General features: G+C 36.9%; 3 protein-coding genes, 1 long non-coding RNA gene and 1 pseudogene across 6 annotated transcripts; 2 read left to right on the top strand and 3 right to left on the bottom strand.

Annotated features, from left to right (window-relative positions):
- The first annotated feature begins 20 nt into the window (after positions 1-20).
- Positions 21-2,109, top strand: LOC126589542 (uncharacterized). Its single transcript, XM_050254866.1, has 3 exons — positions 21-959; positions 1,339-1,530; positions 1,716-2,109. The coding sequence occupies exons 1-3, from the start codon at positions 336-338 to the stop codon at positions 2,034-2,036; spliced, it is 1,137 nt and encodes a 378-aa protein (XP_050110823.1). The 5' UTR covers positions 21-335; the 3' UTR covers positions 2,037-2,109.
- A 24,387-nt stretch (positions 2,110-26,496) lies between these two features.
- Positions 26,497-30,908, top strand: LOC126589543 (universal stress protein PHOS32-like). Of its 3 annotated transcripts, none has more exons than XR_007611855.1 (3): positions 26,497-27,447; positions 30,399-30,464; positions 30,616-30,908. XR_007611855.1 is itself a non-coding variant. In XM_050254868.1 (3 exons), exons 1-2 carry the CDS (start codon positions 26,655-26,657, stop codon positions 30,404-30,406), a joined length of 801 nt encoding a protein of 266 aa, XP_050110825.1. In that variant the 5' UTR covers positions 26,497-26,654; the 3' UTR covers positions 30,407-30,445; positions 30,616-30,908. The 3 variants fall into 3 exon arrangements, 2 of the variants coding, with proteins under 2 accessions (XP_050110825.1, XP_050110824.1); XM_050254868.1 differs by having other exon boundaries at positions 30,399-30,445; XM_050254867.1 differs by lacking the exon at positions 30,399-30,464 and having other exon boundaries at positions 26,498-27,447.
- LOC126589545 (uncharacterized) lies at positions 29,040-29,895 on the bottom strand. The gene is made up of 2 exons (XR_007611856.1): positions 29,759-29,895; positions 29,040-29,581 (listed from the first exon to the last, which is right to left on the bottom strand). It is a non-coding gene; the product is annotated as an uncharacterized LOC126589545 (long non-coding RNA).
- Positions 30,909-32,243: 1,335 nt separating the features above from the next.
- Positions 32,244-33,481, bottom strand: LOC126589544 (zinc finger protein CONSTANS-LIKE 2-like). Its single transcript, XM_050254869.1, has one exon. It carries the CDS (start codon positions 33,223-33,225, stop codon positions 32,665-32,667), a length of 561 nt encoding a protein of 186 aa, XP_050110826.1. The 5' UTR covers positions 33,226-33,481; the 3' UTR covers positions 32,244-32,664.
- Positions 33,482-52,772: 19,291 nt separating this feature from the next.
- Positions 52,773-57,772, bottom strand: LOC126588319 (uncharacterized; annotated as a pseudogene).
- Between the last annotated feature and the right edge of the window lie 14,317 nt (positions 57,773-72,089).

The raw sequence follows: 72,089 nt of genomic DNA, 5'->3' as shown, positions 1-72,089 counted from the left end.
GTTTAAGCACTTCTCACCCAGACACTCGCAGTAGTTCCACCTTTCTTTTCTGCCTCTCTCTCTCTCTCTCTCTCTCTCTCTAAAACTTCTTATTCTCTCTCAATAAAAAAACACACCCATCTCCAACCTTAAATCCCAAGATCCAAAGCCAAACCCAGAACACACACATACTCTAGCTCTCTCTCTCCCTCTCTCTAAAATTCATATTCTCTCTCTCTCAAAACATCGACCATTTGTCCATTTCAAATCTCCACACAAAACCCAAGTCTTTTTTCTCTCCCAAAACCCATTAAACGCACTAAAGTTCCAATCTTTGATCACCATTTTCTGCAGAAATGGCGACACCAATGCTGCTCATGGCCTCAGAGCGGAGCACAACAAAACAACCCGCCAAAACCCTTTTCGGGTCCTACGAAGAATCCAAACCCGAGCCCGCCAAACACACCAAACCCACAAAGAAATCCGCCGCCAAACCCTCCTCAAACACTAAAAAGCAACCGCAAAGAGGCCTTGGAGTGGCTCAGCTGGAGCGACTGAGGCTTCAAGACTGGAAGAAAATGACTGAAATACCACAATTCCTCGATCTTCCTCCTCTTCCTCATCATCATCATCATCATCAGTACCAAAACCCCATAACCCTACCCGACCCACTTAACAGCATTCCAGTGCAATACGGTGCATCCGGGCTCAATGGACCCGCGGTGATTAACGGCTGTGGTGGTTCTGCTGCTACTACAGCTGATTTTTATGGTTTGGTGGGTCAGAGGGTTGGGAATGGTTCTGGGTTTGGTTATGTTGGGGGGAATAATCTTGTGGCGAACCTGGATCCAGGTCCCTTTGGCTTTGGCGCTCCGGATCCGAGGGTTCAAAGTGGGGCTGTGTACGAGACCTCGAGAGAGCTCTCTTCAATGCCAAAGATACAATCTGTGCCTTCTGATTGCTGTGATCTCTGCCTCAAGGTCTTTACATTTTTGTGTTTTGTTATATATTCTTTTTTATTTTTAAAAATATCCAACTTGTTTGGTTTCCTAGAAAACGTGGGAAAAATGAAGTCTTTGAAGCCAATGTGTTCCCTTTGTTTAATGAAGAAAAAAATTAATAAAAAATGTTTGAAAACTTTGAGTTTTAACTATAAGGGCGAAATAAAGAATAAAATGAATGGTACCAGATTTGATTTTTTAATGTAAAAATATGGTTTTTCTTTAAAATGAACAGTAATGTAGACTTTTCGTTAAAACTCTAATTATTAAGACTACTACTGTTACATTAGCAAGTAAGAGCATTTTTATTTTAGGTTTAAATTTGCTGATCTGATCTCTTTTCTAACTCTTTTTTTAGGGGCTGCAGAAGAAGAGGTTCCATAGTGGGAGTTATATGGGTTTCAACGACAGGAGTGACAAATCTGCGGCTGTTTCACCAATCAAGAGTTCTGATTTCCTCGGATTGGACGCTGAAGCTGGTGGTTTCGGTGCCGGAGTGGTGAATAGATCCGCCCGGTACCTGTGCCCCAGCAATCTTCTCGATGATCAGGTAGAACACAGCAAAAATAAATAAATTTTTTTTATAGCTAGCTAGATAAAGAAAGAAAGAAAAAAACCATCCAAGTATATTTACGTTTTCAGATATATTGAACAAATAAATTATAAATATTGTTATAGTAAATGATCAACTAATTTGATCGGTTGGATTATTGACTTTGTAATATTTATTTGTAGGGTGTAGAGGTTAGGGCAGTGCACAGAAGGGGAGGGTCAACTTGTGGTGGGATTTTTATGGAATACGAGTTTTTTCCAGCTGCTGATCATCAGAAAAGGGATGAGACCATGAAAAGAGGAGGAGGCACATATCCCAAGGAGCTAGGGATGTTGCAGCTGCAAACAGTAGAAGAAGAAGAAGAAGAAGCTTCTGATATTACTGCTGCAACTAAAAATGGCTATGGGATTGGGGCAGCTGACAGTTACCATGATCATGGTGGTGATGATGATCATCATCACCATCATACTTCTGTTGATTTGTCGCTCAAGCTTTCATTTTAGATGCCGTTGATCTGTAATGCATTTGGGAAAGAAAGAACCGCAGCTTATATATATATACAGCTTTTTGGGCTTCCCTTTTGTTGTTAATTAAACTGACATGTCAGCTCCAAATTAATCAATATATTTGGATTAATGCATGTTTAAAGCTAGATAACTTCGAGTCCAATTAGTTTTGTTCATATTTCAAGAAGCTAATTTCATCGCAGTCAGTTAACCAAATTTAATATATACTAAAGCTGAAAATAGACTGAAACATTGTTCATAAGAACAGTGCTCTGCCGATTTTACCCTCCCAATTTTGCACTAATTTCAATTATATCCTGATACACCCATCAGAGATATATACTGTATTTATTTTATATTTTCTGTTTCTTGGTTCTCCCTTCTCTCTCTTCCTCTCACTGCTCTCCTTGCGACCACGACCAAACCAACAAAAAAGAACCCTCTCCTCGCCGGAACCGTAACGAGGCATGCAACGAGTGATTTTGGTTTCTGAGATGTAGGGGAGAGGATTGTATGTTTGGTTCCTCTTTAAAAGTCCCCATCTCTCTCCTTCGAAAATTCTTCGCCGCTGGCCAATCGATCTAAAAATATGGCGGGATTTTGGGAAACTGAGGGTTTTTCCTAATCTAAGTTTGGTGTTTGCGTTCTGCTGAGATTGAATTTGAATTTCACAGATGTAAATAAACGGTTGAATAATCAGGGAGATTTTGTGAGGAAATAGAGATGAAATGTCTCAGACCAACAAAAGGTGGATTAGGATAAAAATAAATAAAAATAAAAAAAAAGACTGAAAAACAATATGCCATAAATGGTGGATTAGGATAAAAAAAAGATTGAAAAACAAAGCTTGCAGCTGATGCAGAGTCGTTTTATTTTTCGCACTAAGGGAGGTATTTAATATGCCATAAAAGGCCAAAGCCTTTGCTTTAACTTTCAAATCAATTAGGGTAATGTTATGAAGATAAAATTTGTAAATCAAAATTTTCAAACTAATGATATGGAAGTTAATGATTGGTTTTGGATTATGACTTAAACATCGATAAATGTGCTCATTTTTATTGGTGACATATAATTTAATTTGTAAATTTTGTCTATAAATTTAGCCTCACTAGCAGTACCAAATCAACAAATATACTTATGTAAAGAACCATGAACATGAATAGAAAATGTTAATATTGATTTTGGTTTATTTTTTGTTTTTATTTATAAGCATCGATAAATGTGCTCATTTTTATTGGTGACATATAATTTAATTTGTAAATTTTGTCTATAAATTTAGCCTCTCTAGCAGTACCAAATCAACAAATATACTTATGTAAAGAACCATGAACATGAATAGAAAATGTTAATATTGATTTTGGTTTATTTTTTGTTTTTATTTATAAGTATTTATGTCCACCTAATTCTCTCATTTGACTCTTTCAATCTTCTTTTTTTTTTTTTTTGGATATTTGATAAATATCCAAATGAAATTTGTGATTAAGTTTTATTGAAATTTTTATTTAATTTAATCTCTGATTTTTGTAAGTTAAGACTTCATTGTTGTTGTATACAGGGGAGTTCTAAGTAAAGAGGGGTATGCACGTATTAAGCTTATGTATCACAATCTGATTGTTTATAGATTTTGTACGATTTTTAATAGGACTATCTACTAAATCTTTTATATGAAAATAGTACTATACAAAATTTTATACGATTTTCAATCCCGCAGCATCGCGCGGGGGTATTGTTTGCTAGTTTAGACTATTTTTTGCAAACCTATTATATTTGGTCATTGATCTTCTTTAATTATCTAACGATCGAAAATTAAGAAGAATATGTAAAAAAAATTAAACGAGTGTGTGAATAACAGTACCTGTTTTAATTCTGCCCTTAGATGTAAGGAATGCCTTACGGTTTGATAAATGTGGTCTTGGTTGCCGTACATGCTTTTCTATTTAATTTAATTTTTCTGTTTAAACCAATTCTCTGTAGTATTTGAATTATAAGTTAACTATTTTGTAACAAAGGAGGTCGAGAATCGAGAAAGCTATATATGTATGTAATTTATGAGTTCAGAAAAAAATTTAAAAGAGTGTAAAATGAAAATTGTGTATAAGCTGCTAGCTGGTCTGAGCAGTTTCTGTTTGCAAACTGATCAGACTGGATTTAATTAAAGGAATGAGCATTCCCTCTGTATCCTTTTTATGAGAATTTTGGAAATCTTACAATCACGTCCGTTTATTGTATATCGTGTGGTCAAAAATTATTGTAATGTTTTATTTAAAATTGAATATAAGCAATACCTAACGAAAACTTATTGCATGATGTACAATGAACGAATATGATTGGAGGATTCCTGGAATCCTCACAAAGAGGATCCAGAGGATCCTCATTCTAATTAAAAAGCAGGCTAGCATTATAATTAAAAGCTAAAACTGATCATACAGCCCTAGCTATATATATAGCTACAACCTTGAACTATGTCCCCAATTGTCAGTTTAATTGATAAAGATCGCTCTCTTCGTTAGACCAAAACCTAAGTTTGAGTCTTGTTGCTGGTAGTTCCTCTTTGTTGGCAATCTGTAAAAATAAAACTAAGAGGTTAAGACTCCATTTGTAAATCCTCAAAGAGGATTGTAGCATGCATTCGGAGGGGTAGCTTCCCTCCCCCTAAAATTTTTTGTAACAAAAAATATAGTAAAATTAATTAATTATGTAATTTCTGTTGAGAAAAGCTAAAACAGATTCTCTCAAATGTTGGACTCTCTATGGATTTTCAGTTACGTCATGTTTTCGTCATAATATTTTATTATATTAGTAAAAAAATTAACGTTAAACTATGAGATAACAGAGATTCTATGGAGAGTCTCACGTTAAAAGTCTCTTTTGCCTTTCTAATTTCTATTTTAGAGTTTAGTTTTCATCTCGCATGCGCTGAAACACAAAAAAGAATCTCTCCTTTCTGTTTACGGGAGATCAGATGATCGGTCAACAAACTAACCTTTGTGGTATATTTTGAAAAAAGTGAATTTATTAATCAATTAAGCTTATTTGTTTAACGACACGTTGTACTACAACTGTGATGTGCAGGATACTGAGCACACGAGGGCCAGGCTAAGCAAGGAGAAGAGCAGGTCATATTATTACATAAATATGCAGGCAGCAGCTGCCAGGTAACCTCACTGGGAGTCTGTAGGATTACTCTCTTCAGCACAAGTAACGAGTAATGATCTGCTATGACCAAATACCCAATGCCCAGCCTGTTACAAACATGTCGTTTTGACACCTGTCCTCCACATAACAGCGACTGTAACAGTGTAAAACCACTTAGTATTACGGTTTTGTATTATTTCTCTTCACTTGTAAGTAAGAGATCTTAGATTCGATTTTTGCCAAAAGTAAATTTAAACCACATTATTGTTAGTTCATTATGAGATTAAGCTGACCTCCTCCCCTTAGTGCAGATAATATCATTTGTTCAAAAGAAGAAAAAAAAGAGTTGGTGCGAAGGTGGCGACATTCGAGGAGAGGAGTCTTAAAAAAGAAGGGCTTTTCGCGGTCCGAGTCATCGGAGAATTTGATGGTGTTGAGATTGCTCCAGCGGAAAACATTTTCAAAACCCGTGTGCTCGGGTGAGCAAATCTTTTTCTAGCACAACGATTACAAGTAGAAGTATTTTCTAGAAAACAACCCAAACGGTAAGACCAACTAATGGGCTTACAAATTAGTGTTCAATAATAATGATTTGATCACAAGCAAAACATTGGGCTAGGCCTCAATCTTCCAAAAGCCCTAATGTAAGCCCATTGAATAAACCTCAAAAATAGGAAAAGGGGAAAGAAATAAAAAAAAGTAAAGAAGAAGGTGGACTGGAAAGAAAGAAAAACGTTCCATTCTGTGTTTGGACATTGGCACTTACGCATCATCATTAATTGATTTCTTGTCACAAATGAAAATATATTTGAAAATAATAAATTATTAACCACCCATAATTTCACTACATGAGCATTTTTTTTATTTTTTTTGTGAATTTAGAAAAAGGATAATTTTGGAATTATGAAAGATTATATATGATATTAGTAAATCCAACCTACTGTCATATTTACTCACTCACTTCTTCATAAAAATGTTAATACTAATTTTACCCTTTTGTAAAACAACATCTAATTGTTGAAATATCCACTTTATTACAAGACATTTTAGTTAAAACAACCAGTAGATTAACAGAAGAAGGAGTTGAGCTTGAAGGGATGAGATTTGGTTGTCTAAAATTGGGAAGTCATTGTCAATCAAAACTATATGAAATTATCAGTTTAACCCTCTACGAGCAAGTCCACCGGGGCTTGCTTTGCCCAGGACCCAGCACAAAAAACAAGCTGGCCCTCAGTCCATTTGCTCTAGCCCGTGGAGTTGCCTGGCACCCAGCCCATGCCAGGCAACAGCCCAACACGTTTTGGACTGACCAAGAAGCTGGTCTGTTTCTCAGGCGCGTGCAACACAAGCGCGCAAGGCGTGAGTGGGTTTCAAGCTTTCCTGAAAATGTGTCAGCCCACTTGGGCTCAGCGACGTGGCGTTATGATAGCCGTTGGATTTCCAACGGCTAGTTTTTCTAGACCGTTGGATTTCCAACGGTAAAAAAAATTTAAATTTTACTTTTAAACTGGACCATCCGATCAAAGATCAACGGTCCAGATTAATTAACTTAATTAAAATTTATTAAAAAATACAAAAAAAGTATTAAAAAATACAGAAAATTAAAAATTTTTTTTTTCTTTCTATAGTTTATCTGATGAGTTTATGTAATTTTATTTTAGTGTGTTTTTTTTTAAGTTTATTTGATGAGTATGTAATTTTATTTCAGTGTGTTTTTTTTAAGTTTATTTGAAATTTTATCCAAAATTGGTTAAAAATCATATCCGAAATAAACTTAAAAAAAAAAAACACCAAATAAATGCGCTGGGTGCCAACGCATTTTTTTAGGGATGGAGATGCTTTGGTCTGTTACTGTTCACTGGGGTCTATTACTGTTCACTTGAGTGGATAAATGCGGTGGGTGCTGGCACAAAGTCCTTAGGGGTGGACTTGCTCTAAGTAAAACAAAACATGAATAAAAAATATGGGGTAGAAATGTAATTTCACACAACCAAATTTTGATGTTTTTTTTTTCAAAGCCTCACTTACATGTAATCCTAACATATCTCTAATAAAAAATAATAAAAAATAAATAAAAATAAATAAAAAACTTCTCACTTCCACATTCTCTATCACTCTCTTCCTCTCTCCTTCTATTTCAAAAACAAAAATAAAATAAAAAATTTCACACACGTTGTCACATCCTAAACCCTGGCCCCCACCACATCCTGGGTTCGACTCTGCCATATCACGATATTGTCCACTTTGGGCCTCGACCACGCCCTCACGGTTTTGTTTCTGGGAACTCACACGAGAACTTCCCAGTGGGTCACCCATTATGGGATTGCTCTCGCGTGAACTCGCTTAACTTCGGAGTTTCAATGGAACCCGAAGCCATTGAGCTCCCAAAAAGCCTCATGCTAAGTAGAGATGAGAATATACACATAAGGCTTACAGGATCCACGCATCTAGGGCGATGTGGGATGTTACAATCCACCCCCCTTAGGGGCCTGACGTCCTCGTCGTCACACTTCTAGCCAGGGATTGACTATGATACCAAATTGTCACATCTCGGCCCAGGCCCCCACCACATTCCTGGCTCGACTCCGCCATAGCACGATATTGTCAACTTTGGGCCCCGACCACACCTTCACAGTTTTGTTTCTGGGAACTCATACGAGAACTTCTCAGTGGGTCCATCATGAGATTGCTCTCGAGCAAACTTGCTTAACTTCGGAGTTCCGATGGAACCCAAAACTAGTGAGCTCCCAAAAGGTCTCGTGCTAGGTAGAGATGAGAATATACATATAAGGCTTACAGGATCCACTCCCCTGGACGATGTGGGATGTTACACACTTTGTGTGTGCCCATATGCTAGTATATTTGAAAAAAAGGAATGTAACCACCTACAATCTCATTACATTTGTTTTATTTTTTATTGTTTTTATTTTTTTTAAATTGTAATGAGAGAATGATAATTTGGGTTTTATGAAAGCTCAACCTTTTCGCCGTTTTTGATCTATATATATTTTTATATATATGCAAGCCTTTTATTGGAATGGATATGTATTTTTTTAAATGGAAATTAGATATAGGACCTACTTCACCTTAAACTTTAACGATTGAACCGTCTACTTTGTAGGTTTCGATTGATAGATCATTTCAATTTAATCTAAAACTATTTGCCCATTTAATTGTCACGATAAAATTTTAATGTTTTTTAGAACATAGTATTTGTCAACATCTTTGAACTCAATTGGATGAATCATATATTTCTGATTTGGTTAATATTTTGCAAGAAGGATGTATAAGGTGCAACATAAAAAATAGACAGTTTGAGTCGTTGAAATTCAACGTGCTCTGGCCCTACATACAACATTGTTAAAACATTTTAATTCTATACATTTACTTATCATTTCATTCAATTTCATAAATCCATTAAAAAATATGCTAAGTTAACCATTAAATGATGATTTGGCAAAGAAGGAATCGTGAGGTGAGAAGAGGTAGGGGTGAAGGTTGATGTGCACGGTGATTAGATGAGTTTCGAGATGGGTTAGCGAAGGTTCAAGATGGATTGGAGAGAAGAACGGCGGGTCATGGGACGAGGTAGACGAAAGCGATGAACCTTCACCTTTTTGTCTTCTATTTTTTAAGTTGCTAATTATACAAAACAATTGATTTTTTATTAATTAGTTTTTGTATTTGTTTTTTTTGTCAACATGTAAAGTTGTCAGTTACGTCAGCATAAATGTTGACCTCATATCTACCACTTCATCACTTAACAGTTAATTTAACAAATTTTTAAACCGATGTACGAAATTAAATAAAATAATAAGTAAATGTATGAAATTGAAGTATTTTAAAATATTATATGAGGTTGCAATTAACATTAAAAAGTAATTTACCAAAAAGATAGAATATATATATGGATTTTTTTATTAACACTCCACTTATTATTGAATACACCCCACACAAAAGTTTATTGTTAAGTGGCTTATATACCTAATATAAAATGACTATTTAGGCCTAATAAAATTTAAAAAAAAAAGAAAAGAAATCATTTTCTAAATACACCCCAAGTTAATTTAGAATTGTATTCTATGATTGCTTTTCTTCAAGCTCTCAAAGTCACTCACATCCTTCATTGTAGAACAAGACCCTAACTACTAAGATTACAAAATGTGGAAAAATATTATTTTTCATCCTCGTCATGTAGATCTTTAATTTGCTTGATTCTCTGACAAGAGAAATTTTAGAATTGGAGAAAGGAAAAGGAAACTGGTCAGTTTAAGGCCAACAATACATTTTTTTACTTTGCAGGTGCAACCTAGAAGAACAAACTGATATAATAAAATGCAATGTGTTCACAAATTTGGCTTTGACCATGATAGAACACCAAATAGTTGTGCATGTGAATTCATACATATTCGGACGGAGAATGAACATTACAATCTTATAGGCAATCCAATTATCAAAGAATAGATCGGTGGAAGGTATGGGCTATTTAACCCAACCGGATGACAATGTTATAAATTGAATAGAGAATAGGGGAAATTTTTTGTTTCATACTTGACTCCAGTTCCTTTGCTTGTTCATCGCCTTCTGTTCGTTCTTCGTATTGATGTGGGGTTTAAGTAGAGCGTGTGGGGTGTACATATAGCATGTGGGGTGTGAAGGGTAGCATTGGAAAACATGTGGGGTGTATTAAGATAAATTTTGATTTAAAAAGTATATGTGGGGTGTGAATAAAACAACCATATAAATATATATATATATATATATATATATTAGCCTTCATACATGTGCATGTGCTACGCACGACTTACACGTTTTAAATTATTTATATGTGTAAATTGACAAAAGAAAAGTCAAATATTTGAAGTAAATGAATAATCTTAGATCATTCTAGAAGAAACTCCGCATAAACCAATTAAAGCAGCTGAATTCACATAATAAAATTGGTCTCTATAGAATTTACATTAAGAATAGAGAAAATAATATTTAATAAATAATTGATTGAATCACATTATTGCTAGCCAATTGTGAGGCTAAGCCCACATCCTCTCCCTTAGTGTAGATAATATCGTTTGTTAAAAAAAAAAAAACAATCATTTGACAACTAATTTAATCACATTATTATCCCCATGTGAAAGACCTTTTTTTTTATAATCAGCATTACATGCCTCTTAAGATGTTTTGAACATGTTTAAAAATAGAGAAAATAATATTTAATAAACAACTAATTGAATCACATTATTACTAGCTTATTGTCATGCTAAGCCCACCTCCTTCCCCTTGGTGTAGATAATATCATTTGTTATAAAAAAAACAATCATTTGACAACTAATTTAATCACATTATTATCTGCGTGCGAAAGAAATTTTTTATAACCTGCATTACACGCCTCTTAAGATATTTTGAACGTTTTTTAAAATAGAGAAATTAAATCACATTATTGCTACCATATTGTGAGGTATTAATCATTAAAAAAAACAGCACAAAAAAACTAAATAAAATGATGAAGACATTTTTTGAATTACGGCATACTACACGCGACTTAAACATTTTAAATGTATTTATATGCGTAAATTGACAAAAGGAAAGCCAAATATTTGAAATAAATGAATAATCTTATATTATGCTAGAAGAAACCCCATATAAAACAATTAAAGCAGCTGAATTCACATAATAAAATCGGTCTCTATAGAATTTACATTAAGAATAGAGAAAATAATATTTAATAAATAATTGATTGAATCACATTATTGCTGGCCCATTGTGAGGCTAAGCTCATTCCTCCCCTTTAGTGTAAATAATATCGTTTGTTAAAAAAAACACAATCATTTGACAACTAATTTAATCACATTATTATCCGCATGCAAAATACCTTTTTTATAACCAGCATTACACGCATCTTAAGATGTTTTGAATGCGTTTAAAAATAGAGAAAGTAATATTTAATAAACAACTGATTGAATCACATTATTGCTAGTCTATTGTGAGGTTATGTCCACCCTCATCCTCCTTAATGTAGATAATATCGTTTGTTAAAAAAAAATAAAAAAAATCATTGACAACTTATTTAATCATATTATTATTAGCGTGCGAAAGACCTTTTTTTTATAACTAGCATTACAAGCCTCTTAAGATATTTTGAACGTGTTTAAAAATAGAGAAATTGAATCACATTATTGCTAGTCTATTGTGACATACTAAAAAAAAGTACCAAAAAATTAATTATTAAAAAATACTGTTAACATGACGAAAATGTCATTGTCTTATTTGATGCATTATTTTGGGATGCCTTTGAAGTTTTTTGTCGTGGGGGTATTTTTGTCCAAATCTTTTTGTTGAAGCTTGGTGACACCAAAATCACTATTCACTTTTCCATTGGCTTTATATATTTACAAGTTTCAAATTTATTATATGCATAAATTAACAAAAGGAAAGTAAAATATTTGAAGTAAATGAATAATCTTAGATCATGCTAGAAGAAACCCCTCATAAACTAATTAAAACAGTTAAATTTATATAATAAAATCAGTCTCTATACAATTTACATTAAGAATAGAGAAAATAATATTTAATAAGTAATTGATTGAATTACATTAGTGCTATCCCATGAGGCTAAGCCCACCTTCCTCCTCCTCCTTAGTGTAGATAATATCGTTTGTTAAAAAAAAACAAAACAATCAATTAACAACTAATTTAATCACATTATTATCTGCGTGTGAAAGACCATTTTTATAACCGGCAATACATACCTCTTAAGATATTTTGAACGTGTATAAAAATAAAGAAAATAATATTTAATAAATAACTGATTGAATTACATTATTACTAGCCCATTGATAGGCTAAGCCCACCCCCTCTCCCTTAATGTAGATAATATTGTTTGTTAAAAAAAAAATCATATGACAACCAATTTAATCACATTATTATCCACGTGCGAAAGACCTTTTTTATAACCGACATTACATGTTGCAGCCCGTCTCGAATTATTGTTATCGATGGTGTGAAAAGATGAAATTGCCCTTAGACGTTTTGTGTGGTTGTGTGGTTTAAGTTTAGAAGTGAACTAATACATTAAGTCCCCAATATTTTGGAACCAATTAGGACTTAAAGTTGTTATGGTTTTGTGGTTGTTTGGAAGTCAAAAAATTTTGGACCACACACACACTCCAACTCCCTCTCTCTCTTCTTCCCATGTACTCTCTCTCCTCCCTCTTGATTCTCTTCTTTTTCCGTACGAATCGTACGGACAAACTCCAACCCTCACAAAACTTTGCAGATCGAACCTTTAGAGGCCATGTTTGAGTTCCTTGTAACCTTAGGATCTTAACCATACCATTTTTAGGACGTGAAAGCTTCGGGATCGTAAGAACCAAAAACCCCGAATTGAGGTACTGTTCATGCACACATTAATGTGGATTTTTTTGGATATTTCAAGGTTATAAGAAGCTTTAGAACATCTTCACGAAGCTCGGAGAAGAAAAACGAAGTGTTTTGGACATCGGGAAGTCGAGTTTGGTGAGTTTCAAGTTTTGGCCGGATTATCGAGTTTTCTTCAACAAGATTCCGTGGATTTCAAGCCTTGAAATTGTTTTCTGGCGACCGCAACGGTCACTGGAGTCGAAGGAAGAAGACGAGCGAATATTCCGTCAACTTTGACGGAATATTCTAACGGCGTCAGTTGTTTCGCATATAGAGGAGACTTACCCGAAGACGAGTGCAATCAAGGGTGACTCGGGGGCTACGACCCTTCGACATACCAGTGAGTGGGCTTTTGGGTTTTAAGTATATATATATATATATATATATATGCTTGGTATCTTTCTCAGAAAATGCATTTAAATGAGTTATGACTTAGATTGCCATGCCAAATGATTTACATTTAGAATATGCATATGATGTTTGCATATATATATATATATATATATATATATATATATAATTGTGGTGCTGAGGATGCTCAGGTAAGTCATAGGTGAGTTTATGAATTGTGAATGTGAATAACGGTTGTGATTAATTGAGAAACATTGAGATCATAAACCTACACCCTGGTGTTAGTGATTTAGCTAGAGATATGGCACTGCCCTGTTTATAATGTCTCCTCCCGCACCATATGCTCACATTGGATCCAATTTAGGTGCATAGTCTTGTCGTACAAACCATTATAGGTGGTTCCGACTCGTAAGTGACTAGCGGTGTATCGCACAACTATCATGAGAGCGTAGCATTGAGCATAACTATATTACACCCAGTCTTGTCGTACAGACCTTTATAGTGGTTCCGACTCGTGTGTAGTGTAGTGCCATATAGGTCACTTATAGTGACTTCGGCTAGATTAACTAATGAGCTATGAATGCAGTCGTACAAACCTTTGCTGGGATTTCGGCTAGTATGTTGCTTTCCATGAACTTATTTTTACCTGAGGTACTTATTCTGTTTTATATTTTGGCATGGCATATTTATGATTATGGATATGTGAAGCATGATTTGAATATATATATATATATAGAGGTATATATTTATATTTTATTTCTGGGAAAATTATACATGTTTTACGGCGAAGGGTTAAAAAGTTTGATAATGAAATGATTTTGAAAAGCTTTGTTTTTGTCCACTCACATTTTCTGTTTAGCGCCCCTCCAGGTTTTAGGTAAACTTGCTGTTAGTGTCATTTGAGAATCTCGGTGGTTCTGATAAAATATAATATTCGTAAGATATCTTCTAGTACTGTATAACTAGTACTTGTTCTACTGGACTACACCTAGACTTTCTTTGCTCTGATTAGGTGTATTTACACTTGTATTTCATTCCTAGCTCTTTCTGCTTATTAGTGCACTTTAGTTAAATTTCGGTTTTTATTTACTCATATATTTCATATCCTTATCGCTTCCGCATTGTGCACTTGGCTATGTCACCCTCACGTGACAGACAACACGCCTTGATTTTAGGTCGGGGTGTGTCAGTTTGGTATCAAAGCCTATGTTTAGTACTTCTGTATATCTTGTGAATGATCTAATCATTATGATGTCTTCTGTCATAATTATGCCGCCTCATAGAGAGCCACGTCACTGAGCTGAGCCTAGTTTCCCTGATATTGCTCAGTTAGGGGAAGCTATAGCTAATGCCATTCAGTCTTTACTCCGTCCTCCTCAAAGAACACCTTTTGAGACTGTGTATAATCTAAAGCTAAATCATTTCATGGGTAATGAAGGACATGAAGGAGTGGAGAAGTGGCTTAATCATGTCGAGAAGACTTTCCTTGTAATGCAGAGTCAGATAAATCTTCCTCTTGATAGATGGGTCGAGACGACTACTTGGTTTATGGGTCCGGAGCCTACATCCTAGTGGAGACAAGAGTCATATCAGATGCCACCAAAGGTAGCAGCCAATTGGGAAGTGTTTAAACAGTTGTTTCGGAAAAGGTTCATTCCCCTGAGTATATTGATCGCAAGAAACAAGAATTTACGTATCTGAAACAAGGAAAGATGACGACGAATGAATATTACAGGAGATTCACTGATTTATCTCAATATGATCCGGAGGTTGCTGCTAATCCGGTTGAGATGATCTGTCGTTTCAGGTTGGGTACTAAGAAAAAATAGCGTTCTATAGCGACATCGACCCCCTGTGCCACTTACTAGGAGTTTTATGAGGTTTTACTACAGATTAATGACTCAGAGAACATGCCCAATGAAAGTGAAGATAAAGAAGAAAAAAACGGGAACCAAAGGTGAGATGATAAAGGTAAAGGTCAATCATCTTAGGGACCTCGTAAGACCCAGAGTTTTGAGAGAAGTGGTGTTAGTTCTAGCTTTTCTAGTGAAAGTTTGAGCTCTAATGTGTAGAGGAGAGGTGGTAGATTTTCTGGAGGCTCAAGATTTCAGAGGCAAAGGGACTTTGGTGGTTCAGGTGCTCCTTTATGCCGCAAGTGTAATAATAGGCATTTTGGGGAGTGTAAGAGAGGCAGCAGTGCATGCTATACTTGTGGACAGATGAGCATAGGGCTACACATTGCCCTCAGAATCAGCAGAGGCCACAATAACCTTCTTTACCAGCACCTGCGCCGACCCAGCAAGCTTCAGGACCTAGTGGTTATGCTCAGACTGGTCATGGATGTGCTTATCATTATCAGAGCGACGCCGCTCCTTATACTACATCGCAATATCAGTACTTCCAGGACCCTCCTTATCAGGGTGGTTACCCTCAGTATTAGGGAGGTTCTATGCCATATTAGCCACATTCAGCAGGTGGATCCCAGTGGTACCAGGGGAGACAGCTACAGCAGGTGGAGATTCCTGCTAGCAGTGCAGGATCTTAGAGGCAGTCTGGTCAGCAAGACAAGGACGAGGTATTCATGCTAACAAAGGTCATGCTGGACGATTGGAGAATCAAGGACGTATCCATAACATGGGTACATTAAATATTTTTGGTCATTTTGCTAGAGTATTGATTGATTGTGGTGCTACACATTTTGTTGTTTCTCATACATTTGCTCAAGTGACGCAACCTCATCCTACACCTCTAGGATATGATTTAGAGTTTTCTATGCCTAGAGGGGAAAGATGTTATGTTGATCAGGTATATCCAAGATGTCCAGTGATGGTGGAGGATGTTGTTATGCCAGTTAACCTTATTCCGTTAGACATTGTTGATTTTGATGTGATTTTGGACACTGATTGGTTACACTACAATTGTGCCAAGATAGATTGTTATGGAAAAACAATCATTTTTCATCGTCCTGGATTACCTGAAGTTACATTTGTATGAGAACCTAGCGGGGTGAGGCATGGTGTTATTTTTGCCATGAAAGCCAAAAGATTGTTGTCGAAAGGTTGTCAGGGATATTTGGCTCATGTGGTGTTGAATGATAATACTCCTAGTAGTGTAGAGGATGTGCGTGTGGTCAGGCATTTTCCGGATGTGTTCCTTGATGATTTACCCGGATTGCCACCAGACAGAGATGTGGAGTTTGTTATTGATTTACTTCCAGGTACGAATCTTATATCTTTGACTCCTTATAGAATGGCTCCTGCTGAATTAAGGGAATTGAAAGTTCAGTTGTAAGAATTAATGGATAAAGGTTTTATTCAGCCTAGTACTTCACCCTAGGGAGCTCCAATCTTATTTGTGAGGAAGAAAAACGGAACCTTGAGGCTATGCATTGATTACAGGTAATTGAATCAGGTAACAATTAAGAATTGTTATCGGTTGCCTCGTATAGATGATTTGTTTGATTAACTTCAAAAATTGACTTGAGGTCTGGTTACTACCAGTTGAAGATTAGAAGTGAAGATGTCCCTAAAACAACTTTCAGGACTAGATATGGTCATTATGAGTTTCTTGTGATGCCATTCGGGTAAACTAATGCACCAACAGCTTTCATGGATTTAATGAATCGAGTATTCTAGCCATATTTGGACAAGTTCGTCATTGTCTTCATTGATGATATTCTGGTATACTCTAAGTCTAGGGCTGAGCATGCTAGACATCTTAAATTGGTGTTGAAAAGTTTGAGGGAACACCAGTTATATGCTAAGTTTAGCAAATGCCAATTCTGGTTATATCAAGTGGCATTTTTGGGACATGTTATATCAACTCAAGGTATTCGAATGGATTCTCAAAAAGTAGTAGCTGTGGAGAATTTGGAGCAACCTCGAACCATCACTGAGGTACAAAGTTTTCTTGGCCTTGCAGGTTATTATAGACGGTTTGTTAAGGATTTTTCAGTGATTGCTTTACCATTGACGAGGTTGACCAGGAAGGATGTTAAGTTTGAGTGGGATGATAATTGTGAGCAAAGTTTTCAGCAGTTGAAGTATTATCTCACTCATGCACCTGTTTTAGCGTCCCAAATGATAGTGGTAATTTCGAGGTCTACAGTGATGCTTCTTTGAATGGTCTAGGTTATGTATTGATGCAACATGGTAGGGTGATTGCTTATGCTTCAAGACAGTTGAAACCTCAGAAGAAGAATTACCCTACTCATGATCTGGAGTTAACGGCTATCATCTTTGCTTTGAAGATTTGAAGACATTATCTTTATGGTGAGAAATGTAAGATCTTCACAGATCATAAGAGTCTTCAGTATCTTTTCACTCAGAGAGATCTTAATCTTCGGCAGCGGAGGTGGATTGAGTTACTCAGTGATTATGATTGTACGATTAAGTATCACCCTGGTCGTGCAAATGAAGTGGTGGATGCACTTAGTAGGAAGACTCCATCTAGACTTAATGCCATCTATGATTGTCATATTCCTCTTCTTGCGGATTTGAGGTCCACTGAAGTGAAGTTAGGAGTGGAAGATAGAGAGGAAGCTTTACTTGCAAATTTTCAAGTTAGGCTAATCTTAATTGATCGTGTATTCGAAGCCCAGATGAACGATGAAGAGACCCAGGAAATAATTCAAGCAAGAAATCGAGGCAAGAAGAAAGATTTCAGAATTTGAGAAATTGATGGCATGCTTATGCAAGATAACATAATGTATGTGCCAGATAATGCAGAATTAAAGAAAGAAATCCTTGATGAAGCACATATTTCTGCATATGCAATGCATCTAGGAGGTACCAAAATGTATCATACCATTCACCCATTTTATTATTGTCCGGGTATGAAAAGAGAAATTGCTGAGTATATGTAAGTAGGTGTGCCATTTGCCAACATGTTAAAGCTGAAAGGAAGAAACTGTTTGGGTTGATGCAGCCACTTCCCGTTCCACAGTGGAAATGGGAAAATGTTACTATGAATTTTGTGTACAAACTTCCTCGTACACAGAATGGTTATGACGACATTTGGGTGATAGTTGATCGGCTCACTAAGTCAGCACACTTTATTCTAGAGAGGGAAAAATACTCATTACACTGATTAGCTAAGTTATTCATATCGAAGATTGTGAAATACCATGGTGTTCCAGTTGATATTATCTCGGATCAGGATCCTAGATTTACTTCTAAGTTCTGGATAGCGTTCCAGGAAGCTCTTGGTACAAGATTACTTTATAATACAGCATATCACCCTCAAACAAATGGACAATCTGATAGGACTATTCAGACATTGGAGGATATGTTGAGATCTTCAGTGCTACAGTTTGGCAATGCTTGGCATAATTGTTTGGATTTGATGGAGTTCACCTACAACAACAGTTACCATTCGAGTATTGGTATGGCACATTTTGAAGCACTCTATGGTAAGTTTTGTCGAACGCAATTATGTTGGTCAGAAGTTGGCGAAAGAGTTTTGGTGGACCCAGAGATTGTGGATGAAACTACTCAAAATATTCAGGTAATTAAGTCTAATTTGAAAATGGCCCAGGATCGACAAAAGAGCTTAGCAGACAAGCATGCAACTGACCGGATGTATAATGTAAGTGATTAGGTATTTTTAAAGCTATCACCATGGAAAGGTGTAATGCTGTTTGGAAAAAAAGGCAGGCTGAGTCCTAGGTACATTGGACCGTATATGATCACCGAGTGAGTCGGTAAGGTTGCTTACAAGCTTGAGTTGCCTCCATAGTTGTTCAAAGTGCATGACGTGTTTCATGTTTCGATACTTCGACATTATGTCTCAGATCTTTCTCATGTAATACCTCCTCAACCGCTGGAAATTAATTCGGATTTGACTTACGATGAAGAGCCAGTGACTATTTTGGATTGGAAGGATAATGAGCTGATGAATAAAATAGTGCATATGGTGAAAGTCTTGTGGAAAAATCACTCAGTGGAAGAGGCCACTTGGGAGACAGAGGATCGGATGAGAGAGATGTATCCATGCTTATTTTATGGTTATTAGTGGATTATATTTTATTATTTGGAATTTTGGGGACGAAATTTTATTAAGGTGGGTAGATTGTCACAGCCCTTCCCGAATTATTATTATCGATTGTGTGAAAAGATGAAATTGCCCTTGGACGTTTTGTGTGGTTGTGTGGTTTAAGTTTAGAAGTGAACTAATAAATTAAGTCCCTAATATTTTGGAACCAATTAGGACTTAAAGTTATTATGGTTTTGTGGTTGTTTGGAAGTCAAAAAATTTTGGACCACATACACACTCCAACTCTCTCTCTACTTCCCGTGTACTTTCTCTCCTCCCTCTCGATTCTCTTCTTTTTCCGTACGAACCATACTGACAAACTCCAACCCTCACAAAACTTTGCAGATCAAATCTTTAGAGGCCATGTTTGAGTTCCTTGTAACCTTAGGATTTTAACCATACCATTTTTAGAATGTGAAAGCTTCAGGATCGTAAGAACCAAGAACCTCGAATTGAGGTACTGTTCATGCACACGTTAATGTGGAGTTTTTGGAAGATTTCAAGGTTATAGGAAGCTTTAGAACGTCTTCACGAAGCTCGGAGAAGAAAAACGAAGTGTTTTGGACGTCGTGAAGTCGAGTTTGGCGAGTTTCAAGTTTTGGCCGGACTATCAAGTTTTCTCCGATGAGATTCCGTGGATTTCAAGCTTTGAAATTGTTTTCCGATGACGACGACGGTCACCAAAGTCAAAGGAAGAAGACGAGCGAATATTCTGTCAACTTTGATGGAATATTCTAACGACGTCAGTTGTTTCGCATATAGGGGAGACTTATCCCAATGACGAGCGTAGTCAAGGGCGACTCGGGGGCTACGATGTTTGCATATGATGTTATGACTTAGATTGCCATGCCAAATGATTTACATTTAGAATATGCATATGATGTTTGCATATATATATATATATATATGTATATATAATTGTGGTGCTGAGGACGGTTAGGTAAGTCCCAAGTGAGTTTATGAATTGTGAATGTGAATAACGATTGTGATTAATTGAGAAACATTGAGCTCATAAACCTGCACCCCGATGTTAGTGATTTAGCCAGAGATATGGCACATGCCTGTTTATAATGTCACATCCCGCACCATATGCTCACATTGGATCCAATTTAGGTGCACAGTCTTGTCGTACAAACCATCATAGGTGGTTTCGACTTGTAGGTGACTAGCGGTGTATCGCACAGCTATCATGAGAGCATAGCATTGAGCATAACTATATTACACCTAGTCTTGTCGTATAGACCTTTACAGAAGTTCCGACTCGTATGCAGTGTAGTGCCATAGAGGTCACTTATAGTGACTCTGGCTATATTAACTAATGAGCTATGAATTCAGTCGTACAGACCTCTGATGGGGTTCCATCTAATATGTTGCTTTCCATGAACTTATTTTCACCTGAGTTACTTATTCTGTTTTATATTTTGGCATGACATATTTATGATTATGGATATGTGAAACATGATTTGAATATATATATATATATATATATATATATATATATATATATAGATGTATATATTTATATTTTATTTTAGGGAAAATTATACATGTTTTACGGCGAGGGGTTAGAGAGTTTGATAATAAAATGATTTTGAAAAGCTTTGTTTTTGCCTATTCACACTTTCTGTTTTGCACCCCTTCAGGTTTTTGGTAGACTTGCTATTGGTGGCATTTGAGGATCTCGGCGGTTCTGACAAAATATAATATTTGTAGGATATCTGGTATTGTATAACTAGTACTTATCCTACTAGACTGCACCTAGACTTTCTATGCTCTGATTAGGTGTATTTACACTTGTATTTCATTCCTAACACTTTCTGCTTATTAGTGCACTTTAGTTAGCTTTTGGTTTTTATTTACTCGTATATTTCATATCCTTATTGCTTCCGCATTGTGCACTTGGCTACATCACTCTCACGTGATGGCCAACACGCCATGATTTTAGGTCGGGGTGTTTCATTACACGCCTCTTAAGATGTTTTAAATGTGTTTAAAAATAGAGAAATTGAATCACATTATTGCTAGCCTATTGTGAGGTACTAATTAAACAAACAAAAATAATAATTAATTATTAAAAAATACTATTAGAATGACGAAAATGCCCTTGCCTTATTTGATGCATTATTTTGGGATGCTTTTAAAGTTTTTTGTCTTAGGGCATTTTTGTCCAAATATTTTTGTTGAAGCTTGGTGACACCAAAACCACTATTCACCTTTTCCATTGGCTTTATATATAGGCTAGCCTTTATGCACGTGCAACGGTGCGCTACAGATAGCATACAGAGTTTTTTCCCTTCCATATTTGCGCATGCATAAAGACATCTTTAGTAAAAATAAAAAATAAAAAAAAAAAAAAAAAAAAAAAAACATTTCATACGTGTTATACATGCATTGGTTTTATATGTCCATAATTTCCCATATTTAGGGAGTGATAAAATTAATTTTCATGTTTTCATACGTGTTATACAGGCATTTGTTTGAGGGGCTTTATCCTCCAATTATTTTTGGTGAAGCCTTGAGACACCAAACTTGATTTCTGGCTTTTTGACATATTGCTTTTATCAATTCCCTCCATACTTGATATGTTGAAGTCATATGAAAATCTTAAAACTAAAATTTCAATTTGATGATTCTTAATAAAGGGAAAATCGATAAAAACTATGAAAACATAGCATTGAAATTCAACAATGGAAAATGATGCTTGAACAAATTAGATCATAGTTAAAAGATTCATGAAATTGTGCACTATCGAATTGACAAAGCACATAACATTGAGAAATTCAAAAAGGAAAAAATACAGACTGACACACACTAATAGGAGGGAGCCAATGAACAGCACCAGAGCAACGCTATAAGATATGTCCATTGAAAACAGCTAAACATATGTTACTGCTAGTATGATCTGAAAAAGAAAAAAAAATGAAGCAATAAGCAATATGGTATTGCTAGTAACATCAAAATATAAAAATCTCAATATATTTTTTGGTGTTTGGAGAGTGAGGAAGGTAAGGGAGGCACACCGTTGTTGTAGCTGGACCTTCCTGAACTCTGTAAGGACATGGTACATATTCTCGAAGGCCTTATACGTGTCATCTACCAATGGATAATGGATATCAACTACTTCAACATTTTACAATGAAAATACTTAAAAGTCATTGTAAAAGATATCAACAAACGCATATTTCATTTGACATATAAATATACAAACTCCAACCTATCTCTGAAACTCATTCATTGCAACATAGAAAACACTCATTCAACATAAATTTCAATACTTTAACAACAATGCCAAATCAAAATTATCCATTTTCCATCGATAACTCAAAAAATAGTAAACAATTACTCATTTTGGTTGAAAACACAATAAAAAAGCACTTCCAACATAGACAGTCCAATCATCTTAAAATGCATACAAATCAAAGAGAAAGAAAATATTTGCATAAGAATGGTCCTTGAAAACATCGAAGACCAATCTAATTCACCATGAACATTTTAAAAAGTGATGACACCAACGTGATGAAAACTGATTTATACATAGCAATTATAGTAACATATATTGCTTCCTTTTTCATTTTTTCTTCTTTTTTTTTTTGGCCAAAACATAAACATAAATTGGGCAATAGGAGAAGATTTAAAATCGAAACCTTAAATTTCAATTTGATGATTCTTAATAAAGGTAAAATCGAAGAAAATATGAAAACATAGCATTGAAATTCAACAATGGAAAATGATGATTGTGCAAATTAGATCACAGTTAAAAGATTCATGAAATTGTACACTATCGAATTGGCAAAGCACATAACATTATGATTGTTAATAAAGGTAAAATCGAAGAAAATATGAAAACATAGCATTGAAATTCAACAATGGAAAATGATGATTGTGCAAATTAGATCACAGTTAAAAGATTCATGAAATTGTACACTATCGAATTGGCAAAGCACATAACATTAAGAAATTTGAAAAGGAAAAAACACAGACTAACACAAACTAATAGGAGCGAGTCAATGAATAGCACCAGAGCAACGTTGTGAGATATGTCCATCGAAAACAGCTAAACATATGCTACTGCTAGTATGATCTGAAAAAGAAAAAAAAAGGAAGCAATAAGCAATATGACATATTGCTAGTAATAACCAAATATAAAAATCTCTATATATTTTTTGGTGTTTGGAGATTGAGGAAGGTAAGGGAGCAGAGCCAGCCCTAAGAGGGTGCAAGTGGTGCCACCACACAAGGCCCCTAAATCGGAAGGGCCCCCGATTTTTCAATTTTGCATGCATATACGTAGATTTAGTAGTATGTGTAGAATATTGCAAACTTGAGTATTAGTGCAAGTGGTATTATTGCTTCTTTACATCGGCCTAGGGATGGGTTCGAAACTCGTCTCCATCATTTTTTAAGTTTATTTTTATTAAATGCATAAGCTTCCACAAAATAATAAAAAAATTTCACACAATAACATGAAAATTCAAATCCTGGCCTCTAAAAAACAATATGCTACCCTTCCACCTGTTGATTTGGTAACTTTGTTTGTGCTATTAGAATTTATAGAAGCTCAATTGAAAACTAAAGTTATTTTTTTTGAGCAAAAAAATAAAAAAAAATAAAATTCTTAGTACTTTTTAGGGCCTCCAATTCACTTTCGCCCAGGACCCCTAAAATCTCAAGGCCGACCCTGTAATGGAGGCGCACTATTGTTATTGCTGAACCTTCCTGAACTCTGTAAGGACAAGGTACATATTCTCGAAGGCCTTATACATGTCCTCTGTCAATGGATAATGTATATCAACTACTTCAACATTTTACAATGAAAATACTTAAAAGTCATTGTAAAAGATATCAACAAACGCATATTTCATTCAACATAGAAATATACAAACTCCAACCTATCTCTGAAACTCATCCGCTGCAACATAGAAAACACTTGATTCAATATAAATTTCAAATCTTTAACAACAAATCCAAATCAAAATTACCCATTTTCCATCGATAACTCAAAAAACAGTAAACAATTACTCATTTTGGTTGAAAACACAGTAAAAAAGCATTTCCTACATTGACAATCCAATCATCTTACAATGCATACGAATCAAAGAGAAAGAAAATATTTGCATAAGAATGGTCCTTGAAAACATCGAAGACCAATCTAATTTACCATGAACATTTACAAAAATGATGACACCAACGTGATGAAAAATGATTTACAGACATACATATACTGCTTCCTTTTTCATTTTTTCTTCTTTTTTTTTTTGGCCAAAACATAAACATAAATTGGGCAATAAGAGAAGATTTAAATCGAAACCTTAAATTTCAATTTGATGATTCTTAATAAAGATAAAATCGAAGAAAATATGAAAACATAGCATTGAAATTTAACAATGGAAAATGATGCTTGCACAAACTAGATCACAATTAAAAGATTCATGAAATTGTACACTATCGAATTGACAAAGCACATAACATTGAGAAATTCGAAAAGGAAAAAACACAGACTGACACAAACTAATAGGAGGGAGCCAATGAACAGCACTAGAACAACGTTGTTAGAAATGTCCATCGAAAACTGCTAAACATATGCTACTGCTATTATGATTTGAAAAAGAAAAAAAAAAGGAAGCAATAAGCAATATGGTATTGCTAGTAACATCCAAATATAAAAATCTCTTTATATTTTTTGGTGTTCGGAGAGTGAGGAAGGTAAGGGAGGCACACCATTGTTGTTGCTGGACCTTCCTGAACTCTATAAGGATAGGGTACATATTGTCGAGGGCCTTATACGTGTCCTCTATCAATGGATAATGGATATCAACTACTTCAACATTTTCCAATGAAAATACTTAAAAGTCATTGTAAAAGATATCAACAAACGCATTTTCATTCGACATAGAAATATACAAACTCCAACCTATCTCTGAAGCTCATTCGCTTCAACATAGAAAACACTTCATTTAACATAAATTTCAAATCTTTAACAACAATGCCAAATCAAAATTACCCATTTTCCATTGATAACTAAAAAAACAGTAAACAATTACTCATTTTGGTTGAAAACACAGTAAAAAAACACTTCCTACATAGACAGTCCAATCATCTTACAATGCATACGAATCAAAGAGAGAAATTATTTGCATAAGAATGGCCCTTGAAAACATCGAAGACCAATCTAATTCACCATGAACATTTACAAAAATGATGACATCAACGTGATGAAAAATGATTTACAGACAAAAATTATAGTAACATATACAGCTTCCTTTTTCATTTTTTTCTTTTTTTTTTTGGCCAAAACATAAACATAAATTGGGCAATAAAAGAAGATTTAAAATTGAAACCTTATTTGTATCGTCCTGCTGCCTGACGAAGCTCGATGATTAATGGGTTGGTTGCCCAGTTTTCTGATAACGCATAAAATTAATCAATTTTATAGGAAAAAAAGAAGCCAGAATTAGAGAATAATCACCTGAAAGCTTCTACGTACAGTGGATTAAGTCCTGAATTGAAAAAAAAACCACAAAAAAATAAAAAAGGAAAAAAAAGTAGAGGCATATTTGAACATACTTAAATATTTCGTACATTTGGGATGATAAAGGCTTTTAGGTTTGCATTTGGGGTTTAGGCTAACCTCACACTAATTGCTGCTTGTGTTTGGGAGGGGAAGACCAAGTAAAATAGCCAATAGACCACCACTCAAGACTTGCTTACTGAATTGTAGCCAGTAGCCACCAATCGAAACCTTTTTTTTTATAGAAGAAGAAAGTGAGTTCAAGAAATTGCGTTTGAGAAAATCATCTAGTTTCATTGTATGCACTGTGGGGATCGTGGCGGTTCCACTTTCGGTAACCGCTGTAACTACGTGAATGGGTGTACAATTTGATTTATCTGGAATTTTTTTATTAATTTTTTTTTCTAAGGTGGAAAGTTAGAGAGACAAAGAGGGAGAAGGAGGTCGTGAGTTTTTATCTTCTATTTTCTAATTTTTATTTCTCTTTTTGTTTAACATATTTTTCTTTTTAGTTTTTGACAAAAGTATACTTGCTATTTTGTTTCTATTATTTTCAACTAGTTGTGGATTTTTTGTTTGAGGGACTTTATAATCCAATTATTTTTGGTGAAGCTTTGAGACATCAAACTATTCTAGCTTTCTAATCTATACTATTAATCGAACCCACCTTGTCAACTTTTTTCTCCTTTTTTTTCTCTTTTGCCCTCACTTTTGATACACCCTATTGACAAAAGGAGGGTAAAATAGTAATTTTGTACATTTTGACAAAATGACAATCATATCCTTATTTTACCCTTTTTTTTTAGAAAATGATAATCATATACTTATTTTTCCAATTTTACCCTTTTGTTTTTTTAGAAAATGATAATCATATACTTATTTTTTCAATTTTACCTTCACTTTTAATTCACAATATTTACATAAAGAAAACAAAACAGTAATTATGTAACATTAAAAAAAATATATATTTATTAAGAGAAATTGTTCATACATATGCGCTCTCTACTAGCATTAATTAATTAAAGAGAGACAGATAGATATACATAGAAGATGGCAAATTAGGCTTTTAGCCCACCTTCTCCGATCTCTTCATCGCCCTCTCTCGCTTTCCCCTCAATTTGGCGACCATCGAAACAGAAAACAACACAAACCGAAACCTCTGCAAAACCCAAATGAATCACACGCAGCAGCCTTCCCAGCCCCAAGATCTGTCAGATCCCCAACTCCCCAATATCAGAATCCACCACCCCAACTCTCCCCGACACCACCCCAACTCCCCTCGTCACCACTCCTCCTCCGCCGGCTCCGCCGCCACTCCCACCCCCACCGCCGGCGCCCGCCGCAAGCTCGGCGTCGCCGTCGACCTCTCTGACGAGAGCGCCCACGCCGTCCGCTGGGCTGTCGACCACTACATCCGCCCCGGCGACGCCGTCATCCTCCTCCACGTCAGCCCCACCTCCGTCCTCTTCGGCGCCGACTGGGGCTCCGTTGACCTCTCCATCAACACCAACGACGACGTTGATTTCGTCGACAACCACGCCCTGCACGACTCCGTCAAGCAGAAGAAGCTTGAGAACGACTTCGATGCCTTCACCGCCTCCAAGGCCGCCGATCTCGCCAAGCCCTTGAGGGAGGCGCAGATTCCGTACAAGATCCACATCGTCAAGGACCATGACATGAAGGAGCGGCTCTGCTTGGAGGTCGAGAGGCTAGGGCTCAGTGCCGTGATCATGGGGAGCCGAGGGGTCGGCGCTGCCAAGCGTGGGAACGACGGCAGGCTGGGAAGCGTCAGCGATTATTGTGTACACCACTGTGTTTGCCCCGTTGTTGTTGTCCGGTTTCCGGAGGATGACAATTGCGGCGTTGCTGATGGTGGTTCTGGTGCTCCTCCGGTTGTTTCTGTTAAAGAGAATGAGGAGGAAGAGGCCGTGATCAAGCCGGTGCTAAAGGAGGAGCATAAGAAAGGTTAGGGCTTTTTCTCTGATTTGATTGTAGTAACTTCAAGTTTCGATTTTTAATGGTTTTCGGAATCTAGTTTGTTTAGTTGGTGATTGTGTCATATTTGGGTATGATTGTTGCACATTACACATATCCGAAATGAGAGCTACAAATGGGAACTATGTTAATTGTAGCAGTTACCGATGCATCCGTCTTAACTTTTCGCAAAATTTGAATTTGCTTCCGATGTATATGCGAACTGCAAATGTTTTTCTATTATTGTATGTTATGGACCTACATATCCAAGGTTGATTAAACAAAGTTTGATCTTTTCGCAATGTCCTCAACTTATGCTTGTTTTGTGAAAGCATCATGAGGTTCTTTGAATGTGAAAATGCTGTTGAATGAGAACGAGATGCTTTTTATCTCTAGATTTGTTGAGAATATCGCGTTTAAGAATGGGAAAAATAAGAACAAACTCTGGAAATCTAAAAACAAATAACCAAGATAAATAACACCAAGAATTTACATGGTTTGGCAATATGTGCCTACGTCCATGGGACAACAACAACAATCTTACACTATATCAATAATGAGTACAACCAGTAATCTTGCATCTCTAGAACTAAGACTTGACGAAAAACATGAAAGAACAAGAACAAGAAATACACTTATCTCTTTTCTTTTTTCTCACACACACTTTGCCCCTTAATTCAAAACTATTACAATAGCCCCTTTATATACACATAATAAAGGTCTTCTTCAATAAAGATTATTAATCCTAATTGAAAACTAGTTATAAAACCTACTCCAATTGAGAAACTAACTCCAATTGGGTAAACAACTCCAATTAGAAAAACAACTCCAATTGGGAAAACAATTTAATCCTCTAAAACTATAATTCCTTCTGGACATGGGACAACGTATCATGGGCTGGAAAAAACCCAACAAGATTAACATGGAGCCTTCCAATTTAAGTTTGCTTACTTTTAGAGTTGCTGGGTCTTTCCAATCTTTCTTAACGATCATCAATCCTTTGTGGATTTTTGTTTGTGTATAGAGGTTCTACGTAGCATTTACCATCACCATGCACTTGTGGCACTGGTTTGACCATTTTGGATTTTTCAATTAAATATCCTACCTATGAGAATATCCTTTTTCTTTCTTCTGGAAAGATAAAAATTGCTTGGAATTAGCTTTCCCTTTACTAGTGTGTGGTTATGCTGCCAGATGCTTCATATAAACAAAAACAAGTCTACTTCTTCTCTTGTTTAATGTCGGAATAAGTTCTCTATGCCAAAAGCCTTATAATTTTGACAACCTTTTCATATATATGACATGTTTGTGAAATTCATTGGTGATACTTCTAGTTGATTGTTTCCTAGTATGCACTTCGTATAGAACTGTAGGAAAGAAAATCGTTTGAAAACTTAATGAGGAGCAAGGTTGCTCATATCGCTGGAAAGTTTAGCTGTTTATTCAGTAGGTTAATCTGCTCCGGATAGTTTGGGTAGCTCCATGGCATTCTCACTCTGCTGGATAGTCCCTTCTTGTTAGTTGTGATTTTGAAATGAAACGGCTTTGTTCAGGGACCTAATCAGGATTCTTGTATAGTGTTTAAAAACAAAACACTAACCTAGGTTGTAAATTTGCTGTTGTCTACACGTCTAGTTGTCAGGGCCTGTCCACATCTTTTTGCATCTATCAGTGCTGCTTACAAATTCTAAGTAGAACAAAAGAGTATGTTTCATCAGTGAGTTTAACTGATATGACTGTATGACTCATGTCACCCCCTGCATGCCTCGAATCAAGTCATCGGGTAATATAACATTTCATCAGAAGGAATCCTGGAATTAAAATTTTGTCAAAATGCCTTATTTATACTGGTTTTAAAAGTCCTCTTGTTTATCATTTTGGCTTTTCCCTGAAGAATATTTTGTGCCCTTTTAATCTCTCACGTATGAATAGGTGAACGCGTATAGAGTTGGGATATGTTTTTCACCCTTAGTTGGGATATGTTTTTCACCCTTAGCCATGATAGAACTAAGAACTATTTTCTAATGTGTTTATTCTGAACTAGTTGATTAAGCGATGCTTTACAACATTGACATGTGAGGTACATTAAATAATATTCTTATTATTTTGTTTCGCACATATTGTACTTTAAATATAAAAAAAAAGGTCGTACCCAGTGCACAAGGCTCCCGCTTTACGTAGGGTCTGGGAGAGGTGAATGTCGGCTAGCCTTACCCCCATTTATGGAGAGGCTGCTCCCAAGTCTCGAACCCGAGACCTACCGCTCATGGGCGAAGGCACTTGCCATCGCACCAAGTGTGACCTTACGATAATATACATTATTTTGGGATGATCTTAGCCACTAAGTAGTAGTTGTCTTGTTGTGATTTTCAGTTACTCAATTTGGTTTATTAGCTCTGGGATAGTGTTTCCTCTGTACAAGTTGGTGCATTGGTAACATTTCAGCGATTTTGCATGATAAAAATTTGGGCTGCTTGAAAGAATGGGCATGATAATAATTACAACATATACATATGGGTAGTGTTATCCACACACCCATTTTTACCTCTTGCACACCCCTCTCAATTTCTGGACGTCGGATTGAATGAATTGAAGATCAATGGACAAAAATTAACAAGGGTGTGTGGGAGGTAAAAAGGGGTGTGTGAATAACGCTACCCTATGCACATATATGTATTTACTATTTTAGCCTCAAGGTTGATTGATAATAAAGGCATATCGTAAGGTTGTGTGAAAGAAGAGACCTTGCAACTAGTTCTGGAAGGGCTGAAATGCCGTTGCAGCTGTTAAGATTTTTTTTTTTGTTTTGTGTGCGTATGCAAGTGGGTTTGTATCGTTCAAAAAGAGTGGAGGGTGAGCAAATATTGTTTTGGCTTGAAATCTTTTCTGTATTTTCATATTAATGACACTATTATTTGGTTTTTTTTGGTTTCTTGTGGCAGAAACTTAGCTGGTATTCCGATTCGTAGTTGAATCCTTTCAAGTACAGGTCGCATTTAATGCCAAATGTCTCTATTTCTTGCTTGTAACTAGTTATTGTAAATTTATATTCCCTGGGGGCTTCATTTTTACCCTGTCTACGTTCAGTTTTGGAGTCGTTTATGGTGAATGAGTATGGGTGACCAATTCAACTCATTTTATATGGTGCGGTTTGTGTAGATGTTTGAGTCGACTGGGAGTGGTGTCAAGATACGTTGAGTCCAGACTGCTTTCTCTCCTCACCAACAGCTCTTTCTCATGTATGAACTTTGGGATGATTGGAGATGGTATTTGTATGGTGAATGAGGTTTAGGGTTTCCATGACGCATTTCCTACTTTGTTCGACCGCTTTGTGACCCACCTACTCCTTTTAGTTTTGAGGGATGTGCTTGTTGTTGCTAGTACGATGCAAATTTAATTATTGGATGTTTATATTTGGATTCTTTGGTATGGTAAGGTACTTTCTACCACAACCTTGATTGCATTACTTTTCAAAGTCATTCATTTTCTCGTGTCGGATTTGTCCTAAAGAGTGATGCTAAGGATAGTCGTTCACGTGCGCATGAGTGGCTGTAAGCCGTTGATGCGCTGTGGGTTCCGTCCTGTGGTAGAGTCTGATGTTCTGGAGGGGAGCGTAATGTTGGGCTTTTCTTTCAACTCGAATAGATATGTGCCTAACAAGTGAATTGCTTTGGCATGCAAGCTTCAAGCAACAGTCCAACAATGACATCGTAGTAACGCACTGAATTTTTTTCAAACCGACTTTGTGATGCCAATGTCAACGGGATATGATCGATTATGAGAAATTGTTGGTTAGCCAAGTGTTTCAAAAATAATACTTTATTAATAGAAATGGTTTGTCTGCATTCGGATAAAGACGTACATGACACGGTAACAACGATACCGTAATGTTCCGACACGTGCATACCTGAAATAACGGTAAGAATGATACCGTAATGTCCCGTGTGCATATCCGAAATAATATGTATAAGGTAATGATATCTACACATGTTTTTATTTTTCACATCCTTCTTAATTTTAGTCCGTTGAATTTGAACACTCCTCTGTATACCTTCCAAGAAGTCGAAACTTAAAACTAAACCAAAACACAAGATAAACATTTCTATTTCTTCACCAAACAAAAATGGAAATTAGAGCGACCTCTTACTTTCATACCACCAGCCACTTGGTGTCTCAACTTGTCAATCCGCACCTAATTCTTTCCATTCTGAGTGCACCCACAGTCCCGGCGGGTCCCCTCTCCCCATATTATCTCCATTTTTTTTTCTTTTAGTTGTCATAAAAATTACGCTGGTACGGTTTGCAAATTTCAACTCAGAATGTTTCGTATCTCGTACGCATGTTTTTTGAAATGCTCATTACTAATCCTCTGTTATTCACATTTTTTGCTTCATCCTTTATTACTTGGACTCAATCGCTTTGAATTCGAAGTCTCCATCCGAGAAAAATGCTACGGAGACTTTCTTAAAAATGAAATTCTTTATGGACTCTTTGTCAGCTTATGTTTTATAATGCTAATACAAAAATTAATGTTAAACTACTTTTGAGAGAATTTGAAGTTTTATTTTGATAGAATCTTCTTAACATTTATCTTTCATCCAAACATAATCTTAGAGTAAAGATATGTGCAAAGATGCTATTACAACTATACTGAATGAGTGACTACTTTTCAGTAAGAACTAGTGGTACTAAGTGAAGACAACTATCACTTCAAGAACTAAAATTAGAATAATATTAGGAAGATCAAATTTTTTAGATAAAATTACGTGTCACCGATAAGAAACAAATACGTTAATCAACACTTAATTAATAATTCAATCATCTACAAGCACGACATTTGATTTACAAATTTTGATGTTACCCTTAAAACTATAAATCTAAGTCATACTTCAAATTCCCACACACACCAAAATACAAAATTAAGGAATGTCATTACATTACTCTAACATATATTAAATTGGATCCAATGAAGGGGGGCGGGGGGCAAGGGGGGGATAGATTCTATACCACGTGGTCATGGACCTGCGACAGCATTCAACAATTAGCTACTACACCTCTAATGTATTGTTAGAAACTAACAAATCGTTAAATAAACATAATTAAGATTAACGGTTCTCATCATCTCTTGCCGACGCACGATCATATCTTCGTTGATTACCTTGATCACCTGCTCACCATCACCGTTGATCTCTGACTCAATAAACGGTTCTATTCGCTCAGTCTCTGTCGCTTCAACATCCTTAACGAACACGGCAACGGCGTCTCGCATCGCAGATCAGAAGCCTCGTCCGCATTTCCCCTCATTCGCTTCGACACCGAATATTCCTCTTCCTCTTCCTTACTGCTGGAACAACCAGCCACCGGCGGAGGCTCCGCCGCCGTATACGAACAACACGACCACGGAACCACCTGATTCGCATCGTCATCACTCTCGTCACAATCATCATCGCCATCCTCCACCTCTCTCTCCTCGTCATCATCATCGCCGTCATTCTCCGCTTCGCTTTCTTGAACCTCCGCCCGCCGCTCGAACTTACTCCCGCGGCGTTCCACGCATGTCTCGCAGACAGAGACCGTCGGCGTGAGCTTGGAACCCGACCCCGTCCACGGCGTCAGCGACTGGCATCCGTGGCAGAGGAGGCTCCTTGGATGCTTCGCCACCAGAAAGTTAGCTCCGTGAATCTTCCCGTCGCAGTCCCAGCACAGCCTCGCCTGGTCCGCCTCGCAGTGAACCCGCGCCCGAACTCCGCAAAGCTCGCACTCCTTCATTTTTCTCCGCCTCTCGTATTTTCTGCTTCCTCCGTCTCAGCACACCAAGATTTATATCCGAATCGCGCGCTCGCTGCCTGGTACCGCGTGGCGGAAATACCCCTATACTTCCGATTTAATTACGTGATTTTACACGGTAAAGGGAAGTAGGATCGGGGACTGTTTCGTCAAATCCAAGAAGAGTGAAGCAAGCAAATTGGAAAAATGTCTTCACCAATTTCTTCGAAGTTGTTTTAACTTCTTCTCCACGATAGATATCCGCGGCTGCAGTTCAGCTTTTATATCCCGCGCTGAGGTCCACGCATTTTCCTCCACGTGACCAGCACGTGACGATTCACGATTTGATTCCTCTCCGCGTGGCGGCGTTCTGGTGGCTGTCGAGTTGGAATGGTATGGGCGTTCCTAGGCCTTCTATTCCTGTACATGCTCGGCCTACGACTACAATCCCTCATCGCCACCGGAGAGCGCCACGTGTTGTGGGATTTACGGATGCGATTTTCGGAAGCGATAAATTTTTCATTATAATCGGAACATGGTACATCACCTGTTATTATATAAATAATTAAAAAGTTTAATTTTTTAAATTATCAATTTTAACAGATATATTTCAGCATTTGTATAGAAGGCCTTGGATTCTGCACTGACGTGGCGACCCACCCCACCAATATAGAGCCTGTAGTCTGTGGGCGCCTCCAGTTTTCAAAGTTTGCCAACTTGGACAGTTGCAAGTCACAAGTGGAAGAAATTGGGGTGTGCGGCCACGTGACGCCCACCTGGCTTTCCTCTTAAAGGAGCGTTGGACCCATTACACAAGTCTATGACTTATCGGCCGCCAATGGTTAATAATTAGTTATAACAATAATAATTCTTCTGCGTTAATCTTTTTGCATTTTTAAATCGAATTTGTATTAGCAGATGTCACTTTGTTTGTTTTTTATTTTTATTTTTAACAAATAATATTATTTAAATTAAGAAGAAGTGAATAAATTTAGTCTATTTACACTAATTGAGATGGGGGTGGGGTTAGCATCATAATGAGCTAGCAAGAATGTCGTTCAAATTTGCTTTTGGTGAAAATCAAATTTAAGACCTCTCACTTACAAGTGAAGATAAATATTACTAGATAGTAATATTAAGTGGCAACATTATTGATTTGTTTTGTCTGATAGAAAATATACAAAGAATTTTGAGATAAATACTAGGGCCACAAGTTATGGGCAGGGAAAGGGTTTGACTGTGGCCATGTCCTTAGGATGAGGATCCTATCCGGATCATCTTTGTGAGGATTTTCAGCATTTTTCAATCATGTTCGTTTATCGTCTATCATGCAGCAAATTTTTGTTAGGTATTGTTTATATTCAATTTTAAATAAAAGAATTTATAGTGATTTTTTACTGCATGATGTACAATAATTAAACGTGATTGGAGGATCTCCAAGATCCTCACAAAAAGGATCTAGAGGATCCTCATTCTTAGGGATTACATTTTACGAGATAATGACATTAACATATAAATCAAGTATGGGTATAAGTACTTAGTATTACGAAAAACTGATATTCTTCTCTATTTATAAGTAAAATATATTAGTTCTAGATCTCATTTACAACAAGTTTTGTTTGTACCATACTTGACCAATTCCGAAACTACTGAGCACTGGTCAACGTTATACCGTTAAGGACCCAGAAGAGTTTCCCTCAAACCAGGAGGCCAATCACAGCACGACACGTGTCGATATCAGAAGCCAATCATAGCGCGACACATGTCAACATCAGAAGCGAATCACAACACGACACGTGTCAATGTCAGAATGAAACTAGAAACTCTCTTCTATAAATAGAGATCATTCTCTCACAATATTTCCTAATGTCATTTGTACTAAATCATTCACTTGTATTCACTAAAGGAGAGCTTGAACCTATGTACTTGTGTAAACCCTTCACAATTAATGAGAACTCTTCTACTCCGTGGACGTAGCCAATCTGGGTGAACCACGTACATCTTGTGTTTGCTTCCCTGTCTCTATCCATTTACTTACTCATCCACACTAGTGACTAGAGCAATCTAGCGAATGTCACAAACTTAACACTTTCTGTTGTACCAAAGTCCTTGTTGATTTTGTGCATCAACATTTGGCGCCGTCTATGGGAACGACACTTATTCCCACTCTCTTCAGCTTTGCCAAGCTGGTTTCCACCATTCGTATATTCTCTTTTGACCAGGCATCCTTCTCCAACATGGGGAGCGAAGGAAGCCACATCACACAGAATGACACCCATCTTGCACTTAGTGCGAAGCAACGAAAGAAGGAAGGGAAAAGGGTTGTTCTTCAAGCTAAAGTCGATGAGCTAGAAGTTCAGAACAACAAGATAGCAATGAAGAATGAGGTCCTCCAGGAGTAGTATGAGAAGCTCTTTGAGACACTCCACGAAACTAGGCGTACTCAATCATGCGAGCTCGTTGCCCCTGTGGACATTAACCATCATCTGGGTACCCCCCAACATAGAAGGCCACCTCTCTTTGACATAGGTATCCCTGATGAGGAGCGAGCTAATCATCAAAACATTGATCAACATGAGACTTCTCTCAACCCAGATGCTTCGACCCGAAGTAGAAGAAGTGAAGGAAGACACCTCATTGCAGAAGGGTTGGAAGGATCAAAAGCCGTTTATCATGACTGTTGAGACTTCCTAAAGCAACGTCGAGAGAATCCCCTCCACATATGCTCGAAGATCAATGACCCAAAGGTTTCTGAAAGACTCAGTCCCCTCCCACGACCCAGGCCAGCTGTCAGTCTAGGGAAGGACCGACAAGTCCCAAGGAACATGAAGGTACAAGGGACTCTGAGGTATTCCGACAAAATCACCCTAGAAGTCAGTATGGCGAGTCCAAGAAAAAACCACACGTCCTTGCTCAAACTTTCCTACTTCCAAGAGGCGATGGAGACTTACGAAAGAAAATTTCAGTGGTACATGGCTCCACTCAGGATCCCCTTGTCCTACAGCTCCTTGAAGAAGTAAACAAGTTGAAGGCCGAACGTCAAGCCGAGATACCTGACTAGAACCAACCTAGGCCTGGCCCTCTCATAAGGAGGATCCTCGACACCCCCTTCAAGTGAAGACAAAACAAAAGCTTGGTTTACAACTATATACTGGAAGGGAGGACCCAATTAAACACCTTAACCTCTTTGAGTCCACCATGGCATATCAGATGCATACCGACGAAGAGCGATGTCTTCTTTTCCCCTCCACCTTCTCTGGCGGAGCTCTAAACTTGTATTGCCGTCTTCCACCTGAGACAGTATACTCATTTGAGGAACTGAGGAAATTGTTTGTTTCTCAACACATCTTCCAGACCGATCGCTTGCATTCTACAGATGACTTGTACATTAATCGCCAAAAGATGGACGAGTCACTACGAGAGTATGTCGGTCGCTTCAGCCATGAGTATTCTCGCTGCGCTGAGGCAGATGACAAGACCGCCTTCAAGGCTTTCACAGCAGGCCTACGTGATTGTTTCTTCAAGTACATGATCAATGCCAACACTTGGAAGATTTACTCTGAGGTGATGGCACATGCTTACAACCACGCCTCCGCCGAAGCAAGGACATACCAAGGGAACCCTCATATGGTTAACCCCTATCAACAAGTGGGAAATGGAAGTCAAGTTCTACCAAGTGAGGAGATCTTGGCCATTCAGACACCCATTGCATCATCTCCTGCCTCATTTAGCTACTCGCTAAGTCACCAAACGTATCTGTCTCTTGGTAAGAGGAATGATTTTTACTCTCAGCAAGCCCATTACAACAAGAGGGATAAAAGTTCGTATCAAGACAACCAGGGGTGAACGTACCGTCGACTATTATGACTATGGGGCCAAGCCTCACTCTTTCAAAGTGGAGAACTAGGTACTAAAGGAAATGCTATTATAAGAAGGCATACACATTACAAATGTTTTGACTCTCAACCGCTTGAGATCTTTTGTCACACAAGCCATTCGGCAAATATTTAAAGAAGAGGGAATTAAGACAACTTCTTTTGAGTCTTTTGCATTCCTAGCATTGGAACACTTGGTCTACGCTGACCTACCCTTATACTCTAACTCAGCTTCAACATGCATATTTTGACACAAAGTATGTGATACTAAGTGTTACAACCAACATGGTTCACATAACAAAAGCATGGATCCCTTTATGCATAGCAAAACATTCATAAGCATCACTCATATCAATCAACATAAACATCATACATTCTAACACAGTCATACATAAACATTATACACTCCAACACATTCATACATAAACATCATACATTCCAACATAACCATACATAAGCCAAATGTGCTTCGAAAGGGTTTAACATACTTTATGTCTTCGACACTTACTACAATGTGCCTCGACACCTTGCCCTTATTCTCACCAACCAGGTGATGAAATGTGAAGAAGAAACTCATCTTCATGCCACCAACCAGGTGATGAAATGTACAACCCGTACTATAATATCATTTGGAAACTTGCCACTCATGCCACAAACCAGGTGAAGAAGGAACTCATCTTCATGCCACCAACTAGGTGATGAAATTTACAACCCGTACTCTCCTTCATGCCACCAACCAGGTGATGAAATGTACAACCCGTACTCTAATATCATTTGGCAACTTGCCATTTTTGCCACCAACCAGGTGAAGAAGGAACTCATCTTCATGCCACCAACCAGATGATGAAATGTACAAACCGTACTCTAATATCATTTGGCAACTTGCCACTCATTCCACCAACTAGGTGAAGAAGGAACTAATCTTCATGCCACCAACCAGGTGATAAAATGTACAACCCGTACTCTAATATCATTTGGCAACTTACCACTCATACCACCAACCAGGTGAAGAATGAACTCCTTTTCGTACCACCAATCAAGTGATGAAAGCAACTCACTATTCATTCCACCTACCAGAAGACGAGTGGTACAACTTGTACATGTGAAGTCCTAGCATTCACAAATAATAAAAAACTCTCAAGCTTGACAACTTAACTAGGGGAGCACTTATGCCTAACCAAGGAAGAAAATATCAGTAATATCGGAAATATTGGTAGTCCAAAAACATGGAAATATCGATATCGATAAAAATTACATGGAAACCACGGAAATTGTAAGAAAAACTTGGAAATTTTTATTGAAACTTTGTAGGATGTTTATTTAGTCAATTATCTATTAGTTTATTACAAAAAATTGGAAGGAAATGCATTGCATGATGGATTTAACATTATCAAGTTGATTATATAGCGAGCTGACAAACATTGTGTGTGTAGAAAATATGTAGTAATTAATGAAAGAGGTCTAAACACACCATAATCATTTATATATAATGAATTAGTACAATATTTTACACTTTGTACATTGCATTTTTGGTTCTTCTCTGACAGAATTTGGTCTTCACGTGGAGAAGAAAATAAAGTAAGCAGATTTTTTGGTTCTTCTCTGACAGAATATTTGGTTCTTCTGTGCAAAGTCACTTCCAATTCTTTCATACAAAACCGTGTGCCACACACACACACCCTCAAAGTTTTTTTCTTTTTCTCTCGGATAACACACACACACACACACATAACCATACACACACACACACACACACACACAAAACCATGGTTTCATACAAAACCGTGTGCCACACACACACACACACACACCCTCAATCCTTCCTTCTATCTCGAATCGTCTCGATCCTTCCTTCTCTCTCTTCTCTCTCTGACTCTTCTCCCTTCCTGTAATTGTTCTCAGTTTTCTCCCTTCCCCCTTCTCCAGTTCTTCCACACATACACACAGACATCATCTCTCGAATCTTGATCCATCTCTCGAATCTCGATCCATCTCTCGATCCTCCTCGTCCGCGTCTCCCTCTGCTCCTCCCATCTCACCCGCCCTAAACCCAGCCGTCGACACCACTCCATAACCGCCTTCTAAACCACCTTGTTCCATGGAGAAGCCGTGTCGTTAGTCCCAGTCGTCGAGTCGTAACTGTCGCGTCATCGCAAATCAACGGTTGTGGAGAAACTGAGTGGAGGCAGCGGACACCGGACGATGGACCGGAATTCATCGTAGTCGTCGGTGAGGAGCACGACGTTGTCCCAGCCGTCTTGGATTCGTGAGGAAGACGACGTTCCCAGGCTCCTACTACCATATTCTTATCGGCTTGTAATTTAATTTTTGTACAGATTTCGAATTTTCTGCATATTACACCATTTTTGTACTGAATTCGATTTTAGGGATTTAGGAATTAGGGATTCAGTTCATTTGCTTTGAATTCGAATTTGGGGATTTAGGGATTCAGTTCATTTGCTTTGAAATCGAATTTGGGGATTTAGGGATTCGGTTAATTTGCTCCGGCGTTCTTCTCCGATTTGAACAGTGCCAAAATATCGCGATAGTTTCGAAAATATCGCGATATTATCGATATCGATAATATCGGCGAAATATCGCCGATATTATCGATATTTTCTTCACTGTGCCTAACAAGAGTTATAGTCACCAACAAAGTTTTATTGCAAGCCAACAACAACTTCAGTGCATAGCATATGAAGATCAAACTATTCAGCCTTCTTGAATCTGCTTCAGACATTTCCCCTTTGTAACAATGCAAACACTACAACTCGTAAAAAGCTTCACACACTCTTGATCAAGACAGTGTGAAGCAAAACTAATTTATGGTGCCAACAAGAGCTTCATCAAAGGAGTTTAACCATAATTCTCAAAAGCTTCACACACTCTTGATCAAGACAGTGTGAAGCAAAACCAATTTATGGTGCCAACAAGAGCTTCATCAATGGAGGGCAACCACAATTCTTAAAAGCTTCACACACTCTTGATCAAGACAGTGTGAAGTAAAACCAATTTATCGTGCCAACAAGAGCTTCATCAATGGAGGGCAACCACAATTCTCAAAAGCTTCACACACTTTTGATCAAGACAGTGTGAAGCAAAACCAATTTATGGTGCCAACAAGAGCTTCATCAATGAAGGGCAACCACGATTCTCAAAAGCTTCACACACTCTTGATCAAGACAGTGTGAAGCAAAACCAATTTATGGTGACAACAAAAGCTTCAAAAAAGGAAATTCAACAAAGTTTCACCACAAAAGCTTCACCAACAAAAGCTTCATCAATGGAGGACAACTACAAATTCTCAAAAGCTTCACACTATCTTGATCAAGATAGTGTGAAGCAAAATCAATTCATGGTACCCAACAAAAGCTTCCCTTACAAAAGCTTCACCCATAAAAGCTTCACCAACAAAAGCTTCACCCACAACAGTTTCCCCCACCACAAAAGCTTCACCCATAAAAGCTTCACCAATAAAAGCTTCCCCACCACAAAAGCTTCCCCCACCATAAAAGCTTCACCCACAAAAGCTTCACCCATAAAAGCTTCACCAACAAAAGCTTCACCCACCACAAAAGCTTCACCCACAAAAGCTTCACCTACAAAGCTTCACCTACAAAAGCTTCACACTATCTTGATCAAAATAGTGTGAAGCAAAATCAATTCATGGTACCCAACAAAGCTTCACCTACAAAGCTTTAAAATATATATATATATATATATATTTTAGGAAATTAGAAAATTCAAAAATTCAGAAATTCAGAAATTTAGAAATTCGAAAATTCGAAAATTTGAAAAAAAAAAATTTCGAAAAAAAAAAATTGCCTAGGCCTCATCTTCTTTGGGCCTAACAACTTTCATAACAAATTTATATGAAGATGAAGTTTTGGGCTACCACTTAGAAAGGAGCACTACGTCAACCGACATGCTTCACTCACAAAGCTTCAACATACAAGCTTGAACAAAAGGAAAAATTCAAAGAATTTAGTGAAGAATGCCTTGGTGTATTTAACACAATATGTTGAAATGAAGCAAAACTTGTTTATTGATATTTCCGATAAGTTACAAATATGTACATATACATGAATCAAAATAAACAAACAAGAGGGAACCTTCACAAAGGTTGCTCAAGAGAAATCTCAGCAATCAGCAGAGCCCCAGAAAAAGGAGGCACCAGAGGGTGATTATTCAGAGCCTCAGTACTAGGCAGAACCCCAGAATGAGAAGGCACCGAAGGTTGATCATTTGGAGCTTCATTACGTAGTACAACCCCAGAAGGCGAAGGCAATAAATGCCTTTGGAACGAAGCCATAAACCTCTGATGATCAAGTAAAATCTGACCATCAGATTCCTGCAGCTGGTCGAGCTTCCTCTTCATGTTTGTAGCATAGTCATGTGCTAGCCTGTGCAACTGTTTATTCTCATGCTTGAGCCCTCTGATATCTTGTTTGAGACTTATCACTTCAGTTGCCAATGATTCAACTTGACGGGTTTGAGCAAATAGGCGTTGGGCCATATTAGACACAAAACCTGCACACTGAATACTGAGAGCCAGAGAATCCTTAACAGCCAACTCATCAGACCATTTGGAAAGTAGTCTGTTATCTTTGGGAGTGAGAAGGTTCTTGGCCACCACCGCAGCGGTCATATCATTCTTCATCACAGAGTCCCCAACGGTAAGAGGACTAGTAGGGGATAAGAAGGTTGGGCGCCATATGTTGTCTTGAGAAGGCATGGCTGCCTCTTCACTAAAGTTCAAGTCAAAACGATGGTCGGATGGGCCAGACATTCTCAGAAATGAAGTGCAATAAATCTCTAAAGTAAGGGGAAAATTCCTACAAGCAATAACTCTTTGAATGTACTTTTTACACACAATTGGTGCCCTTATAAAAGAAAGGGCAACATGGCTGTTGATTCAAAAATCGAAGAGGCACCATTCTCCGGATTCTGAAAATGCACCACTTTCCACATGCAACATCAGCTCCTCATGTACCACAGATAACTTTGCCAAAGATCTCTGATAAAGGTTAGACACATAAATTTTGAAGGTCCAGCTACCCTACTATTACCTACAAGGGTAAAGGAACAGCACCACTACTTGATAACTAGAAAGTTCTAATGTGTGTCAACCTCCGTGCTCCGTGGCAACACAGACTGGCAAAAATCCCTAACCTTTACTCACATTCGAGAAAACACTCCCAACAAGATTGCTTGCTCAAAAATCGAAGAGGCACCGCTTTCTGAATCTCGAGAGCCAGACTCCCAACAGGATTACGTGCTAAAAAATCGAAGAGGCACTGCCATCCGAATCTCGAGAGCCAGACTCCCAACATGATTACTTTCTCAAAAATCGAGGAGACACTACTCTCCGAATCTCAAGAGTCAGACTCCCAACAGGATTACTTTCTTAAAAATCAAAGAGACACTGCTATCCGAATCTCAAGAGTCAAACTCCTAACAGGATTGCTTTCTCAATAATCGAAGAGGCACCGCTCTCCGAATCTCAAGAGCTAGACTCCCAACAGGATTACGTGCTCAAAAATCGAAGAGGCACCGCCCTCCGAATCTCGAGAGCCAGACTTCCAACAGGATTACTTTCTAAAAAATCGAAGAGACACTGCTCTCTGAATCTCAAGAGTGAGACTCCCAACATGATTGCTTTCTCAAAAATCGAAGAGGCATCGTTATCTGAATCTCGAGAGCTAGATCCCCGACAAGATTGCTTGTTCAAAAACCAAAGAGGCACCGCTCTCCGAACTTCGAGAGCCCGATTTCCTTGGATAAAGCTTGTCTGCAATCTGCACACGCAACATCAACTTTCTAGATACCACAGACCACTTTTTCAAAGTGCTCTGACAAAGTTAAAACACGTGAAGCTTGCCACTATTAGAGAGAAGAGAGATTGATTTAATTGTGAGGTGTGTTTGATTCACCCCATTGTGCTTTTATTTATAGTAGTAGGAAGGGTAAAACATTTCCCTTTAGGATTACAACATTTAATAGGTAATCTAATTCTACTAGGAATATAAGATACATTCCTAGATTCCCTAGGATTTACACAATCACATTCCTATTCTAAATATGATTGCAACACTCTCTCTTGAGTGTGTAAATACTAAACAAAACTTCGCATCAGATCTTCAGCTGAATAGTTGATGAAGTCATCGACACAACGGGTGATCACGAATCTCAAATTTACTTTGAAGTATGCATTTGCAAAAACTCACAAAAACCTTGCTATGGTAAAACCCAAGATAGGCAAAAACTCATAGACTAAGGAAAAAAGTAAGAAAATATGCATAATGTCTAAAACACTCGTCAAATTGGACGAAGGTAATGAACTTATCGGAGTATGATCATCCCAGGATGGGTGCCTCATTAAAACCTTGTTATGTAGCCAAAACCCAGTGGGACAAATGCTCCTAATCGTAGGAAAAAAGTACATTAAGATTATGTGAGTATGTTTCTAGATACTCCCCCTGAGTCAGACATAACTTCTAAATAAGAGAACTACAAGCGATTCAACTAGACAATTTACGCATACCGATTCCTTGGATGAGCTTCTAAAATGTAGACTTAGGCAACGACTTGGTAAAGAGATCGGCCAGGTTGTCCTAGGAACAGATTTGCTTGACTTCAATGTTCTGATGCTGCTGTTGCTGGTATGAGTAAAAGAACTTCAGCGCTATGTGCTTGGTGTTGTCTCCCTTGATGTATCACTTCTTCAGCTGCTCGATACATGCTTCATTGTCTTCAAAGATCGTTGTAGGAAGGTCAACGACTGATGTAAGACCACTAATGCTTCGAATATGTTCCATAACTTCTCTCAGCCAAAAGCACTCACACGATGTTTCATGTAGGGCAAGAATCTCAGCATGGTTAGACGAAGTTGCAACTAGCGTTTGCTTGGTAGACCTCCAAAGCGGTGTGTCCAATGGTAAAGACATAACCAGTTTGAGAACGTGCTCTATGTGGGTTAGATAGATATCCAGCATCTGCATAACCAACAAGGCGAGAATCAATCCGAGGGCCATAGGGGGTGGCAATACTTGGAGATTTGCGGGTTTAGAACACACCCAAATCCATAATACCTTTGAGGTAGTGAAAAATGTCTTTAACACCATTCCAGTGCCTGCGTGTGGGCACATTGCTGTATCTAGCCAATAGATTCACAACAAAGCAGATGTCGGGTCTAGTGCACTAAGCCAATTACAATAAAGCTCCAATTGCACTTAGGTAAGGAACTTCGGGTTCCAAAATCTTTTCCTCATCCTGGGTGTACTCGAAGGCTTCGATTTATCCTCATTAAAACGTCGCAACACCTTTTGGGTATAGTTCGATTAATGTACTAGGATTCCATCCGAACAATGCTCAATCTTCAGGCTGAGATAATATCGAGTTTTCCCAAGATCTTTCATCTCAAATTCCGATTTCAAGTGTGTAGCAATTTCCTCAAGCTCTACGAGAGTCCCAATAAGGTTCATGTCATCAACATAAACTACAACAATTACAAATCCAGAATGTGACTTCTTTATGAACACGCATGGGCATAGTTCGTTGTTCACATAACCCTGACTTGTCAAGTATTCGCTCAGACGGTTATACCACATCCGCTCGGATTGTTTCAATCCGTAGAGTGACCTCCTCAACCTAATTGAGAGAGTGTTCCGTGGTCTAGAACTATTTGAGCCAGTCAATGGAAGTCCTTCTGGAACTTTCATATAAATTTCCGTATCTAGATCCCCATAGAGATACGCGGTTACCATGTTCATAAGCTGCATATTCAGTTTTTCGAAAACTACCAAACTGATTAGGTAACGAAACGTTATAACGTCCATTACGGGGGAATATGGCTCCTCGTAATCAATCCCTGGGTGCTGAGATAAACCTTGCGCTACGAGGCATGCTTTATATCGCACTATTTCATTCTTCTCATTATACTTCTTCACGAAAACCCACTTGTAGCCAACGGGCTTCATGCGTGGTGGTGTAGGAACGATAGGTCCAAATACCTTACGTTTCGCGAGTGAATCGAGTTTGACCTGGATTGCTTGTTTCCAATTTGACTAATCGGTTCTACGTTGGCATTCATCGACGGAACATGGATCAATGTCATCGCTAAGCATGATGTCAGTAGCTACTGAGTACGAGAATGCATCGTCGATGATCATCTCATTCCTATTCTAAACCTCATCCAATACTGTGTAGTGGACCGAAATCTCATGATTTTCGGGAAGTCGACATGTTTCGTGTGAAGCATTACCGTAATGTTGGTGCCATTTTTCTCTTCTGGGGTTGTGAATCCTTTGAACCAAGGGGTCTGCCACGCTTCAGGGTCGGATCAGATGATTGGCTACTCACCAATGTACCTTATCGCGTGGAGGGTACGGCCTCCCCATCTTCAGGGACAGTCCGACCTTCCCAGGCGGGTTGTTAACGTACGCGGGGTACATCTATCTTTGCAGGTGTGTTAGCAGCGGGTATATGTGATCTTGTCATCTTTGCTAGATCATTAAAAGCATCTCGCATGCTTTGAGCAATGCTCTGAAGATCTATAATTTGACGCACCTCAGTTTCAGAGTGGGCAGTGCGGGGATCTAAATGAGACATAACACGAGCATACCACGACAATTTGTAGCGTTCTACGGGAACGTTAGCATGCTAATCTCCCCCTAACGACGAGAAGACTGTCTCATCAAAGTGACAATCTGCAAAACGTGTGGTAAAGAGATCTCCTGTCAATGGTTCTAAGTAGTGAACAATTAATGGCAAATCATAACCGACATAGATTCCCATTTTTCTTTGAGGACCCATTTTGGTATGTAGCGGCGGCGTTATTGGCACATAAATGGCACACCCAAACACCCATAAATGCGAGACGTCAGGCTCGTATCTAGTGACCAATTGTAACGGTGATGGGTAGCGGTGGGCCTCAGGCGGACCAACATAGCTGCGTGCAATATTACATAACTCAAGGCAGATACCGGCAGTTTGGTTCTCATAACCAAAGTCCGAGTTATCAATTGAATGCGCTTTATGAAAGCTTCTACCAGACCATTTTGGATGTGAACATGGGGTACATGATGTTCCACATTTATCCTTACTGACATGCAATAATCGTCAAAAGTCTGTGACGTAAACTCTCCAGCGTTATCCAGTCGAATCGACTTGATCAGATAATCAGGGTGGTGAGCCCTTAGCTTAATGATTTGGGCTAGGAGTTTAGCAAACGCGGCGTTATGTGTGGACAACAAGCAAACATGTGACCATTGTGTCAATGTATCAACCAACACCATAAATGGTTGGATAGGTCCACAAATGTTCCCTTGAATCCTCTGAAAAAATTTAGGGGGGTCGTGAATAATCTTTTTATATGAGGGTTGAGTATTCAACTTCTCTAAAAAACACGCTTTGCATGGTGGGAGTCCAACATAGGGATGTAACTTATGCTCGTGTGAAGATTTGAGGATTCGGTGCATCGTGTCACGTCCAGGATGTCCCAAATGATCATGCCAAAGCAACAAAGCGTCCGCTAACTCAGGCATAGGGCTAGCCACATTGTGGGCTTCTATGCTGCGAATGGTTGTGATGTACAACCCACTTGGCAAACGTTACAACTTCTCGTGAATATGCTTCTGGCCATATTCATACGAAGTGATACAAAGAAATTCAAAACCACGATCTTTAGTGGTTTCAAGATGATATTGATTATCTCGAATATCTCTAAAACTCAGCAACGTTCTTCCAGAATGTAGAGAATATAATGCCTCCTTAAGGGTCAGAATTGTACCATTAGACAACATGATACATGCCTTTCTTTATCCTTCAATCAGGTTGGATGAGCCTGAGAGAGTTGTTAAATGAGCTTTCTTGGGTATGAAGTTAGTAAAATAATGTCGTTCATGCAAGATGGTATGCGTTGTTGCACTATCTGCCAGACAACTAACTTCCCCACTACACATACCTAGAAATAAATTGATTGAATTGAAATATAAGTCCATTCATTCAATTAAGTAATTCGAGAAAATAATATTCATTCAAATAACAATCCATAATTCAAAACAAACAAAAACCAAACAAATTATTCCAAATACTTAGAAAAATTGTTCAAAATTAAACCATAAACCTAGCAAAATAGGGGGGTAGGGCTGGCCACTCTTAGTGGGTTTGGCCACTAGGGGTAAACACCCTAAATACATGTCTATTTTATTCATCCATAGGCGATGACACCTCCTGGAAATCCGATATCTCCATTGATGTGGTTGCATCTTCCGGATGATCCATATGTGCAAAATTAGACTCACGACGAAAATGATACTTGGCAATAGCCTCAGGGGAAGCTTGGCATACGCGTGACCAATGATCCTTTGATCCATAACGAGAGCACATGTCCAGTTCAATAGAAGCAGCCTGAACGAGAGTTTTGCCATTGTTCTTGAAGTTTGGAAGCTTAGGGGTGAGTGGTGGACGCTGATGGGTCACATTTCTTCCCTTAGGTGCGACACTCTGTTGACCTTGGGCCCGTGTTTAGGCTTGCCGCCCATTGCCATGGCCAGATGTTTCTTTCGTCGTTTATGGCTGCTATAATAGGTCGCATGCGCTTCAAGCGCAGCGTTCGAGCTAGTGGGTCAAACTTGATAATTCTTCATCAAAAGCTGGTTATGCATTTCAGCAAGAAGTAAAATAAAGATCAAATCTGAAAACTTGGTGAATTTCTGTACCCTATATTGTTGCTGCAAGATAATATTGGTGGCATAAAAGGTCGAATAAGTTTTCTCTAGGAGATCTGATTCGGTTAGTTCCACTTTGCAGAATTTCAACAGAGAGCGGATTCTACAAACTTCAGAGTTGTATTCATTCACAAACTTAAAGTGCTGGAAGCAAAGATGCTGCCAGTCGTATCTTGCTTCAAACAAGTATATGTCTTTCTAGTGATCGAAACGGTCGACTAGAGCAAGCCAGAGGGTGTGTGGGTCCTCCTCAGCGAGATACTCAGTCTGCAGTGCATCATGAATGTGTCTTCGGATGAAGATCATTGCAGTAGCCTTTTGAGCTTCGCCAACATGTTTGTTGGCGATAGGTGCCTCGATGGTGGCTCTAATACCCTTTGCAGTGAGATGAAGCTTCATGTCGTGAACCCACTTCAGATAGTTTCTTCCAGAGACTTCTAAAGAGGAGAAATCGAACTTGTTCAAGTTCGACATGTCCCTAAAACAGAGGGAGAAAATGTGATTAGTCATATGGTAAGCCATAGACATATATCGTAGAACATACAGGTTCTATAGACATATAGTGGTTTAATTTATGCATGAAAACTACGGGTTTCATTTGGTATGTTTTGAATGAAAACTTCAGGTTTCAAAGGCACTGAATTTGAAACTACAGGTTCAATTTAGTTTTATGAACAATTAGTTCATAATGAGAGGTTCCTGCAAGAAACATAAAATGCAATATACTAACTAAGTGTAGTGGATTTGAGGTTCTTCAGGAACTCAAGTGTGAGAGCTTCATAACTACGAAAGCATGTGACGGTTCAAAGTATAAAAATAAATTATTGAATCGTTAATGTCCAAAAGTGATATTCAAGTCAATAATTTTGGATTCATTATCAGATTAATGGACTGCAGGTCACTTTTAATTAATTCAATAAATCTGGCCATAAGGGGTTGATTGTAGAAGCTAAATAATATTAAAATAATATTATTGGATTGAAAATACAGCCCCAAAATAATTTTGGGCTTGGTGCCAGGGGTAAGGGCACGAGTGTGGGTGCCTTAAGCATAAGGTGAAGCCCAAAAAAAACCTTGGGGTGGTCTTCATGCCATGATGAAGGGAGGAAACCCTAGCCGCTAGAGAGAAGAGAGGGGGCCGACCACTATTAGAGAGAAGAGAGATTGATTTAATTGTGAGGTGTGTTTGATTCATCCTATTGTGCCTTTATTTATAGTAGTATGAAGGGTAAAAACCTTTCCCTTTAGGATTACAATATTTAATAGGTAATCTAATCCTAATAGGAATATACATTCCCAGATTCCCTAGGATTTACACAATTACATTCTTATTCTAAATATGACTGCAACAGGTTAAACATTGTTATCGACTGAATTTTTACATTATTATAACAAAATCAAAGAAAAGTATAAAAAACTAAAAGGTTAATCTTAGTTTACTACCTTGAAATTTCGGATTTTTTAATATTTGGTACATGAAGTTTTTTTTCATTCCAATGTTATATCTCAAGTCTTAATTTTGGGACAGTTTCATATATCTGTTAAGTTTTCCGTTAGAACTTCTGTTAACTGATGATGTGGCGCCCATGTGGACAATAATTGAGTGGCACATGTCAATATGGGCCCACTTCAATATTAAAAAAAACACAAAAAAAAGAATAAAAAAGAAAAATCCCAACCTGTCCCCACCCCTGCACCCTTCTTTTCTCTTCTGCAAATCCCAGCACCTCACCTAAATCCCAACATCTCTCAATTTCTCTCTCTCTGTCTCTCTCTCACTCTCTTCCTCCGCCTTATTTGCGATGAAAATAAGATGACGATAATCACCCAGCAAACCCTACCACCACCGCTAGTCTCTTTGCCAATCTCTCTAAACCCACACCCTGCAAAACCCAGCAAACCAAAATGTGCTATGTGGGAAAAGCAACAGAGATCTTCATTTCCATCAATTTGACCCATTTAGGACTGGGAGCCAAATTGGTCTAGGAGTTGAAATTAGAGGTTTCAGGGGAAATGGAGAAGACCTAGATGGCAATCTGATTCACCATTGGAGATAGAACTGGATATGGGTATTAGCATGGTGCAGAGCTCAGATCCGTTCACAATCGAGCTATTGCAAAAGAAGGCTTGAGGTTTGGGTTTGCAGGCGGTAATGTTGGCCAACGTCCACACGTTCTGGAGAGGCTGGTGACCTCGGCTAGGATTAGGAGGGAGAGAATAGTGGTTGCGCTGTGCGAGGCAACGTAGTGGCATGTGAGGAAGATGAAAAGCGTGATGAGGACGACGACGAGGGTGTTGTGGGCAAGGAGAACAGGGGAGTGTAATGGAAGAAAAGAGAAGAGAGAAAGGATGGAGAGGGTGTGGGGGTTGATGGATGAGTGGTTTTATTTTTTTTTTATTTTTTTTTGTATTTTTTTAATTTTGAAGTGGGCCCATATTGACATGTAGCGCTCAGTTATTGTCTACGTTACTAGTTAACGGAAAACTTAACGGATATATGAAACTGTCCCAAAATTAAGACTTGAGGTATGACTTTGGGATGAAAAAAACTTCATGCAACAAATGTTGAAAACCACAAAACTTCAGGATAATAAACTGATATTAACCCAAAACTAAAATTGACGTGTGAAGAAATTTATCTCCCTTCGATTTAGTACGTCAAATACCATTATTATAACAAAAAAGTGATGACTTGGAAAATTTTCACGTGATTATCCTATGTGGCATATGATTACAATCTTTGTTTGGGGAGGTGGAGGTATGGCGAGTTGTAGAGAGTTTCTTGTGTGTGGTGGAGGTTGAAGATAATGACAGGTTCTTTGGATCAAGACAGAGGGGAGGGTGCATGTTCATTTTCCTTGGGTGTAATCCCCGACCATATATGGAGGGCGACGCTACAGTGATGTCTTTTAAGCACCCCATTAATAATGTGGAGAGCAACTCCAACTCACGCAACATGACACATTGTCAATATGGTATCTATATAAATAAAATAATCTTAAATTATGTATCGAAAAGTTTACACATAGCGTTGCACTGTTAGCACGAGGGGCGACGCATGCAGTGTATCCTTTCCTATAACATGCCAATTTAAAATACAACTAATTGATTAGGAAATGTTAAGATTCTTAGATCAGTCGTACACACACAAATTCATTTATTCTTTATATGTTTAGAAGGTGTATTGTCTTGGGATCCAGCTTCTCTGCCCTCTCACTTCTCATACTTTCATTGTGCGGTCACGGTTAAGTTACATCAATATTTTATATTGATTTTTTTATAGAGATAGTAAGACAAAAAGCAATAGTAATATAAAATATTGACGTGACTTAACCGTGACCGCACAAATAAAAGAGGATGAGAATGTATGGGAAGTGGGAGGGCAGAGAAGCCAGGTCCATTGTCTTGGTAGTTAAGGCTGTACTCATGTCGGGTGTGATTTGCATAGAGACATCATCTCTTATATTTAACACTTAATCCACGTCAAGGTTAACTGTTGGCAAAATATTAGAGTTAATTCCATCAACTAGGTATGCTTTAGAGACGGCGTCAATTATGAAGTCAGTGAAGTTTGGGAACCACACTTGCCAGTTAGAAAAATGACATGGGATATTATTGCTCACAAATTTTCTTTGCATATATAAATTAAACTGATGTTGATCACGATAGTCGTGTGAGTGGTTGCTAGTTGCATGCTGACTATCCTGTTATCCTCCTTTTCCCTTGGAGTATGATTTTCTCTCCTCTTATCCTTCTTTTCCCTTTCATTTGAGGATTTTGATGTACAATTTGAGTTTAATTAATGCCTTTCACATATGAGCTCTTGATAGCATCAAATTTAGGAGAAAAGCACCTCAGACTTAATAGTGTAGAGAAATTCAACTTACTTTATAACACCATAGGAATTTTACAACTAATTAAGAATCAAGAGCATCCCAAGTGGATAGATGATGAGGTCTCCCACTTGAAGAATTTGTTTTTCTTCGTTCAAAAGTAACATTCATTAAAGAGAAAAAAAAGTTACATGCGTCAACATAAAGGAAGGCAACCCAAAATACAATGGAAAGTCCCAACTACATTTCTAGACCCAGCCCAATAAGCAAAAAGACAAACTAAAAAAAACTTATATATCTCTATCTTTTAAAAGCATAAAAAAAAAGAAATTTTATCATAAATGTTTTTTCAAATTGACACGCTTCATCAAGATAGTCATTTGTAAATTAATGTCATCCTTGGGTTAGAATAATATAAAATTTCTATTAATGTGCTGACTTGGCACATTAAACCCCTATTTCAATTTTATGATAACATGTAAATTAGAGAAGGGTTTTAATTTTTTCAAAAAAAAAAAATTTCATCTTCTTCTTGTTTGAATCCAGCCACCGTCTTCTTCGAACCCAGCCTAGGGATGGGCAATGGTTATGCGAGCGGGTAACCGCGGTTATTTTACCCATAACCGTTTATGTTCATACCCGCATAACCGTTTACCCGTTGGGTAATTACATAAATGGTTATACCCATAACCATAACCGTTTATAAACGGTTATCCATACCCATAACCGTGTACCCATTTACCCATAACCATTTACCCATTTAACCATAACTATAACCATTTACCCGTTTACCCATTTTTTCGCCCGTTTATCCTTTTTTTACCCATTTACCCTTTTTTTTCTCCCGTCTACATTATTTTTTTAACAATTTGAAAATTACAAAAGAAAAATTTGTCATAATTTTTATTTTCTGACAATTAAACACCGTTATAAGTACATTTTAGCATACATTTCCCTATTTTAATCATTTAAGTCCTCGTATAATTCCAATAATTGAAATAATAGTTTCCGAACGATATTTTTCTGTAAAGCAACCAATCAATTTTTTTTATTCTGTATAGCAACCAATAAAATATGAAAGTTCAGGAACCTGAGAAAATTGAGCCTAAAGGAAGAGTAAAAGTAGAGCTTTTTTATTTCTGAATTCCCGAATGATTTTTAAAGCAACAAACCCTTTAGCAACAGCTCATAAATCTGTGTTTCTGATAACAAAAAACAACCATACGAAACCAACCAAATTTCATCTAATTCATCACAAAACTGAGTTAACCCTCTATTATTTCATATAATTTCATCTAATTGAAATCTGTGTTTCGAACACGTTCAATCACAAAGTATCATCGACTCGTTGTCACCAAAAGAGGCCTACAAAAGAAATGTATAATTGAATTAGTATGCATAAATTGAATGAGCATCACCAATAACTCCAAAGTAAAAAATAAAAATAAAGATTAGTTTTTACCACATTCACATCAGTATCATCACCGAATGAAGAATCTTCAACACGAGTAGAGTTTGAAGCTGGTTCAATAATAAAAATTAAAATTAGGCTAAAATAGTAAAATTTTGAACATATACATAATTTATATGAAATTTTACAGTAAGTACCTCGCATCTGACCCCACAACCAGTCTCGAGAACACATGAGTGCTTCCACCGTGCTTGAATGAAGTCGGCTACGGTGTGGACTAATAATCCTACCACCAGTACTAAATGAAGACTCTGAAGCTACTGTAGATACAGGAATAGCCAAAATATCTCGAGCTATCTGATGCAAAATAGGATATTTAATCCCATTTGTCTTCCACCACGACAATATATCAAAATCTTGAGTCCTAGGCAAGACTTTCTCCCCCAAATATAGGTCTAAGTCAGATTGTTCATTACCGATGGTAGAATCCATAACAAACTGGTCATAAGATGTTAAAGGATCACCAACTCTGAAATCAAATGACTGTGATGGAAAATCAGTCAAAGAAGAAGATTCAGAAGACCGATGACCAGGTCTATGCTTCAATTCATACTCTTTGACCAACTTAACAGCCAAGTCAAAGACTTTCTCAATTTCTGATGGAGCATTCTCTTTATAAATAAGAGGAAAATAATACTCGATCAATTTCATCTTGAACCTTGGATCCAGAATAGCTGCAATTGCCATAGCACCATGAATTTTATGCCAATACTTTTCAAACTTGATTGACATCTTTGTTGCCATTAACTTAACTTCAACATGGTCAGACTCAAGCCACTTACAGATTGCAATCCTAATCTGACACACATTTGGAAAATAAAGATTTGATGTGGGATATTTGATCCCAGAAAATAACTCAGTCACTTGGTGAAAGATCTCCAACTTTTCAGCAATCATGTTAGTCTTCGCCCAATCTTCTTCACTTGGAACATTTTTATATGAAGGCTCACGCTGTTTTAAACGAGGAAATACATCTTTATATACCAATGCAGTGGTAAGCATCACATACGTCGAGTTCCACCTAGTTTTACAATCAAGGACTAACTTCCTAGAGAACTTAATTTTCATTTGTTGAGCTATCTCAACAAATTTTTCCTCTCTTTTTGCTGTCCCAGACCAATATGCAACACTATTCCGAATAGTCTCAATACTATCCCTAATCACATCCAATCCATCCTTAACTATCAAATTAAGTATGTGAGCACAACAACGCATATGAAATAATTCTCCGTTTAACACAAGTGAAAGCTTGCAATATGTCACTATATCCTCAATCATGGCATCATTTGTAGAGCAATTATCTACTGTGAGAGCAGACAACTTACCATCAATATTCCACTCTGATAAGCAATCTATCATTATAGCAGAAAGTGTCTCGGCATTATGTGGGCATGGAACATATGCAAACCTGATATAAAACACCACTTAATTATCATAACTCAGAGTAACATGATGTGCTAGGCAATAAAACAGCCAACAGAACAAAACAGCCAACAGAACAGAACAAGACATATTACAAACTTAGTCAAAAGCATGAAAGCTAACGCAAGAAAGTGAAGAACAAAACAGCCAACAGAACAAAACAAGACATATTACAAAGATATGGTATTAGTTCGATAAATTAACTTAGAATTCGACTTTGAAGCGTCCACGAAGCATCGATAAAATGAGAAGTGATAGCCATAAACCCTCTCTTCTGATTACTTGAAGTCCACATGTCAGTCGTGATTGCAATTTTACTCTTGTTCATTTGCAACAACTTCATGGTCTCTCCCTTTTCACATTCAAATACTTTCATAATATCCCTCTTGATAGTACTTCTAGAAATAACCTTAAATAAGGGTTGCAATGAATTGCAAAACCTCTTAAAACCCAAGTGGTCCACCATAGATAAAGGATACTCATGTAAGATAATCATATAAGCTAGCTCTTTCCTAGCATTACCTTCATCAAAACTATATGCACCATGTTTAACAGACCCATCACCGGTTATAACTGGACTCTTTTTCTTTGTCTTCAATACAGGACATGTTCTAACATGTGAAAGTAAAGATGAAGTACCAACAGTGGAGCCCGATGCTAGCCTAGCTTTATAATGGTTACAGACAGCCTTCACCTCCCCACAAAAACTTTTTTCCTCAAAATGCTGCCAGACAACTGAGGTTCTTTTTCTCTTCCTACCACTGTCATCAAAGCTTGATTCACTTAGGTCCAATTCTTGATCAAGATTAATTGGTTCAATAGCTTGGTTCTCGCTTTGAGTCTCCATCTTGCCACAAAAAATGAAGATATAGAGTTCAGAATATAAAAGATGTTGGAAATTTGAGTAGTTTGAGTAGAAATTTCCTTGTCCCACATTGGCCATTCCCAAAAGATTTTATCACTTTATAAGGTTTTGTCCTTTAAAGAAAGTGATTGGAGTAATAGGCCTGGAGACTAAAATTGGGCTCACCCTTGGGGTTGGGCTTTGGGATGTAATAATTAATTGGTAATTAATATATAATTAATTATAATTAATATATAATTAATATATATTTAATTGTCAAAAGATGGGCCTTGGGCCTTGGGGCTCTTGGGCACTAATAATTAAATTATTTAATTAATTATTTTTCGGATTTACTTAATTATTTTTTAATTAAATTCGAATTTAATTAATTAATTATTTTTTATGAAAAGACTCATCCTTTCAGATGAAGTCTTAGAGTTCTTTCTGAACACATAGCAAAGCACCCTTCTGAAGAGATGTCTCCCAACAGTCACACCCCATTCTCATACCTGTTGCAAACAGGCATCTATCTGCTATATATACATACATCTGCATAGCATTTAGAACACAGAAATAATAAACTTCATCTTCTACATTCATAAACCTTCTTACTAAGAGAACCACACTAAATTCGCCAGAAGTTAAATTTTCCAGTGCTGGAATTTTAACTTGATCGTTGAATCCTGGTGAAGCAGACGTCCGTAGAACTACAAGCACAGAGTAGGGACGAAATTTCTGTTTCAAGGACATTGCGGTACGCAAGCCTCGATCTTCAAGTTGTCTGTTTTATAATTCATATTTTAGTTTATATTCTGTTAGTTTCTATTGCATTTATTATTTATTAGCATATATAAATTATCACAGATTGTTGACATATATTGACAACAAAAGAAAAACAGGAAAGCAATTGAACAAAAGAAAAACCCAAGGTCAATATACTATTTGGGTTATACTTTGTGAAGGTGCATTGCAGGAACCAACAACTCTATCACGTTTCATGGTAAGATTCACCTAATACCAACAAGTTTCCAGTGATGATATGTATGTTAAGAGCTGACTCTTTGATGCCAATTGTAAGTAGCATCAGGCGAAATCGCTGCAATAATATGTAATAATGGATAACATAGTAACCATTTCTATCCAAAGCCACCCCAAAATAACTCAAATACACAAGAAAAACCATACATATATTTAATAACAGACATGAACTTGACTAGTCACAATATCACAGTCAAGCATGAACAAACCATACAGACGTCAGAGACAAATGAACTCTGCATTATGATATACATCCAAGATTAAAAAAATCATTTAACTAAATATTTCCAACAACGGTTAAGGTTAAAAGAGGTGTTAGTCACACACAAGGATTGTACCTGAAAATTTCATACAGAGAATCACACGCACAAAAACTCTAGGGATCTCCATCCACTGGTAGAAAACAAGTTCATACAAAGAATCGCACGCACAAAAACTTAAATTCCAAGTTATACTAAAGGAGCAGCTTATACACAAGGATTGATCTTCACAATGGTGGCAACTTTAGCTCGAGATCTTCACTTGTGGCACCAGTGATATGAATAAGACTAAGATGACATGCAAAATGTGAATCTAGCAACAAACAAATCTCCTCAATCGAACATCAACAGATTGAGAGGATTTGATATGGCTCATACAAGAAGGTGCTGTATGAGTCAGCTACCCTATATGGTAGCTGCACACAAACTCCTCATCCCCACCTATGATGAATACTTGGCTCCAGAGTACAAGCTAACCCCTGACTTCTTAACTGAATTAAACTAATCTCACATTATATAAACGGTCTCACCCACATTCTTCACCCAAACAACAGAAACCAAATGATATCAATGATAATAATATTAATAAACAGAAAGTTCATATGCTACATTTCATTCAAACAAAACAATACCAAATAGTCCTAGGCAAAATTTAAAAGCCTGTAGAGTAATAAGAGTTGAATAAAGATATGTGAGCACATAATTACTCTACTAAATTCAGTAATACATAGCAAAGATACAAACTGGAGAACCAAAATCTCAAACCCTAGAACTAAATTCAGTAATACTAAATTCAGTAGTACATTTCCAAAATCTCAAACCCTAAATTAAATTTACCTGATGTCCCGGATTCTGAGGTGAGGAGTTGTCTGAGGGTGGTGAGGTTGTCTGAGCGAGGTCGCCTGGTCGAGTCGAAGTCGAGAGGTGCAGAGAGAGAGCGACGGAGAGAGAGGCGCAGAGAGAGAGCGACGGAGAGAGGCGCAAAGAGAGAGCGACGGAGAGAGAGAGTGACGGAGAGAGAGAGTGACGGACGGAGAGAGAGAGAGCGACGGAGAGATAGAGTGATGAAGTCGAGAGGCGGAGAAAGAGAGTGACAGAGTTGTAAGTTGTAACTCTGAGGTTTTTAATTTTTTTTTTTTTAACTTTACATATATTAAATTAAATGGGTAAATGGATACCCGTTATAACCATGAATATTACCCATAACCGATGGATACCCGTTATAACCGCGGATAATACCCATAACCGTCCATTTAAATTTCATGGATAAACGGTTATACCCATAACCGTTTATTTGTTTAAACGGTTAACAATAACCATAACCATTAAGTTTAAATTGACGGGTAACCGCGATTACCCATACCCATGGGTATTTTGCCCATCCCTAACCCAGCCACCAAACAACAATCGTCATCTTTTTGGCTTAAATCCGGCTCTACATATCTAATTCCAACTCCAATTTTTGATAGCTATTCTCATTGCAATTTTTTTTCAATTTGGGTTAAATTTCATTATATTTTTATCTGATTTCAATTATATAGATTTTTCTTTACACGAACTTCATTAAAGGGCAAAAGCCCACCAACATAACCAGAGCAGCAGAGAGCTACAAAAGCTTGTGCCATGGTTCCAAGATTGCATCACCACCACTGGACATGGAACGCGCGGTGAATCCGCCATGAAAGAGAAATAGACAACAATATACCCCTTAAAAATCCAATCCCCCACCAACACACCCCCATCAGAATTACTCGCTGAAAATCCCCAGGGGAATTCGGGGTTTGAGTTGTCAGTGAGTTCCCGTGAGGAAGAGAAGGCAGTGGTGGTGACGGAGGAAGAAAAGGCGATGTCGGCGACCGGAATAAAGATCGTGACTGGTTTGGCTTTTGTAATGGAAGATGAGCCATAAACTTTTGATAATTTATGAATTTTGTAAAGGGTTGATATAGATATTGCTAGTTCTTCGTGCAGCTGGACTAGTTGGCCTTGAGGGGTTGTGTAACTTGTGTTGTTGGGATTTGCAGGGAAGCTGAGAAGGTGGAGTATTTGAAGCAATTGGGGGTTGACCATGTGGTGGACTCTAGCAGCGAAAATCTTATCCAAAGTGTGAAGGATCTCTGAAATCCCGAAAACTTAAAAGGCAATGAAGGTTTTGAATTGGGGAGGCGAAGAACATAACTGTTCATCATTTTATTTTTAGTTTTAAATTATATAAAAAAATTGATTATTTAAATATTTTTAATTCCATGTAATATTTAATTAGACTTTATGGAACCTAGTTATATGCCACATTAGCACATAACAGAAATTTCGACCGAATTATGACAAAAAGACCATATTGATTTACAATATCCATTTTTAAAAGCTATATTAATTGATTTTCAATTTTAAGAACTATCTTGATGATGAGACCAGCCAATTTCATGAACAATATATGATAAAAACTCTAAAACAAATGTCGTCTTGACTTATCAACAACCACCAAAACACCTAATTTGGAGAAAATAACCGACTAGTCAATTCGAGCAAGGCAGCACAACATAAAAATTACAAACCTGCAACTAGAAGTACACCACAATCATATTTTGTCATTAGGTGCGCCCTCAAGAGAAAGTTATCGGATCCAAACCACCTTCACCAACTCCTACAATTATATACAAAACTAGTAACAGGTGAAAGGGAGGCTAAGGGGATATGTGAACCATTGCTTTGACAGAAGCCGCAACACTCGAGAAAATCTGGCATGCCGGTCATGGATGGTGAAGAAAAAAAAAGAATTTGGCATCCATCTTTAGTTTATCGCTCGTAGATCTGAGCAAGGGTTGTGGTGGTTATGGATTATGAGGATGAGAGGTAGAGGGAAGAGACGTGGGGTGATGGTTGTTTGGATTTGAAAAGGGACAACAAGAAGTTAGGATGAGTGGAAAATTAAGGGAACGAAAACAACAAAAAGCGATGATAAAAACCGGAGAAACAATGATGAACACTGAGCAAGAATGTCACCGACTCTCAAAATGGCAACCGGAAGAAACGTTTGTGGGCAGAGCACGAGAAGTTGGGAGTCTTTTTAGGACATTAGTCGTCTTTTTTAACACTCGGAAGAGTTCTTTTATAAAACCTAGTTTGGTGGCGTGTATTTTCTATTTCACTATTTAGTTAATATGCAGTGAGAGTGCGTTTGTTACATCGGACTATCTCAGATTAGATTAGTTTTAGGGATTAAATTAGTTTGACTTAGACTAGACTAATCTAGACTGAGTTAGTGAAGTGTTTGATATAGTATCGAACTAAAAAACACAATAATTAATAAATTCTAATATTATATTAATTTATTCATATCAATTAACATTTTATCATTAATTTATTTTTCTTTTAGGAAATTTCTTCCTTTCTCTCGAAAGGTCTAACATTTTTGCTTCCTTTCCACTGTCTCCATTCTCTCTCCCTTGTTTTCTACCCCTTTTTCTCCAGCCAACCGTCTCTCTCCCGTCTCTTTTTTTCTCCCCTTTTTCTCCATGTTTTCTTTTCAAAGGAAGAAGCCGATTATACACCTGATTTCATTTGGATCCAAAGACCAACAAGTATTTCTTTTTGTTTCTCAAAGAAGAGAAAGCTATCTCTTTTACTCAAAAATCCCAAATCAAGTTTCTAATATAATGTATGATTTACATCTCCAAATTCGATGTAGTTTATGCCTATGGATTTCTGGAGAAGAGCATTACACCCAAGGTAATAATTTTCTGGGTTTATCGCAGGATTTGGTGTTTTTTGTATTTGGGATTTATAAGCTTTAATCTTCAAATTGAAGCTTTAATCTGATTTGGTGGCTGGAGAAGGGGGCTGCAGCTCATGTACAAAGGAGTGGTGATTGGGTTTGCGGGATGATGGGGTCGACGACGCCAGATGACGCAGGCGCTAGAGACGGGATTAGCAATCCTCCAATTTTGGACGAGCCTCGCTGAGACCAAAACTAACCCTGGCTAAATGCTATTTTTTAAGTTTTATTTCCCAACCCAACCCAACCTAACCCAAACCATTCTAAATGTGTGGGTTAAAAGGTAAAAGCCAAACAAAAGCCAAATTCCCTCCAGGATTTAGCCTAGCAAATGGTGTGGGCAACACCAGTGGGACCCCACTCATATGGGCATGTCTCTTAAGATTTATTAAATCCAACGGTTGAGATCGAATACAATAAAATCTAACAGCCCAAATTTTGATCCAACGGGCTAAAATAATTAAAAAATTTATTTAACTCAAAATTCACTCAAATTTAGTGATTTTTCAATATTTATTGGAATTTAAATATTTTTAGGTTAAGATATTTATAAAATTAAATTATGATAGTGTACATAATTTTTTTTTTAAAAATTACTTTAAAAGAAAAAATTAGCCTAAATTTATTCTCTAATCATCTCATGCTAAAAAATTTAGGTCATAAGGGTTGAAGCAGAAAATCTGTTTCTAGGTTAAAACCCAAATTTTATGGGCTAAAAATTTTAGGTTTGAGCCCAAGGGTTGAAGATGGTCTAAGAACAACTAGTGAAGGTTTTAGTCGGAGCGAGTCCAAGTTAACGTCATTAAAGATAGTCTTTGTTTGCGCCAAACACATGCTAGAATTCCTATCTAGGGCAGTCCAATCCAATGAAACTTAAAGAGTCCAAACAAACGTGCCCTGAATGTACTAATTGAATTTACAAGCTACATGGATTCCGAATAATCAAAGTAAACATTCATGCACATCATGATCACTCAGCTAGATCCATCCATCCACATGAATACCTTGCTCTCACATCTCATCACCATCCAAACCCTAACACAAATGGACATATATGCAAACAGAGCCTGCCGTACTTATCATGCATGCATGAAATTGGATAGGAAAATGGATAATATCTAAATTTCATCACCAATATATTAATTTCCATGCAAACAGGAAACCTATTGATAAGTACATGTACATTATTGTCCGAAGTGGCTAGCAATTAGACAAAAAGCGAAAGGAGGAAACGGAGGGAGGACTTCCAGGAAAGGGAAGAAGCAGCCAACCAAAAGTGCCGAGGGCCCAGGTCCAGCGCTCATCATTTTCTGGACAGTTTCTTCTTCTGCTTCTTGGAAGTTGCATAGATGTTGCTTATACCAAGCCCTCATCATATTGTTTGGTCATCACACACACACACAGATATAGATTATATAAAGGGAGACTTTGGATGCGGTCCTTAGTTATGAATAATCTTTGACTGAAACTTTGTTGGTTTTCAATTTTTGATCAAAGTCCCTAAAATTAATTGATAATTTATTTCTATGTACGTTACTATATTTTTTAAATTAAAAATTAAAATTTATAGTTGTTTATAGTAATGAGATTTTAAATAAAAAACATAATTTGTGGGATTAAAAATATTAAAATATAAATATACTATTGTGTGTGTGTGTGTAAACATGGGTACATTCATAAAAAATAACCAAAACATTATTGTATCAAAACATGGGTACATTTAGCAAAAATAAAAATGGGTACAAATAAATAAAAAAATATGGGTACAATACAAATAAAACTTTAAAAAATATGGGCACAAAAAGAAATTAATATATGGGTACAAATTAAAATTGAAAGGAAAATTGGTACAAATTAAAAAAGGGTTGCAAATTAAAAATGGGTACAAACTAAAAATAAAAATATATGATAAAAAATTTAGCCATAAATATAAATATACTAATTGTAACATTTTTAATATTAAATGAATATATTTAGAAATAAAAAATATTTTATTATTGAAATAATTAATGATATTATTAATACAAAGGACCTTGATCAAAAATTGAAAAGTAATAAGGTTTTAATCAATAGAGTAGTAAAAATAAGGATGAAAACCTAATTACTCCTTATATAAATATTAGCCAGCCATCTATTTGTTGGAAAATTTAATAATAATATTATTATATTAAATTTATTAATTTAATGGAAATTAGAAGTGGAGCATTTTGATATAAATATATGTCTAATCAAATGAAGAGTTGCAACTTTTGACTCTTCATGAATAGTCACATGCTTTCTAAAAATGTATCTCACATTCTATAAATAGGGAAGCCCCCTATAATCACATAACAACATTTCATCATACATATATATATATAGGCATTAAATATTAGAGAGTCTCATTGAGTTCATATGAGAGAGTTTTCAATACAATCGTGGTTCATGGAGCCTTGTGATTTAGAGTACTACTATTACAAGGACGTAGTCGTTGTCTGTTAGGAGACATGCGCCGATCAACCATTAGCACTGTAGTGGGACGTAAACTTGTCTTAAGGACAAAGTGTCCAACACTTGCCTCGACCGTATTTTCTAGGTTTTTCTAATCTATTATATCATATTCATTTAACATTGGTTACTTGTGCATGCATTATTGTGATATATGTTTCATGAATTATTTCTTAATTTTTCATGTGATTTAATATAGCAATTAGACCCTCTTTTTCCAACACTATTAACGTTGTTTTTTCATATATTCCATGCTAGGTTCATATTTTTCATTCTTCTTTTACATATAAGGTGCGTGCGCTTAATGACAAGTTATACATTATTGTAATATCAAGTTGTAATTAAGTGTTAGCTAGTTAGTTAACTTTAACTAGGTTGTCATGTATAATTACGTCAACATATATGCCATTACTTTTGTATATGGTTCCCAATCTCTAGGTTAAGGTGAGGAAACGATGAACTTTCAAAACGATGTGCTTTAGTTTCTTTTTTATCTACTACGTGCATGTATGGTTGGAATTGGGGTTGACTTGGGTGCGAAAAGGTAAAGTATGGAAATTGTTAATAGGGTGGGATGAGCTAATTTACACTGAATTAGCTTATTGTATGTTATGGGAACACCATGTGACGTACTGGAATGAATTACAAGTCCACACAAACTTTAAAACGTACGTTTGGTATAGAGATTAGGGTTGAAGGTGTAAATACATATGATTGCGACATAAATTTGCACAATTAATTGCTGTCTTGGCTTGAAGGCTTATTATTTCATGTTGATAACAGTTGGGGCCGTTATGGACATGCTAAAATAATGCTTCGGTTCACAACCTCGGTTCGAACGTTTAATAATTTCATACAGCTAAAGTTAAAGTTAAGTTTGTTACTTTTCCAGAAGAAAGAATAAAATTATAAAGAGAAGCCACAACAACACCTACTAGATACTACCAGGCATACAAAGCACCAAGAGGCAATACATTACACCAAATTTGTAAATCATTTGTAACATGTTCTTTGGCTACAATTGCGTCCGCCACAAAATTCGATTCGCTTCACGAAAGATATGCTTGAACCGAATATCATCAAAAGAGCGAGCAAGCATATATTAGTCAAGATCGTTTTGATACGCCACGGAATTGCACAGTTCCGCATAATTGAATCAATGAGAGCTTTAGAGTCATCTCTCCTTCTACATGAATTTTATTGAACCCCTCCTGCCAAGTGATGAGTAGATTTTATATTACATATTTAACCCTATTCTTAGTATATTTGGTTATTATTTTGAAATAATTTTGATACTTTGAATTGTATTTTTAATATAGGACTTTCGACTTCATCTGGAGCAAAATATGATCAAATGGATGAATTTTGGAGTAATTTTAGTTGGAGGACGTTTGTGAGTCACTTGGCTTGATCGTGTCAAAATTTAGAAATTTTCTACCAAGCGGTAATTTTCTGGCGATAGAATAAAGGAGTAATGCGCAATGTTGGAAAATTGACATTTTGGGCTTGAATTGCATTTTTGGCAGTGTTCTAAAACGTGGTCAAGGCAGTTGCCTAAGCGGTGCCTAGGAGTTGGGCATTGGACCACGGCCGTGATTTTTCCAAAAACGTTCAATAAATCTGCAAGGGTATTAGGCAGTGTCTAGGCGGCCTTGGCAGCAAGCTAGGCGGCCTCGGCGGCGGACTAGGCGGTTCTGTTAAAAAATTATATGTCGCTGTTTCACTACACCGTGTAGAAGATGAGGGCGACAACATAAAATATGAAAGAGAGAGAGAGTGAGAGAGTGTGAGGGAAGAGAGAGTGAGATAGAGAGACCAGTAAAAGGAATCAGAATAATAGTGCAATTGATGAAGAAAAAAAAAACGAAAAATTTGACTTGGACTCTTCGGATTTTTTCGCCGGAGTTGGCAACGTTTTCGAGGATCTTTGCTACGCTAGACTAGATTTTGGGAAATTTTGTAGGGCAAGAAGATGGGGAATTAGGCGGAGAAGACGATAGAGAATTAGGTGGAGCAATCGAAGAAGAAGCGGAGGAAGAGAAAATAGGACACCCCAAAATAAAAGCCCCCCAATTTTCAAGGCGTCAAGACCAACTCCCCTTATCTGATTGATATCCACTACTTGTGACACACCCCGACCGGGATAAAGGCATGTTGGCCGTCACGTGAGTGTGACATAACCATGTACATAGTGCGGAAGCAATAAAGATAATATTTATATGAATAAATAAAAACCGAAAGCTACTAGAGTGTACTAATAAACATGAAGTGTTAGGAGTGTGATACAAATGTAATTACTCCTAATCAGAGCATAGAAAGTCTAGGTGCAGTCCAGTAGGACAAGTACTAGTTATACAGTACCATAAGATGTCCTACAATTATTTTATTATGTCAGAACCGCCGAAATCCTCGCACACCACCAACAGCAAGACAACCTAAAACCTGGAAGGGCGCAAAATAGAAAACGTGAGTGGGGCAAAAACAAATGTTTTACAAAACCATTTCATTTCTCAACATTTCTAACCCCTCCCCGTAAAACATGTATAATTTTTCCATAAATAGAATATAAGCATATACATAAATATATATGTAAATATATCAATTCAAATCATGCTTCACATATTCATAATCATAAGTATGCCATGCCAAGATATAACAGAGTAAGTAATTCAGGTGAGAATAAATTCATGGAAAATAACATATTAGCCGGAACCTCTATGGAAGTCTATACAGCTGAATTCATAGTTCAAAAGTCAATCTAGTCGGAGTCACTACAATGACCTATACGGCACTATATTGCACACGGGTCAGAACCAATGAAAAGGTCTGTACGACAATACTGGGTGTAATATAATTATGCTCAATACTACTCTCTTATAATAGCTGGGGATAAATCACTAGTTACCTACGAGTCGGAACCATTTATAATGGTCTATACAACAAGACTGGGCACCTAAATTGGATCCGATGTGAGCATATGGTGTGGGATGTGACATTATAGACAGGCCTATGTCATATCTCTGGTTAAATCACAATCACCCTAGGTGCAATTTTATGAGCTCAACGTTATTCAACCACATGCCATTAATCATTAATTCTCATAACAAAACATAACTCACCTGGTACTTACCTAAGCATCCACAACACCACAATTATGTATATATGCAAACAATTCAACTCATATACTAAATATAAATTTATACGCATGGCATTCAAGGCATACTTTCATTTAAACGCATTTTTTGGGAAAATATCAAGTATATAAATATATACTGAAAACCAAAAGCCCACTCACTGGTATGTCGAAGGGTCGTAGCCCCCGAGTCGCCCTTGATTGCGCTCGTCCTCGGGATAAGTCTCACTTATATGCGAATTAACTAAAAAAACGTTATTTAAAGCACATAGAGAAAACTAGCTAATAACTTTATGAAATTTGAACCATTTTGAAGATCTCATCAAGACGAACAAAACAATACCTTTTACGAGTCCTAAAACCCACGGGATTCGTCGGAAAACTCCTCGATATTCCGGCCAACTGCAACTCGTCGAATCTCACTATTCCGACGTCCAAAATCTTCAAACGAACCACTCCTAGCCTTGTGAGGACCTCCTTAAGCTACCTATGAGCTTGAAATCTCCAAAAACATGAGATTTTACGTTTGCATTAATAGTACCATAATTGGAGATCAAGAAAAACTAGGGTTTTCGAATGTGTTCTTACCTAAAAATAGTACCATTCTACTTGTATGAGCCTCAGGAACATGATGGTGTCCTTTAAACCCTCGATCTGCAAGCTTCCTTCTAGATTTAACGTTGGTCTATACGTGAGGGAAGGAGAGAGAGTGAGTCTGAGGGTGAGAGAGCACGGGAGAGAAGTGAGAGAAAGAGTTTATGTGTGAGAGTGGTCCACGTGGTCACCAACCAAAACCACAAAACCAATTTCCAATTTTTGTTCCAAAAATTAGGGAAATGCAAGTTTGGACCACCATTTACATGCATAACACACCACAACGCTCACATCCGAGGGTAAAATAATCAATTCACGTCATCGATAATTTATTTCGGGACGGGCTGTGACAACTTGGGCTTATATGTTATAAATTATAATAAAAACAATTACCCACTCCACTATTAAATAATATATTATGTAATTATTTGGGAACTTTATATATAGAGATCAAAACTTTAACTATATTTCAAGGAACTCTACAAGTTTTTAGACATATCAATGAGAGACAAAAACATAAAAACCATTGTTCTAAAAATCCCTGCCTAGGCGCTAGGCGGCTAGCCACATCTCCGATTAATGCCTAGGCGTTTGAAAATTAAGAAATGATGCTTAGACCTGTTGAGGCGCCCGCCTAGCCCACCCAAACTCACCTAGACACCTGCCTAGGTTGCAACTCACTTAGATAGAAAATAGATAACTTTACTTTAGCATTTTACTTTTTCCAATAAATTGTAAAAGACTTATTGAACACTTAAATAAACACACATTATATGTTTGCTTCCCATATTTTTATTATGTTCCAATACTTCATAATATATATGTCATTCTATTTTCTAGTTTATGATGAAATTATATATATTTTAAGTATAAACACACTCTTATTTACACGAAATACAATAGATTTACCTAAATCCGCCTAATTCACCTAAGTGCCTGCCTAGCCGCTTAAGCGCTAGGTCCCAACTCGCCGCTCCACTAAGGACTAGCATTTTTTTATAACCTTGGTTTTTGGAGTCTAAGATGACCTCTGATGGGTTCCTGGACTTTTGGAGATGTGTTCAGAACGTTCCGATCTTCAAAACGAGCTATCATGGCCCGGATTTGGAGGATGTTTGAGGCAAAAACGTGGTTGTACGATTACTTGGCAGATTCTCCTAGTTTAAGTAGGACTTTATTTTCTAAGATATTTTATTATTATTTAGTCTCCTAGTTGGAATAAAAGACTTGGTTTTTAGGATTGTGCGATGTCTAGGAGGGATATATGGTTTTATGGGCTATGTTCTTTTATGCAAATTTGGAGACAGTGAGAAATTGGCTAAGGTTTTGGAAGGATTTCAGATTTTTACTTTAAGGTGTTGTCATTCTTATTCATTATAATAATATTCTCTATGATTTTAATTATGAATATGCGTAACTAATTCGTTTTGCTAGGGCGAAGCCTTGAGCCTTAGCATGAATATGTAATTTTTATTTAATTGCTCATGATTGATTGTATGCATGCTTTGAATTATTAATCACCATTTAAAACTATCTAATTGTCTTAATGCTTGATCACCATTAGGGTCTTTAGAAAAGTAATTTGATGCAATTTTGGTCGGAAGGTTCCTTGAAATTGATGATGGTGTCTTGTGATTAATATATAATTGTAATTTCACTTAGGATGAACACCACGTTATTGTGTTCCTTTCAAGTTCAAATATAAGGATAGTATAATGGCACAAGTAAGGTTTCGAACCACATGGACTAATTAGAACTTTACAAATTACTTGCTTTATGTGAACCCTAACTAAGCAATTAAAATGAAAACTGAATTTAGATTTTTGTTTTGACAGCTAAAGTAACTTAAAATGCAAAACAAGATAGAGATGAATGATAGATTGATTCAGAAACGATGGGAACGGAAATAGGGATACTGATTTCACCATTACAAGCCAATTCCATGAAAATTAAGTCAAAATACATTCAACTCTCCAATCTGCAACTAGGGTTTATTTTACTCATTTATGATCATCCATTTGATGTGTGGTTGTGATCAAGTACTCCTAATCTGCAATCTAGTTGTGATGTTCAACTTAGATTACCAAATAAGAATCCATTAAGAACAAGAAAACTTCAAAGAACCAAATAAATCACATGGCAGGATGTATGCATAGCAGTTTCTTCATTCATTCACATGTCTACCAAGATTAAGCATGCTGTGTACTATAACCTTGATCAAATAATCTGTAAGAAACCCTAAAGGTGATCAAACATTAAGATAAACAAACAAATTGAACTATGAAATCAGTGAATGAAACAAGAAAACAGATTGATGAATTTAATACTTTAACTTAATAACATAGAATAATTTTGCAAGGCTACATCGAAATCCCCAGCTATGAACTTAATTACACAACATGATTACAGAATATATTAATATCAAGAACAACATGAGTGAAATTAAAGTTCATAGAAGAAACCTCCTTGAAGCAATTATGATATTGAACTTCTCCAAGAACAGCACGGTTGCGTGGTTTCTTTGGTGGCTGCTAATGGTGAATGGAGAAAGGATTTTGTTTCTGGAAGAAAAGCTAAAGAAAAAGAAGAGAGCAAGCTTTGGGCGACCCCAAGGGGGAGCTTTTGTAAAAGTGGTTGAAACTCTCTGTTTTATAAGGTTAAAGAGGCTGTTATAGAATGCCAAGACATCCCAGTAATGGAGCATTTATTTCAGACGTTTTTTGCTGTTATTGGTCTCTTAAAAGGGCCATATTCATCACATATTCAGTTTCCACTTTTAATTCTTTGTCTACATCAGCATCCTTATTCAATTCTCCACTTTTAGCACTATTTTGCCTTATCTGTCCTCAATTGAGCTCTAAAATACGATTAGCTGCACATTAACACAAAAGACGGTAAAATACAACTAATTTAACTCAAAAATATCATAAAGGGACTAGGAATGAATGGTATAAATGTATGAAATATATGAGTTATCACACATCTTAAGGGTTTCATGGTTTTTCAAAGGGCTTTCATAAAACATAATGAGTCTCTCATATTCATATTTGATCCGAATGTCTGGACGGATTGCATGTTAGATATATGTTCTATGCTGGAGGTTCCAAGTAGAATATATATTAGGAAAACCTAACCTTCAAAGTGGCATGTGTAGTTCATAAGTAATTAGTAAAAATACATAGGATTGCTAGGTGATGGTGGAATCCTAGTGCTTTTATAAATTGGTATTTAAAACTCTTTTCTTTTATCGTATTAGTTTTGGGAAAATTTACTATTTGTTTTAATTAAAATTCATTTTTAATATTACCCAAATTTAGAATCTCCTTTCTCAATTTTTAATTTTAAGTAATTAAATAGGAATTGTTTTTACATAAATTATTGAAATAGTCCTTGTGGAGAATGACCTTGCATGAACATCTATACTACAACATCCTTGTATTCTTGCAAATATTTTGTGTGATTTTAACCCTATTTGTGTAGGCGGTAAAAACCTATCACCAAGCACACTGAAGACCATCAAGTAAGGCCGGACCTTCAGTAATAAGAACATATGTATCACCCGTGTTTTAAGCATCTGCATATAAAAGCAGACCACGAGAGTCTTTGATCGTAAAACCGTAGTTTGATTTTGAAATCTAACTGAGCCATCAAAATTTAACTTCACAAAAGAATCGGGGGAGGTTCCCAACAAATGATACTTTCATGATGATGACTTGTAGAAGGAGCTGTATCATTTTCATTAAGGAAACTAAAGGTATTTGTCGATTTCCTCCAAACTTGTAAAAAGCTGTTAATTTCTCCCTTGAATTTTAATTTTAGTCTAACTTTCCTAAACTTTTATAATTGATAAATTTTCCTTTTAACTTTAATTTTAGCCGATTACCCCTTAGAACTTTACAATTGGCCAACTTTCCCCCTAGCATTAGATTTTAGAATTTTTCATCTAATTTAATATCTATCTTGGTCATGGGCACGACACATGGCAATTGTTTGAAGGTAAAAAGGTAATTTTATCCATAACCTCGACACCATATTATTTTTTTTCTTCTTCTTCTCTTTCGCTAGTTTACTCCATACACTTTTTGTTTGAATTTTCTCCTTAATGTGGACCAAGGTCTAAAATATCAATATTATTCCGATATTTCCATCAAAATTTCCGTGTTTTTGGACTACTGATATTTCCGATATCATCGATATTTTAGACCTTGATAGGAACTCTATGTGGTACTAAGTCACTCATGTATCTTACCATGCAATGTATAAAGTGTAAAATATTGTACTAATTCATTATATATAAATGATTATGGTGTGTTTAAACTTCTTTCATTAATTACTACTTATTTTCTACACTCACAATGTTTGCCAGCTCGCTATATAATCAACTTAAATCAGTTAAATCCATCATGCAATGCATTTCCTTTCAATTTTTTTGTGATAAACTAATAGATAATTGACTAAATAAACATCCTGCAAAGTTTGAATAAAAATTTCCAAGTTTTTCTTGCAATTTCCGTAGTTTTTATTCAATTTTTATCGATATCGATAATATCCCGATATTTCCATCGAAATTTCCGTGTTTTTGGACTACCGATATTTCCGATATCATCGATATTTTAGACCTTGACGTGGACAACTAAGAATCTTCTCCATGGTCTTGCTTTTTCAGCAACATGTTTTGGTTGTGATGCCATTTAATTAACCTTCCATGTGACTTGATTCACATGACCATCTCGATTCATCTATTTCAAATGAAGACTCAAATTCAAAATAAGAAAAATAATTACTCATCGTAATAAATGCATTACTAGGAACCAAGGTATAAAATATCGGTGATATCGGAAATATCGGTAGTCCAAAAACACGAAAATTTCGATGAAAATATCAGGATATTATTGATATCGATAAAAATTGAATAAAAACCACGGAAATTGTAAGAAAAACTTGGAAATTTTTATTGAAACTTTGCAAGATGTTTATTTAGTCAATTATCTATTAGTTTATCACAAAAAATTGGAAGGAAATGCATTGCATGATGGATTTAACTGATTTAAGTTGATTATATAGCAAGCTGGCAAACATTGTGAGTGTAGAAAATATGTAGTAATTAATGAAAGAAGTTTAAACACACCATAATCATTTATACATAATGAATTAGTACAATATTTTACACTTTATGCATTGCATGGTAAGACACATGAGTGACTTAGTACCACATAGAGTTCCTATCAAGGTCTAAAATATCGATGATATCGGAAATATCAGTAGTCCAAAAACACGGAAATTTCGATGGAAATATCGGGATAATATCGATATTTTAGACCTTGCTAGGAACCGACCAATTATAAACGTTCAGGGAAGTACATATTCGGCTAAAATTAAAGTTCATGAGAAACTAACCAATTATA

Source organism: Malus sylvestris, chromosome 11, assembly GCF_916048215.2.
Source record: "Malus sylvestris chromosome 11, drMalSylv7.2, whole genome shotgun sequence".
In the NCBI taxonomy this organism is placed as follows: domain Eukaryota; kingdom Viridiplantae; phylum Streptophyta; class Magnoliopsida; order Rosales; family Rosaceae; genus Malus; species Malus sylvestris.
Note: the sequence above shows the minus strand (reverse complement) of the source record. Positions and strands in the feature narration are given on the sequence as shown.

Bases quoted from the DNA above. Each gene is read 5' to 3' on its own strand.
- LOC126589543 (XM_050254868.1), top strand. From the start codon at position 26,655: ATGAATCACACGCAGCAGCCTTCCCAGCCCCAAGATCTGTCAGATCCC.
- LOC126589542 (XM_050254866.1), top strand. From the start codon at position 336: ATGGCGACACCAATGCTGCTCATGGCCTCAGAGCGGAGCACAACAAAA. The intron at 960-1,338 runs GTCTTTACATTT...CTCTTTTTTTAG, and splicing joins GCTGTGATCTCTGCCTCAAG to GGGCTGCAGAAGAAGAGGTT. The intron at 1,531-1,715 runs GTAGAACACAGC...ATTTATTTGTAG, and splicing joins GCAATCTTCTCGATGATCAG to GGTGTAGAGGTTAGGGCAGT.
- LOC126589544 (XM_050254869.1), bottom strand. From the start codon at position 33,225: ATGAAGGAGTGCGAGCTTTGCGGAGTTCGGGCGCGGGTTCACTGCGAG.